Source organism: Lethenteron reissneri, chromosome 17 (assembly GCF_015708825.2).
Source record: "Lethenteron reissneri isolate LAM-NWPU_2019-01 chromosome 17, ASM1570882v1, whole genome shotgun sequence".
In the NCBI taxonomy this organism is placed as follows: domain Eukaryota; kingdom Metazoa; phylum Chordata; class Hyperoartia; order Petromyzontiformes; family Petromyzontidae; genus Lethenteron; species Lethenteron reissneri.
Window position 1 is genome coordinate 4203581 of NC_083795.1, and position 60948 is coordinate 4264528.

Sequence of the window (60948 nt, forward strand, 5' to 3'; positions counted from 1 at the left end):
TTTTACGCGATCTGACCCAAAAAAAAACTATTATGAATAATGAACCAATGTGTATAGCCGAATGTACACAAGACAAAGCTACCTGTGTATATGGATAGCCTTGGCTATTTGCTTGTACAGTCTTGGCTGTACGGCACCACACATTCCTGCGGCACATGGGTGTGGGTAAGAACCGTGCCTGGACCAGTCTCCATGTGGCTGCCTAAGTCCCAGATGCCCTTCCTTTTTGCCTGAATGCCAGTAGCAGAAATGGGATGGAATTAGGCCAATTCTACGCTATACGCATCAGAAATACGTAGTATTTCAATGTGGATTCTGGCAGTGTGGAATGGGCCTGAAGCGGCATTGTGGTTGGCTAGAATTAGCAATGCTCGACGATGCGGAGCATAACTGAAGCTTAACTAGGCTAGGTTTGCAATAGAATCCCAATAAAATCCCATTCGGTTGCACAAATTTTCCATTGTAGAATCCCATTCCGTTGAATGGATATTTTTTACATGAGAATTGTCAACAGAATGACTCATGATTTCTGCTAGAATTGTCCAGCAGTAGACTCGTGGAGATTGAAAATGATTCCAACATGAGTCACCCAGTTCTAATTGTCATGTCAATATCCCATTTACCAAGAAAAGCTTTCCTGAGTCTCAAGAATATTTTTAAGCAGAATCCTGTGTTTGAATGTATGGCCAACTCCTTTTGAAGTTATTCGCTGTGCAAGCGACCTGCAGATTAAAGAGTCAATGTCTGTCCCGCCATCTCCTAGCCATCTTGCACTACTCAAGGCCTCTAACACGTGGTATTCCCTGGCAGCCTCCCATCCAAGTACTCACCAAGCTTAGCTTCCAAGATTTGATGTGATTAGGGGAATCCATGATTTTATCACAGAGCATGTATGTACTGTACTGTATGTGGTTCCATGTGTATACATGTGTGTGGTACAACAAACTAGTATGTTACAAGGTTATAAGCTCTGGTTCAACAGCGTGTGTTTGGCTGGGAGGTGCTTTTCCATGCACATAATGTCATTTCCTTGTGTTACTATTGATTTGGAAAATAGGCCAGTATGTATGTGTGTGCATAATGAACTTCTTTCACACCGTAAGTAGCCAACCGCTCTAATCAGAGGTGTGTGTAGCCTTCCACATTAAGATGCCTCCCTTTGAAGCTTTGACTCGGCAGTAACAATGAAGACGCGTAATTAATGGCGTCCATTGGAAATGTTCTATTAAAGATGGCCAGAGACGTCAGCATGTTATTACAGTTTCGTGGCATCCGCCATTGGCCCTCAAGGACATCACAGTATCATGCCACAATACCTGCCCTAATTATACCACATCACACTGTGTATAAGGTGGGACAGCAGTATATTTCATACATGACTCGAATACCGCTGGTAAATATCAGAGTCAAGCAGACAGCGGGCAAAGTTGGCTTCCAGCTGGCTTCGCGCGGACTTCACAAACCTCAAGCACTGCAGGAATAAAAATAAGGGATTTGGCAAGCAGACAGCAGAATGTCAACTATAATGCCAAACAGAAAGAAAACTTTCTTTTGACGGGCGTTGTTAACGAGTGTCCTTACCTCTCACTTCAAAGGTGACACGGAACAACCGAGTTTCTGTGACTCCACTGTGCACTTCATCCGTGTGGGGTTGTAATAAAATCTTTTTACATTTCCACATAACTAAAATAACACAATTCTTCACCCCTGTGTGCTTGTTATTTTTAAAAAGGCTAATTAGTAATGGGTGTGGATGGTAATTGCAGACAAATGTGTAACCTTCTCCCACAAGGCTGCTATGCGCACTAAAACGGTCAATGTCAAACACATTGTCCATCATCATCTGTTCTTTGTCTTTTTCATAAAAACCATCACAGCAAATAAATAGTATTACTCTGACGATCATAATCCATGAAGTAATCATTGCCCATTAGTCCGTTGTTGTTATTACAATTACTCTATTGCAACGGTACATATAAGTTTTACCTTTTATTACGCATCATATGAAAATATTATTTTCATGACATTATTACCGTCATTATCATCAAATCTTTTACTGTAAGTTTTAGAAGTGTATGCAGTAATGTCCTCGTCATTGTTTCATTCCTCCTCCTCATCATTTTTATCCATCCATTGATCATTGCCAATATCGAAATTCACGACCATCATCAATACGATCATATTTCTCACTGACCACAGGAAATTGATTAAGCCACATTGCCAGAAAGCATGGTCCAACGAAGTCAAACCACTGGAATTTGGCTTTGAGAGGACCACCTTGGAGGGTGTCGCAAGAAACACCACCAGTCCTCGGGGAAATTTTTTTTATAAAAGAGACAGTGTTGAAGTCAATGCTTAAAAAAGCATATACAGAATGAATGCTTAATACATTCACGTGATTAATTATACGTTTTGTATTTGGCCCACTATTGCAAAATTGCCTTTAGGGGTTTCTTGGCATCCTCCATCCTGGAAATTCGTAATGTTGCTCTATTTTGAGTTGTTTTTACTTTAAATGTAAACCATGATACATTGTTCCAGTATTTCGTAGCAATCATTTGGATCGTGGAATTTAGTTTTAACACTTTTCGTTTTTTGGCACTTTTTAAAAGTTGTTATTTGCCACGGAAAAGCTTGAAATTATAAACTTCGATTCAAACTGTGGTGAAGCGACCCAAGAATTGGCCAGCGTTCAATAAGAATTAAAAACATGTTTTGGTTCTGTCCAAATGTATATTTTATGGTGCACATTAATTCGTGACAAAGGATTAATTGCTGGCACATTTGTACATTTCATTGTGAAGGCAATAAATACTTCCACTGTCATCAACAACTCCAACATAGCCTTTAATCCAATTGAGACAAATGCCTGACGTGTGTTTTCACTTCGGTAAGATTTGCCACCTTTAAAGATCATCACAATAAATACATGTGTATTTTCGACTTTGTCAAGCCAAAAACACTCCCATTTACAGTACATATGGGAGAGCAGTAGTGCAGTAGTTGGGGCACCAGATTATGAACCCAATGACCCGAGTTTGATTTCCAGCCATCGCCCCAGCCGCGCCTCCCTTCTCGAACCCTCTAGAGCAGGGGTCCCCAACACCCGGGCCGCAGACTGGGACCGGTCCCTGGCCTGTTAGGAACCGGGCCGCACAGCAGGAGGTGAGTGGTGAGTCCGCACGTGGCCCGCCCGTTATTTTATAATTTACCACTTCCGTCCGCACCTTTTCCCGCACTGAGCACTTGTCTCAGTCACAGTTTTGGTAAGCCCACAAGCTGATAACCCCTAGTAGCCACAGTGAGTAATAAATAAACGTGGCTGGAGAGCTTCTTTGAAAAGGGAGATAGACCCAATGATGAACCCCCCCTCCCCCGGTCCGGGAAAAAATTGTCTTCCACGAAACCGGTCCCTGGTGCCAAAACGTTTGGGAGCGTTGCTCTAGAGGGCTCCCGGGGCTTCCACACGAGGTCTTCCATGACCCTTGCCCCAGTTCCTCCACCCTGCTGCCGGCACACCCGCGTATATGCTCAGCGGCGTGTGCGCTAAGTGCCCACCTGCAGTTGCTGCTGCTGTCCAACAGTCAGCGCTATGTCACTACACATACACCCAGCAGTATAAATCGGTACAACACAGTTAGTCTTTTGGCATGTTGCATGTTGGGGGTTCACGTGTGGGTATTCCCACCTCTTTTAAAATGTCCGGCCAGTGTGGAAGAGGAAGCCAATATATATACTAATGAGGCTTTCTCGATCGCCCTCTTGCGGAGGCATAAGCTAGTAATTGAAGTCATACCGTAGACAGTCAAGCCACAAGGATCCTCACACCATACACTGGAAATGTGGATAACCCAGACTTTCTTTAGAAGTTAAACAGATATATAGATACTAAAACAAATAGGATATGCAGCCATATAGTGTGTACGTTTTTGTGGTCTAATACATTTAATATATTTTTTATAATTGCAATTCGTAAGTCTTCAAGTGATGTATCTCCAACCGCACTCTTGTCTTTAAACAAAAACCATGCTTACTTTTTCTTGAATTCAATCAATAGAATGAGTAACACCTTTAAATGCATTGATTTAACTCTTTAACCAGACACTGTGAATGCCTGTGGAAGCTGCTTTTTTAAAATACTGTAATAATAATATTCCACATCCATATGTCAATCCACCGCTGCATGAAGGCATTCTCATGCCAGTCATGGGGGTTGTTTACAGTTCACGCTAGTTTATATAATACTGTTTTCATTTAGACACTGTAGGCTATTGTTTCATTGAAGCGACGTGTGCCATTGCTCAGTTGCTAAACTTGTGTCGTGCTGTAAAGCGGCGTGCTGCTAAAACGGCTGCAAGTGCGTTAACCAAACGAAATCATTTGGATAAACAATAAACACATTCAGCGTCCTTTCAGTGTAGGAAGAGCTTGGTTTCAGTCCCAAAGCTGGCAAGATGAAATAGGTACAGCGGAGAATGCTAAGGCATACGCATTTGCTCATTTAAACGAACTTACAGGGCTCTGTTTAGCGACTTGCAACGGCCGTTGATATCAATCAGATGCATTTGATAATTTCAAACAAAACCTAGAATGGAAAACAAAGAGCGAGTTGTTTTTTTCTACAGGGCCGTATCATTATAGGAGCTTTCAGGGCGATTGTTTCTCGGTTAGAAATTATCCTAATCCTGGGACAACGGTAGTCAGCCATCCTGGTCACCGATCAGAGCTGAGCTAATCATGCCAGGCAGGGCTCCGTTTAAACACACATCCATGGCTCATTAACTCCGCTGAATGGCTCGCGCCGAAGACAAAGATCTGAATGCTGAATAGCATCACATAATTCCCACCAAACCTCCACAATCATACACTGTGCTCTATCGTTTATTCTCTTTCAGACTGTTCATTATGCTGTGAACAAGATAGAGAAGTGTAGTGTAAATGGTATAAGCATGTGTCGCGTGTGCAAAAAAGTGCTAAAATAAGTTGTGATCGTTCAAGAAAATGTACTTATATATTGTACAGATTGTAATGTATTTACATAAACGTTCATTGAAAGTTTACAGAAGCCGTGTTGTGGCCAGAGAGCATTGGTTTAATTTGAAGAGCACACCTTAACATATTTTTTAGGTATATTGGACATTTAATCAACATCATGATGTCGTCATGACAAAAGTTGTTGATATGGAATAGCCCACTTTTGGTACACAGTTGCTACCATTGGGAGATTTTTTTTTTTACATTTGTAAGTGGTCAGGGATTTATTGCTCCCACGAGAATTTACATGAATGACATTTGGAAACAGACTCACTTTTACGATCTCTGGACTAACATTTATAATCGAACCTTATGGCGAGACGCTGAGGTCCCATAAGCCCCCGGCTCTCGCATAAACATTATATTATAATGTAAACAAAAACTTTGCTCTTTTTCACCAATGGGTTTGAAGGATGGTGGCAAGTGTTGTCTTGTTAAACTATGCCTTTAAAACTGAAAACTACTTATCTGCAGTACCTCTATTTAAATACACTATCGAACATTTTTTTTACCCCTCTGTCAATCATCGTGTTTCTCAATGTGGATTTGTGAACACACACTGTAAACAATACATAAAATAGTACGCGTTTTCAATGCGCTGTTCATAAGCGTTTACACCAATGTTTACACCAATGTTACTCTACAGAGTAGTGGGTCGCCGCTCCTCTTATCCGCATTGATACGAGCGGTACGAGCGGTATGTGCGGACTATGGCTTAACCGCAAAAAAACCTATCTGCACAGATGCATACGGACAAGAGAAGTAACAGAAGGAATTAACGGTGCAACGCATCTCATCTGTTAAATATCTGCAGGTAATAGAATTGTCATCGATTGATCCTGGCTGCAGACATTGGTAGGTCACAAATAATAATGAAGATAAGAGAGCAGTTAAGTACGATTTTGACTTCCGTTTATTCGAGACCCCGGGGTCCCACCATAAGGTTCAATTGTTGAAATGAAAAAAAGTTTAGATTTATATTAAAATGGGAGCAAATGTTTTTCGTCAAATAAAGGTTTTGCAATTGCATTGTCAGCTATTGCAATGTTTTCTGGCAAACTTTTAATAAACATATTGTTTCGCATTAATTTTATCATTTATTTTACTTCACGTGTTACCACGAGTAACCTCAAGAATAACAGCCTAAAAACACATTTACATTTAATTAAGAAATAGATAAAAATCTACCGGGTTCTAGAAAAACGTGAAATATGTCAGAAAATAAAATTCCAAGAGGTTAGTCACTGAAACGGTGCAGAATAACGAGTCCAATGAAGGAGAAGGTTGTTCTTCTTCTTGGTTCTTTCGGTAAAGTCACGTAGAAGGGAAGTAAATAAAACATAATATTATGTTTTATTTTTATTATTTTATTACTTCCCTTCTACGTGACTTTACCGAAAAAACCAAGAAGATGAAACCCTGCAGTCACGAAAGCTTTAAATCGAGAAGGTTGTTGCCTCCAATATTTTTGACTACGATGTGAACAGGAATTCAGTCAACTGACAATATGGCATTAAAATAAGTATAACCCGTAAAAACAAAGGTTTTTCACTATAAATCCTTTATATGCGTGGCGGCTAGAGTCCTCTCGTCCTCTGGCTTGAGATGGCTGCCACCTATGGGTCAGATGATTGTCTGCCAGTATTAAGCAATTGGTAATTAAATATTTAATTTGTTTTCCCTAAACAGTGTAAAATTTTGGAAAAAAAAATTTTCACGAACATTAATTGTCTCGCACAACGAGTCTGTGTGCAAAATGTCAGCTCGATTGGATCACGGGAAGTGGGTTAAAACACGACCGAAAGATTTGCACGGTCGTAAGCAAGCAAGCAAGCACGCAAGCACGCAAGCAAGCAAGCGAACTTAATATAAAGGATTAAAAAAGAGCCGAGATGCTGCGCCACCTGCAGTAGGGAGCGTATTCCCACAAGCATTTGATGCGGGTTGAATGTGGCCCCTATTGTGCCACGTCCGATGTGCCACCAGTGAACCATCCTCTGCAAACACTTGCACTGATGTAGTTGTAATAGTCCCACAAAAGCAACGTCTATGCTTTCTGTAAACAATCTACGTGTCCATCGGCACCCACCTTGCAATGTCTTTTTGCTGGAGAGAGAGAAAAACAAAAACGAACGTTACCTTTTCCAGTTGCTGGCCGCTTGGAGTTTTGGGCTTGTACTCGGCAAACGTGATGGGTTTTTTTGTTCTCTCTTTATCAAAGCAGTGCGGTTTCAAGCGCGATTTGTTGAGAATGATAGACCAAGGGCTCCCTCTGGTGGAAGTGAAAGTCTGGGAGTGAGGCGCGCGCACTGCTGATCGCGATCACAGGAGGGTCCACCCTGATCGCGATCACAGGAGGGCCCACCCTGATCGCGATCACAAGAGGGCCCACCCTGATCGTGATCACAGGAAGGCCCACCCTGATCGTGATCACAGTAGGGTCCACCATGATCGTGATCAGTGGAGGGCCCACCCTGATCGTGATCACAGGAGGGCCCACCCTGATCGTGATCACAGGAGGGCCCACCCTAATCGTGATCACAGGAGGGCCCACCCTGATCGCGATCACAGGAGGACCCACCCTGATCGCGATCACAGGAGGGCCCACCCTGATTGCGATCACAGGAGGGCCCACCCTGATCGTGATCACTGGAGGGTCCACCCTGATCGCGATCACAGGAGGGCCCACCCGGATCGCGATCACAAGAGGGCCCACCCTGATCGTGATCACAGGAAGGCCCACCCTGATCGTAATCACAGTAGGGTCCACCATGATCGTGATCAGTGGAGGGCCCACCCTGATCGTGATCACAGGAGGGCCCACCCTGATCGTGATCACAGGAGGGCCCACCCTGATCGTGATCACAGGAGGGCCCACCCTGATCGCGATCACAGGAGGACCCACCCTGATCGCGATCACAGGAGGGCCCACCCTGATCGCGATCACAGGAGGGCCCACCCTGATCGTGATCACAGGAGGGCCCACCCTGATCGTGATCACAGGAGGGCCCACCCTGATCGTGATCACAGGAGGGCCCACCCTGATCGTGATCACAGGAGGGCCCACCCTGATCGCGATCACAGGAGGGCCCACCCTGACCGTGATCACAGGAGGGCCCACCCTGATCGCGATCACAGGAGGGCCCACCCTGATCGTGATCACAGGAGGGCCCACCCTGATCGCGATCACAGGAGGGCCCACCCTGATCGCGATCAGTGGAGGGCCCACCCTGATCGCGATCACAGGATCGCCCACCCTGATCGCGATCACAGGAGGGCCCACCCTGATCGTGATCACAGGAGGGCCCACCCTGATCGTGATCACAGGAGGGCCCACCCTGATCGTGATCACAGGAGGGCCCACCCTGATTGTGATCACAGGAGGGCCCACCCTTATCGTGATCACAGGAGGGCCCACCCTGATCGTGATCACAAGAGGGCCCACCCTGATCGTGATCACAGGAGGGCCCACCCTGATTGTGATCACAGGAGGGCCCAACCCTGCAGCAAACGGGATTTATCTTTCTGAGACGAGGCAATTCTTATTTTTTTTTAAATCAGGTATTCTGATTGGTTTCATATTGTGAGCATATAATGAATCAATACTTACAGAATCTACGAGCAGATGGTCGAACCGAAACGAAAAATTAAAACCAGAACCGGTTTTACCCGTAATATTTCCGGCACCGAAACCGAACACCAATTAAAATGATTTTTTTTACGTGCCGGAATGAAAACATACGTATTAAAAATGCGGTTACCGGTTGTAACCGGTTATATAAATGTATTGCGTTTAGCAGAACGATTCTGATAAGATTCAATTAATATTGTATTTTAAGATATACGTTTGTATCTGTAAATCCGCAATGAACAATAGAGATGGACACAGAGAAAAAGACAAAGATCCCCGTATAGACTGAACAGGATGTTGGGGCAAGTGCTGTTAGCGAGCACCTATGAAGGCCGGAACGGCACACGAGGGGTGGGTGGGTGGCCAACACCACGCCCGACCGCCTTTGTCTCCCCAGTGGCGATGTTTAACACACCGCACCAGGTTCTCATTTGAGTCGACCTATGGGAAGGCCCAAGACCGGTTCAAACAATCGTCACCGGTGTTGTCCGTGAACGGGAATCGCCGGGTTCGTAGCGCAGCGTGCAAATCGTCACACTCCTGCCCTGTGCACGTCGCTACGGCTTGAAAAGCGTTGATGCAGCAGTGGATCGATCATAGAATTGATCACATACTGCGTTACCTAACCAGAATGTTGTTTACCCGGACATTCCGTTTTCCCCATGTAACCCGATGGGCGTTCCGGTTTTTTTTTAAAGGTCGCCTCTGGAAATTCTGGTTTTCCGAATGTTAGCCTCTCAGGATCGCGTTACGCGATCAAACCCACAAACCTCTATTGTGGATAATATTGGTCGCGAAAGCCTACGTTTTGAACTGAGCCTTTGAGAAGTTTGTTTTTCCAATGTTGTCCTATAGCCATTTGGCATTAAATATTTAGTGTGAGCCTATAGGTATTGTGTTTTACCATGTAACCCTATGGGCATTCCGTGTTCTCCTTTATAGTCTATGGGTATAAAATTTTCCCCATCCAGTCCTATGGGTATTTCTTTCTGATTGTTATCCTATGGGCATTCCATTTTCCCAATATAACCATATTCTATTCCGTTTTCCCAATATAACCCCATATTCTATGGGCATTATTTTCTCATTACCCTATGGACATTCCGTTTTAGTCTGTTCCACGTGTCCTTCCCAAGCCACGTGCTCCTATTTCTGTCTCTGAAAGTAATTCCAAGCTTGCACCTCACCACGTTCCTTCTGCACACTTTTTAAGTTTTTATCCCACTATCTTTCGTGAATGACCATGTTTCTGCACCATGTCATAGCATGTAACACGCACTGATTTAAAATGTGTCTATTTCGGCGCGTGGGTACGTTACTTTTCATTATCAAGTTCAGCTTTGCAAATCCAGCTGTTGCCCACCTCTTAATTTGCAGTTTGCATGTTCTCCCCGTGGTCGCGTGGGTTTTCCTCCGGGTCCTCTGGTTTTTCCCTCCATATTTAGAAACATGCATTTAGAGTAATTGGCTGCTATACATTTCCACACGATGAGCCACTTCGTTTAGCTATCGTTTGTGGCCAGGTCCTTTAAATAAGTATCTGTATAGCTCAGTGGGCCTTACCTGGTAATAATAAGAAAAAGTTTAGTTTATTTAATCGTATTAATTTTGTGTTTCCTGAAATTTTTGGCCCAGATACATTCTCCCTTACTGCCATTATTTATTTTCTAGAATTGGCGATATTCAAACCCTCCCCCTAACTACCGTGTCATTAAATGGCTTAGCAGAGGCCAATTGAGACTTGGGACCCATCTTACACACCTGCTAGCATCATCAGTCTCTTATTGTTCTCTTGCTGCCCTGCCCAAGGTTGCATGTGTGCACGTACTGAGTGCAAGTTGTACTACCGTGCTTTATTTATTGAAATTTATTTAACGTTTTCTCTATCTTAACTCTAGTACAGTATTCTTCATTGTATGTTTTGCTTTGTCACTTGCTGACCTGCCCCGAGTGGAAATCTGTGAGAGAGAAAAAGAACATCAGAGCTCATCAGATTCCTCCATCAGGATAAATAATCTGATTCAAATAAAGAAACGATTACGATGAATGTATTGAGTAATACAGGTTTCTTTTAATTGAGTAATTAAGTTAATTGTGCTGAAGTAGTAACTAATCGGATGATCGTGGGGTAACAACATGTGTATATTGACACGATCTAACTTTAAAAAATATTTATGGACGATATTAGTCGCGATAGCTTTACTCCTAACTACGTGTTAAAATACATTTGTTGAGTGTTTTGTTCCTCTTCTTGGTTCTTTCGGTAAAGTCACGTAGAAGGGAAGTAACAAAATAACAAAAATAAAACATAATAAAATAATTCTCACAACGTTTCGGCCACAACGCAAAACGTCGTGAGAATTATTTTATTATGTTTTAATTTTGTTATTTTGCTACTTCCCTTCTACGTGACTTTACCGAAAGAACCAAGAAGATGAATCACTGCAGTCACGAAATAAGCTTTAAATCGAAATTTGTTTTGTTCCTATTAAATGCATCGACGTGATGACGTTATGACCGACATCAAACCACGCCTACTCCTACTCGCTCGCCCCGCCCCTTTAAACATCGCCCCGCCCCCTTCAGCATCGCTCCGCCCCCTTCGACATCCCCCCGCCTACTTTAACATAACCACGCCCCCTTCGACATCCCCCCGCCTACTTCAACATTACCACGCCCCCTTCGGCATCTGCCCCGCCTACTTCAACATAACCACGCCTCCTTCGACATCTGCCCCGCCTACTTCAACATAACCACGCCCCCTTCAGCATCCCCCCGCCTACTTCAACATAACCACGCCCCCTTCGACATCCCCCCGCCTACTTCAACATAACCACGCCCCCTTCACCCATCGCCCCGCCCCGTTTTACCATCGCCCCGCCCCTTACAACATCGCCCCGCCCTCGCGCGGCGGCCGCGACCAATGAACGAACGGCGTTCGACGTCGCCCGTAGCAACCGGAGCCGAGACACGTGACACCGCGACGGGCCCAATGGTGGAGGGCGGCTCGCGCCGGCGCGCGCTGCTTCCCCGACGAACGCGAAGTGGAGGAGGAGGTGGTGGAGGTGGGTGGTGGTGGTGGAGACACTTCGTAACTAATTTTACGTCCTCTTTATAGGGGTTAACGGCTTAACCTCTTGTCGTTTATAAGCGTTTACGGATTGATAGTTTGAGGGGGATTTTTTCTTGCATTTTTTGTAAGAACGAATGTTTATGTTTCGGAGTCGGGGGGGGGGGGTTGCGTGTGTAATTGAACGGCACCCGGTGTGTACTGTAAGGTGTGTGTCACGAAGCGTAACGACTGATACGCCACAATGGTGAAGATCATCGCCGCGGTGTTAAGTGCCGCAGTGTAGCTGTTGCCAATGTCCGTGGACGCTCATTGCACCCACGACCATGCCTCCCTCCTACCTCGTGAGTCTCGTACTCTGTGGCGGTCCAGCGAGTCTGACTCCGTGCCCTGGTTGTCGTTGAGGCTGTCGTCGTTATCGATGTTGTGTTTGTTGTTACGGGTAAGATCGTACGAACCCATCGATCCGAGTTCGATTCCCGCTCACGGCCACCGACACCCAAGCAGTGACGGATTTATCCGGAACCTCGTCACGGGGAAGACAAAGGCGGCCGGGCGTGCCGTGCTGGCCCTTAATAGGTGCTCGCAAACTGCACTTGCCCCAGCAGTCTGTCACAGGCTACACGGGGGAGCTTTGCCTTTAGCTGACGCAGTGGCCGCCCCATTGTGTTGCAATTGGGATCGGCGCGTGTGCGTGTCACGTGACAGCTCCACATGGCAGCTCAGAGGTTTTAACCTCCAGATTGTTGTATATAATTCATAAGTGCGCAGTGAATTTGTGTTTTTATTTTTCTATCATTTATTCATAAGCTTTGGCGAGGGGTGGGTGGGGTGGTGTTGGTAAGCATTAGTTTCACATCTCTGGTTCTTTTAAGCTGGTCTGGTTTGCCCAATGATGGAATTCAATCATCTTACCAAAAAGCAATTTGCGTTAATAAACAACACACATTTGTGAACGTGTTTCGTGTGTCCTGCAGTGCTATCTTTGTGACAGTCGAACAAAGATTTAAACATTGGGAGGATCTTGTGAATTCTAGAGGTTTCGGGAGTAATTAGTCGCCAAAGCACCCATTAGGGTCATTAATTAATGGTCAATTCTCACCATTGATGTTTGACTTCTTTTGGCTATTAACAATGAAGGTTGTTTGGCTAGTTTGAGCTTTCGTACCTGTCAACGCATACGGTTTAGCCCGTATTCTTGTACAGGGAAATTGAGTTTTCAGGTCTTTACGGAATACAGCCGTTTCAATACGGGCACATTTTTTAAATCTATTTGTGTTTCTCCGTTGTAGTGGGACTTTTTTAGGATGAAAATTTTAATTGTTTCAGGGCACAGGGTGGCCAATAAGGTCTGAATTGGTCTATAATAAGTTAGGACACTGATAAGGGGTTGACGAGTACGGGCTTTTGTTGTACGGACTTCGTGGCACGGGGCTGAACAACTTTGCCGACGTTTGTTCTTCACGGCGAAGTTACCCTCATGGTACAGTCTAGCGTGGAGCTCGTCAAAGATTGACAAAAATAAATGTGACACTACAAAGAGGTTTTTTTTCCCCCAACGTCATCATGACAGTGTTCATTTCGGAAATGTTACTTATCGTGAGAACTATATGCAATAGCCAATGGTTAGGTGACGACGTCAATGGTATAAGTAATATTTTTTTACTTAAAAAAAACACGATTTAATTAAATGTGCCCGACTAGTAATGGAAGAACTCCACGACTCCAGGAAGTGGCCCCGAAGCTTGCCACAACGTAAAGGGCCGTGGTGATTTACAGCCAGCGTGAGTTGAGCGTGGACAATTAGACCCAAACCGAAACATAACATGTACAAAAGATAGTTTACAAATATTTTTAATGATAGAATATAGTATTGTCATCAGTATGACATAAGTATACCAAGTTTTCAGTCGATGCCACATTGGGAAGTGGGTTAAAATTGAGTTACAAGATTTGAGGATACAACAGAGTGAGTTAATAGAAAGCGTGTAATAATAAATGATATATTCCTTTGAAATATTTATTTGACAAAGATGTGTTTTTGTTTACGACTGATTAGTTCTTACCAAATGGTGGAAATTGGAAGATCCTGTCATGGGGAACAGCCTTGTTGAAGTACAATCTTAACACAGCTTACGTGAACTTCCCACAAAGTGTTGCAAATGTTATGTCCTAATGCACAGAAAATACTGTCTTAGTACAAACATCATCTGCTGTCTTTAGCTTTTTATGGACATGTAAATAAGTGTCTCCATTGTGTAAAATGCAGAAAAGTCGGTCTTTAATGAACTTTACATTTAGGCTACCCCATATTTCATAGCAATAATGTGTCATTCGAGTTTTGGACAAAAACATTCTTACATTTAATTTGGGCACGTTATTTTATTTTTCTCAGAAGACCCATGAGCATACAATACAGTACAGGTACATTATTCATTTCTTTTTTATGCAGAGACACTTGTAAGTGATAATGTTGTGACTTGAGCGCTGGTTGCATAACGGTCAGCTCCAACATGCACGGCACTTCTCTCTGGTAGCGATTGCTGTTTCAATGAGATTGTCCTCACTGTGCCGTCTTTAATCCCCACGCGCCTAGATTCGATGACTGCAGTTGCTCCGATTGCCCCTTTTATAAACCCCCTGGGGTATGATGCCTTCATTACACAAATGACTACAGGAAAGGATCGCGTGACACGAGAGGAAATGGAAATGTCCGAATCCTGACTTTGAACGTGCAGTAGTTGCTCAAAAACGAGTGCTCGTGGGTTTTTTTCTCTCGCTTGCATGGGTAAAATGTGGACGCTTGGTGGCACACAACCATATACACACCAAGAGAGTATTTGCCTCTACAAGGATGTAGCGTTATTTTATATTGCTGCCTTTTGAAAACAAAACATAAATCACAAGTAAACGAGCACATATGTATGTTGTTAAGCCCTGTTGTGCAACCTATACAGTGAAGACAGTATGGACAAGAAGGGCTTAATTCTTAATACGCTGTGTTTTTCACGTTCGGTTCCATTGAATCCCATTTTCCTTCCTGTACAATAGAGCTATTATCTATCCAAGGGAGGGCCGTGCCACAACATGCACAGAATCAGTCTCTACAATTCTACAATACAATATTTTCTATAACGTGTAAGCAACCTCCACTTTTAGCCATTCATTGTATGCAACAAACCCCAGATGTAGGGGAGCAGCTATGATAATTTACATGAATACTATTTTTTATTCAGCATCCAAGGGGATATGCCACTGGAGGTGTTGGGCATGGCTGAGTGTCGATGGACACTCCGTTAAAATAAAACGGCGACGTTTTGTATTTTTGAAGGAAAACATTTGAAGTTAATTTAATATTAATTGTAATCAAAGGGTGGAGTGGTGGTGCTGTGGCTAGCACATTGCGTTTTGAATCTGGTGAACCGAGTTCGAATCCTAACCATGACTAACATCGGTGGTGAGTGGTATTTGAAGGGGTAATGGCCCCTACCTTTACCAGCCCACACACTGACTGGCATGGTGAAAGTACAGTATGGTCAATAATCGAGAGGCAATGGGATTCCTTCATCGAGCAGTGGATTGACAAAACACTGAATATAACAACCAATGGAATTTAATTCATTGCTTATTGAAGAATTTAATTATAGCTGAATTGTTGGGCTCATAAGATATGAGCTAAACAAATATTTCAGGAACAAAACTTGTCAACACACCAGCATGTGTATACCTAAAGAAATTACCGAAGATGTACCGGGATGAAAATGATTAAGTAAAGAGGCAAGTGCGAGCATATTTGAGTGCTTTTATAAAGCAGAACTTGATCATGAAAAGCAGCATATCAGTGGGCCTACAGAAGAAGGTTTTCAATCGGTTCATATCATCTGCTATGCCATGGGTCAGAAACATGGGCACTGACAAAGAAAATTAAACAAAAGCTGATAAATACGGAGAGAAGTGTGGGAAATTGTACACTTGGAACTACACTGGGTGACGGGAATACATCGCAAAACAAAATATCAATCTTATAAAGTTGGGTTGGGCAGTACATATTGCTAGAAGATGCTGACCAAAGATCGAGACTGACTATGGAATGGCAAAGGAGGAAACATGCCCAAGAGGACAGCTACCATGGAGATGGAGCGATGAGGGGGACGGCCTATGTGCACAAGTCGGATTGATCGTTGCATCTTCATGCAGCAGTGGATAGGTCATGGATTATGTTAGAAGGCCATTTGCATTCTCAGATTGTACACGGATGGCAACTGTGTAATCATGCTTATTGCATTGCTTTCATTTTGAGTAGATGCGTCATGCGAATATCAATCCCTGATGATTTAAAAAAATCTATTGCCAGCCACTTAATGCTGTGTGCATTTTAAATATACATTCGAACAAATACACTGCAACACACACTAATTTTAACATGATACATTTTCATTTTAACCTCCATTGAATCTCTTTCATGTTTATGGACTTTGTAATTGTGAAGATTTTATCATTTTTACGTACAGTAATTTTAACGTGGAATTGTCGACTTAATTATTTGCCCATTAATTTGAAAACTTAACTGCCTTGTTCTCTAATTACATCCGATCCTTTGTTGATCATATAATGAATGCACTGTAGTTAAAATTACATTTTTTTTTTACAAATGCGTGTGTGTGTTTGGAGTACAGTATTTCAAACATCAATTAGCAGACGTGGTGGAAGATATCTAAGTTGAAAGATGCAGCGAAGGACGTAGGGAAGTGGGAAGACCACAGCACAAAGTTATCGGTGAAGGAAACGATCACAAAAAAACACAAGGGACTAGGAAGAGATGTCGACTATTTCTGTACGACAATATAACTGGGCATTATTGATGACGCAATATTTATTTTGTTCATTATTCTTGTTAAACCCAAGGAAAGCCTCAAGAGTCTCAAGACTTTTATTCAAGAGGGTCCTGTCAAGTTTTCACGGGGGGAGGGGTGGAGTATGATTCATGCTATATACTGTATATTACAAATGTGTACTTTGTGGATATTTTTTTCAAATTTGGCAAATCTCTACCATACCACCAGCAACAGTGGGTCTGCTCTTGAGAATTACATCACGGAATCTTTAACGCCCACGCTGTGAAACGGACGGCACAGATTTTTACTGTTAATTATCCAGAAATATTAATTAGGGCGGCCGCCGGAATCGAACCGTGATTCTCCGCAGTAAGCGGCGAACACGCTACTGCTGACCCATAGCACTGCCCAATAGTCTTGTTACCTTTTTAACGTTTGACATGTCGGTGTTCTATTCGTTATGAATGGAGCTAGTTTGTTTGTTACAAGCTTGTATATGGCGGGATGACCATCATGTTGTTTACTTGAAGGGCAGAGTGCGTCTGTGTTACTACTCCATTGGCGCCACACCAGAATTTAATGTTGTTGCGTCGCTAATCCTGCGACTGGCAAATTTCAATATCCAGTCAATTGAATTATCACCGGGCAGGATAGTGGGGTCGGGGTACCCGCTATTTCTGGTGCTTCATAGAGATTTCTTTGAGATTAATAAAGATACAGTCGTGACAGATGGTTGGCTCGCTTGCAAACTCCCAACTAATGCCTAAGTCTCGTAAGGTTAATGTGGACAGTAAGCTCGGTGTAAGACAAACCATGCTTTATGTTTGCATCGCACGCGCCTGTCATTCTTGCACTTGACACCAATTGTGTATTTGAAGCATATTTAATATCACGCCCATAATTAATTGCGGTGCAGGAATACAATTTCAGTAATATTGTTGCACAAAAATGCGGCGTATGAAATGAAAGTCGACTTAACCTCTGTAACGCATGGTCTGTAATGTCGAGTGTATCAAATCTTGTATAGCCATTGCTGTAAAGTGTAAAATCACTTCCTTTCCTCTGCAGTTGTATACAGCAATTTCAGTATGCAGTAAATATATACACATTCCACTAACCTTTAAAACTTCTATATTTCTCATTTGATTACATTGTTCTGCATTAAACCACCGGAACGCCGTGGCTTTTTATAAAGTGTGCGTGATATTGGGGTTATGTGGAGTGGGCGTGAGGAGGCCGGGGGTAAGTGCTTTTATCGGGGTATTGCATGTCAGAAGCAGCTGTCCCAGCTGTTGCCCATCCGAAGGCGAGGGGCTGATGCCGGGTAACGAGAGCGTAACTCCGTCTCCCTGCGGATTTACAAAATCACTCGGAGCGCGTACGGCCTGGAGCGCAAAGCGCTTGCTCGGACAAAGCGCGGCGGGTCTCTGCAGTCCAGCGACAAAGGCGCTGATGTTCATGTGGAGTGTCTGCGGCGATAACCGAATATTCGGTGCTTTGATGACTGGTGGGACGATTTATTTGCGTGAGGTTATCTTTCTAAAACAAATGTGGCGGTTTCTATATCTGGCTTTTTTTGTGGTTTGTTTTCCCTCGGGATTGGCGGCTGTTTTGTGTTTTTCGCTGACAGGAGCCTGCAGCAGCGAGAGCTTGTGGAGGAGGGCAGATCGTCCATCTTACTGAAGACAAACAATCTCCGTTACCCCCCCGTGGCAGCAGGTTGGTGAAGTTATAGTTTTCTTTTGGCGTTGGAGTACAATAAAGAATTACACTGTAATTGCTGTTTTTTGGGAAGTAATGTTTACTTGGGATGCATAACATTGAATATCAGTTCTATTTGCTTCGTCTGGCTGTAGCGAGGAGTATTTCCACAGCCAGGATGATTTGTTTCATTAATGTGACTTTGCTAACAAATAGTATTCCAAAACGTTCTCGTGTAGCTTGTTGGAATTCTCCTTTGTAATGTCTTAGACTGAACTCTTTACATTGTGGGACGGTGAAGGTTGTCGGTGACTTGGAGAGGCCATCATCCGCAGACGTGTTTACCATGGACAAATAGTTGTCTTGTTAATAAATGTGAATCTCGCCAGACATTAGTTTAAATTCTGCGTGGGCATTGCAGCAGTACAGTGTTAGAATTTGAGCTTTGGCCAAAACTGTTTGGTGATGAACGACTTGAGAAACGAGCACTTGTTTGGGCCTGTTTTCCAAAGTAAACTATGGCACGCAAAGCATAACCAAGAAGGGACTTGTGTTTACAGTTTTCTATGGACGCATGTCTGGAGTTAAAAAACAATCATAATAGGCCAATAATGTTTAATGCTTGTACACCAATTATAATATTTAGAGACAGCCGTTTGGTGCCAGATAGGTTTGTTTCGGTGCTTAACAAATGTGAACGCACAGCCCTTTGACCACTGCTGGATGAAGACCTCTCCATGCCACAGATTGTGATGGGTTATTTGATCGTACCGCAACATTCTGGCCAGTGCATGTTGGTGAAGGGAGCTTGTCCTGTACGTAGCAGCATATAACTGGAGTACAACAATGAATAGCACTGCCCTCTACTGCCCACATTTAGATTCAAAAAAAGTTGTCGCGTTCGTGCAAAATTATTGTTTCCTTTTCGTGAAACACGTTGGACTCTGGAGCGTTTTGAGCAATCGACCTGCTGTGTCGAGCCGCTCTCAACGCGGCAGTGTTAAGAGGCTCTATAATATTACTTTAGCTGGTGATCCGGGATCAATATTCAGATGGTTGACTTGTGATCAATAAAGTCTGGAATTTTTCGAGCCCGAGTGCTTGCATAAACACATTGGAAGCAATGGCGATATATTCACAAATGAATACCATGAAATACTGTCACAGAATGGGACAATGCATCTCACCACTAGTTAGTGAATTGCTGCCTGATGTGTGCGCTTGGTCATTTGCTCAATTAAGTGGAGTGGTTTACACAAGTACAGGCTTTCTTTGCCAGCTTTTTTGCCACAAGGCATCGTGCAAGGAGACAAACATTGCTCAGATCGTCGAGTAAGCTCATTTGACCTTTATTATGGCGCTGTCGGAAACATTAATTGTTTCCCATGCCTTGGTGCTGAAAGAGATGTTTGTTTTCACCCCATTTTAAAAGTCTGCCCATGAAGAAAACATGAATGGAAACGTGTGACATCATTGAAGATGTCACTGCGAATCCAGTCCAGGCTGCTTGGACTTTGGCAGAGCATAATTAAATGATGGTGCGCAAACATAAGCCCACGTGGGAGCACTTAGTTTCGTAAATAATAATCTGCATCTGATATTTGATGAACTGAATGGCATATGTGTGGTCTCTCCAAGCAAAAGTAGCAGTCAGGTTTGTTGTGTAATCTGAGGAAATCAGAGTTCACATTGAATGTGACTTGGCTGAATGATGCGTCTTTGTTCAAAATACGTAGCACGTTTGTCTGCATTGTCTGTCCATGACTGTCGAGACGTAGCCTGCCTAAACTTGTACCGGGCATACGATGCATTCGTGGTCATGTGCATAAATCAGTGCGGATGCTTTCACCGTGTCTTCGTCAGTCGTTGTTGGAGTTGAAAGCTGAAGACTGCGAACGTCTTTAGTTGTTTAGAAATATAAGAATTAAGTCGTATAAAAAATATATTTTTTTCCCTTACTTGGCCCTAAAAAAATATCTTCCTCGGCCTCCAAAGGTAAGGCAGTAACGGGTAATAATTTTCCTGTGGCTGAAACTTAGCTCCACAGCGACTGTTTTACAAGCCTCAAGAATCAAGTCGTATGAAATATATATTAGGTTACTTTTATAATTTTTTATTATTAAATCCTTCGCCACCAAAGGTATTGGACATCTGTGAAAAAGAGCTTTATAGCTCATCGGATTCCTCCAGTAGATATATTCTGATTCTGGTAAGGCAGTACGGTAATACTTTTTCCCTGCGGTTGAAAGCTTACTTCGACAGCGAGGGTGTTACAAGCCTCAAGAATCGAAGAAAAGGTGTAAAGTGCGCAGCGCTGGTGTCGAGTTAGGATACTGTGAGCCGCTTGTTAGGCCTGTCACCTCACACGGCTGGCAGGGAGCTGTCAGAAGCAGCTTAGGCCATGCTTGACCAACGTGAGTGAGCATTTGCCATTATCCTGTTATAGGGTTTGCTGCCAGAGAGTTTGCCATGCTAAACTGAATGCTACATAAGGCTGCACCTAGCAACAACGATTGTTTTTTTTTATTAAGTACAGTGTGCGTGTGTTCACAAGTTCTCTTGAATTTACCGTTCAAGAAAAGTTTGGTTTTAAAATATTTGCTTTCACGATGTGATTCAACGCAGTACGGTTACTCAACTGTATGAAGGAATTCACTATTGTGTCATACAGTAGTGTACACATTGGCAATAACTTGCACCTTCATGGGGAAGCTAAAACTGCACATGTTGTGTTAATGACGGCCAGTGTTTGGACAAGAGCAGCCAACACCTGGCCATTGGAATGTTATTCTTGTAGTTGCCCTGCTTATATTTTGAAATTACAGTAATGCCCGCCACATGGATACATTGCTGACGCTGCTCGCTGGCCATGCATGTCTCGTAATTATTCCACCTACTTTCGCTAGTGGACTTGGAGCTCTTGAACGATCCGACTGAAAAGCTCCCAGCTCGTAGAATGCCCTCCACAAGCACCTTTCTATGCCGCTTCTCCAATTTCCGTGTACTTCTTATTGTTCGCCAGGCCCTGGCAGTTGTGTGTTTACTCCATTGTATTAAAAGTGTGACACCGGCTGACGCACAAGGTGGATGAACGTCGTGGACTTGTGGTTGCGTGTGTCTGTCCAAGTGCTCATCACAAGTCCAGTTCCGTCTTTTCGGTAGTCGAGAATGAGTACTCCGTCGAACACGTCGGCACGTCTTACCACCGGTTTTAAGATATCCATTGCCTGGTTGATGCTGACATAAAAATAGGTAACCATCAAGCAGCTCTTTATGGAGGTAAGCACCGTGCATTACGAACATTTTGCAGTGCGTTGTATTACACTGTAGAGGTGGTATTGCCAAGCAAAGGGTTAATCCATTACTTTGACCACTTGACCATATGCGTGAATATTAATGTTCGATTGCATTGAATGTTTATACCAGGTAAACAAACACACTGATTTATGTCTGCGGTGACATTTAATTGGTTTAAGTGAAATTTGTGATCATTGGCAGTATTATATCAGAGGCACCGTGGGGCTGTTGAGGTTTACATCGATTTTGCCAAGCTGTGCGATCGTTTAATGCCCATCGCGTCTCCCACATGTGGCCCGTGCCTCGTTCCAAATAACACAAGCCACAAGGTCATGTCACGAGCGTAAATTACTCGCTCTCAGTCTGCGTGTTAGTAATCTTTACAGCGATCTTTAAACGTAACAGGAAACGTACCGTCTTGCATCCGCTTTCCAACACAGATGAGAGGTTTCTCATTGAGGAGGAGCTGGTAGACTTACAGCAGAACTAAAAAAATCCATGCTCGAATAATCCACAAATTCCTGTCATTTGCGAATTATTGGTGGTTGGCGATTGCTCCCGTAATCTGCGGCACACCATGGTAGATTGAAACTCTTCGTAGGCCACAAATCACGGCAGGCCTAACATAGCTGCAGGAGCACATCTGCAGAGAAACACGGAGGTAAGATTGATTTTTATTTACCAACTTTTACGTTTTACATCGACACAAACTAGCTGGCTAGCTCTGCTTATATCATTTGTTTAGTTTTTTTTTACTGGGATATCAACTCGAAAAAGTACACAATTAACATAGACAAATATGGCAGCTTTGCATTATTTTGAGTCTTAGAAAAACTCGTAACCTCAATCTGTAAATTTATCTTGGAATAATTTGGTTCCCTGGTCACGTGCAACGCGCTTCCCCTATAATCAACGCATTTTTTTCATGGGCAATTGGAACCGCATGGCTCTCCCCCCAAAATCTGAGTCGCACTGCATTGGTGCAAAAAAAATTTTGCGGATGATTTGAACGAATCTCCACAGTGTGCCGCGGATGGTAGGTTACCCTGATATCGACGCACATTATTTGGAGTTCTGTGAACATTAATTGCCGGGACTTGTGCTGACATTGGTGTTGGAACTGGCTGAAGATGCTTTACATACAAGCATTATTAGCAAATGCTTAACTGAATAAAAATGTAATTTTGATTGAGCTGTTCTTTACAGCAGCTAAGGACTTTTTCTTTACAACGTTAGCTTTTACATTTAGAATTTTTTAGGGAGTGTAAATTCTGAGGGCAACATGTTACCATTTAATGGCCATGCACTGCCATGTATAGGAGCACATAAGAGGCCATCTTTGGAGTGTACTCGCTTATTAAATACGTCTAAGAACAAACATGTCTAAAACATTACAGAATACATGCATAATGTATGCTTTTTCTTATTTAGTGACCCTGTAATGTTCTGGTATACAGTATTACCTGTCTATTTGTAGTTTGCATGTTCTCCCCGTGGTCACGTGGATTTGTCTCCGGGTTTTTGGCTGCTATAAATTTCCACATAAGCCACTTCTTTGGGCTATCATTTGTGGCCATGTCGCTTCTGAATAAGTGCTACATAGCTCAGTGGGCCTTACCTGGTAAAATACAAAATAGTTAAGTTTCGTCTGTATACAACTTCAGTTTCTCAACAGTAGGTGGCGGACTTTATGTAGAAATCTGGTGCGTGAAGTTCAATGGAATACAAATGGCCACGTATACGCGATGTATTGTTTTGATTGTGTAATCGGTCCGTTGGATATGTTTTACATCACGCTGGTCAATGTGGGTTGGCGAGGGGGTGGGTCACATGATTGGTTCAAATATGAGCACTGATATTTTATATGCTTGTTTATAGTGCAGTGCACTAACCACTGAAACACTTCTGCACCCTGCCACTCTTATCGCTGTGTAATAACTTACAGAATGTATTATGCATGTAACCATGCATTGATTGAAAGTCGGTTCTTACTTCTAGGTGGGCCAGCTGGCTTGTTGAAGGTTGTTCTGAGCACACACCCGCTGAGATGCACTGTTTAAATTGGAACAGCCACCCTTGGTCAAACCAGGTTCACAAGTGAGACGATATGATGATGGTCTCGGCACGGTCACCAATGACTGCACACACACAAAAAACATTGTTTAAGTAATGCAGCCCTCTTAGCGCTCGAGATGCGTTCTTGGAGAAGTGAGCACTGATCGAATTGGTGCTGAAAGAAGTCATCAATACCTTTTATTGCTTACATTTAGTGTAATCCAGATTTTTACACTCGTGATTATATTCGTCAAACCCTGCAGTCAGTCAATGGATGTCTTTTTTCATTTATTCAAATATACGCAACTTATTGGTTGGAACTCCATGAGATGTAACAAACAAGACGGACAGTACAAAGGAAATGGACAATACGAAGAAAAAGTACAAAGATGAGGGTGCTCGTGAGACTGACCATACAAGTTAGACAATTTAAATGCGACAGACTATTTTGAATCGTTACCATGAATTATCACTTTTTTATTGCAGTGAAAGTATGTATGAACTGTACGTTTAACATTTGACACACTAAAGATAACGCGATTATAATAGCATTCTTCAGGGGAGTGGTCAGATTGAACGGTGTGCAACAAAAAGTTGAACGGGGACTATCGCGAACTATTGCGAACATCGCGTCAATTGGGTTAACCTGTGACTTAAAAAATGGGATCTTAGGTACGGGGAAACTGAAAACAGGTCCGTTGGATCAGTGTTTCATTGGAGGCTCTCAATCCCCCATTTTTGACAACGTTCCGATATCCATTATGAGTGGGACCATCACGAGGAGAGATAGATTTGTGCCGGCTCAATCCCCCATTTTAAGAGATGTTTAGGTAGGTGTTCCGCTTTGGAAAAAAATATGACATAAGTGGAACATATTCGACTGGATAGTAGAATACTGGGTTCTTTTTTTCTGTGAAGGTCAGGCACGTGCCATTTATCGTGTTTAAATGCTGTTCCCTTTGCTTGTTTAGAGCGTTCTGTGCTCACATTCCGAGATGTGAATGTGCTGTCTGTGTGAGATGGTCGGGTGGTTCGAAGGTCAGAGCGCTGGCTTACACCGCTGATAACTTGGGTGCGAAATTTCGGGAACCCCACCCACGCTTCATTTTGGTTTCTCCAGTATGGTGAGTTGATGGCCTCAGTCTGGTTACCTAATAAGTGAACAATAAAACGACAAGAGTAAATTTGGTTCTGCCCTTAATATGGCTACATTCCATATCTGAGAATAAATAAACATCCTCTTGATTACCAAACTGATTTATATCCACCCTAACCCATCAGGGCAGCTGGGAAAGTGCTGCCTTGTTATGTGGATAAAAGGTCACTTGAAGAGATTTAAATAGCAGTTCTATGATATTTTATTTTGCATACTATTCTTAAACACAGGCTATAATACTGTTTACCAAAAAAATACGAATGGATTATTTGTCACATGACACTATTGTAACAATCAGAATAAATTTGTGTAAAAGATACAAAAATCTTAATTGGTGTTCCCTACGTCCTCTCTACCCATGAGTGTACCACTCCTGGCCCGCGCCGAAACAATGGGAATGTCAAAAGCAGTAAAATTACCACTTGAAAGTGGCACTTGTAAGTCTGGAACTTCCTGAATGGACCGATTGTCAAAATGGCAACATTCTTTTCATTTACTTCGTGACAATGTATGCGTTTTGTTGTGCAGCTTGCATTTATTTTCCCCATTGCCTGGAACTTTACAAGAGAAGCCACTGTAACAGTTGAACACTGCTTTTGGTGGCTTCACGTGAGTCATGTTGTAAAACTGGAAAACTGTGATGTTTTGAAAATCAAACCATGACTACCACATGTGGGTACATTTTTGCAATAGCTTTCTGCAGGAAACCGATTTGTTTTAAAGAATCTGTGAAGGCATGTGTACTCACCTTCAAGTATCTTTGAAGGTGAACACGAAATGCATCTTTGAATGCGAGTACATGTATTATGCAACCCTTTGTCACTGCACTGCTGGATGAAGGAATCCTGGCACCATGTAGGTCGTGTGAATTTATTTTACGATGCTTCACCACAATGCTCGGCGCGTATTGGTGAATCCGAATCTTTATTTATCCTGAAGGAATCCGATGAGCTATGAAGCTCTGTTTTTCCCCACAGCTGTCCAGTATGGGCAAGTCGGCAAAGGAGAAGGGGGACTCAGGATTGGTTCAGACATCACTCGCCACTAATTCTATCCATGGCTGGGAATGGAACGCAGACGGTCATTTGTGCTAACCACTGGACATGTGGCCAACCAATTTGCATGGCATTTCATCTCGGTGCAGATCTAATTAACAAGGCAAATTATTTAGTGGTGATGCTGCGTTGTCAGTAGGTGCACAAGCACACCTAATTTTTTTTACTCAATCTTCTCTGCACCCCAAAACCTTCAAGTGGTAGTCGTCACAGGATCTACCAACATAACTCTTCGGTAGACTGGGTGATAACTAATTTCTATAGAACTGCTATTTATGTTTAGTTGTCCTTTCCCGTACCTCCGATTCACACGGGTGGCTATGTACGGTGTGAAAGACGTTCAACATCCAGAAAAAAAGACAGATCCCCCGTATAGCCTGTAGGGGTAAGTGCTCTTAGCGAGCACCTATGAAGGCCGGAACGGTACACTAGGAGGTGGGTGCCCAGCACCACGCCTGCCCGCCTTTGTCTCCTCAGTGGTGATGTTTACACACCACACCAGGTACTCATTTTAGGCTACTCGACCTAGGGGAGGCCCAGGACTGGTTCAGATAATCGTCACTGGTGTTGGCCGTGAGCGGGAATCGAACCCGGATCGCCAGGTTCATAGCGCAGCGTGCAATCGCTTCCATACACATACAGTCATCCAACCAGAAAGAAGCAGGACAACCTTCAAACCTGGCCATCAAAGATATCATCCTTAACAATGTTCGTGTCCTAAGGAACGACGTGACTACTGCTAACGTTTTTAAGGAATCACCTCTTATGTGCCTCTTGCAGAAACGCAAACCTCGGGGGGCTGCTGCTCGTACATGGCTCAATGCGAAGCGCAGGCAACAATATCATACCGGGCAGCTTTCCATGCAAGCGCAGAAGATGCAACCCGTTTATCTTCACATTCGACCAATACCCAGATAAAAACGCCCAGAGTATATATTTGTGATGCGCCATAGGTTTACATGCACCTCCACCAAGCTGCTTTATTGCTTTATTACATCGCATGCCAACGCTGTGGCCTCCACTACATTGGAGAAACTAGTAAACACTTCTGTGATTTTTTTAATTTCGATTTAAAGCTTTCGTGATTGCAAGGATTCATCTTCTTGGTTCTTTCGGTAAAGTCACGTAGAACGGAAAAAATGAAATAATAAAAATCAAACAATAAAATAAAATTCTCACGACGTTTCGGCCATGAGGATGACGGCTGCTTGTGTTGTGGCCGAAACGTCATGAGATTTTATTTTTTATGTTAAATGTTTATTATTTCCCTTCTACGTGACTTTACCGAAATAACCAAGAAGACTTTTGTGATTTGATTTGCAAAAGATGTTTCGTCAGCTCGTCGTGCAAATGCCCAAATCAGTAGCTTCGTCACTTCAGCAGCGGGGACCACAGCTCCGGTGATATGTTGGTGCGTGGCCTGGTCTTCCCCCTCGGGTGGGAATGATACCAGAAACAGGACGGAAGGGCCACTTGTTTAAACTCAATCGTTGAGCCGACATGACTGAATGAACGCCTCACCCCTTCACTTTAAACGTAGCAGTACAATTGAGTGCAAGATACGCACCTTATCCATATTTAGTTTAAATGTATTTATTTTTGGTGTCAGTTGTATGTGCCTACTGCTATATAACTATTCATATGCCTACTTAAAAAATGAGTAAAACATTTTTTTATATAAATCCGTGATAAGTGCAGTCTCCAATCCTTATTAACTCTGGCCTTTCTGTGTGATGAAGGGTCATTGCCTGAAACGTCACCATGCGTTTGTGGCAGGAACCATCAGTGAAGTGGTATCGGAAGCTGGTCTTGGCCTCTTTTCAGTAAACTTTCCCCTTAAACATCGGCAGCTGTGAGACATAGGTGGTCCAGCATGCTGCTTGGCCATTGCACACCCCCTTCATGTACCATTCCGGCCTTAATAAGTGCTCTCTAACAGCACTTGTCCCAACTGTCGGTATGGGAATCTTTCTGTGGGCTCATGTGAGGGAAATGTATTCAAATTAACGTCTCGGCTGCCACCATATTATCCAAATGCTTGTTTGCATGAGGTAGGGAAACCAAATGACTTGGACAAACCAAAATGTTTGGTAAATAAGCTGCTCCTGCATGAAAACTTTGCAATTAGTTTATTTTCAGATATTAAAATCAGTTCTCGGTTATAACCCGAATCATAAACTTTGCGTTTATATCGTAGTTGTGTTTGTAATCGCACATCTAGCCTTTCTCCAGAAGGGTTTCTGAGTCGCCACCGATTAATTCTGACCCCAGTGCCCTGTGCCCTCTGCCCTCTTGTAAATACGCCATGACCGTGGAGCGTGTACGCTTGACTGGTTCCTGCAGCGATGTGACTGGGCAAGTGTTGGGATGGGGCTCGGGAAAGCCTCTTGTATGTTAGCCTTTCGACAATAAAGGCATGGGGGGGGGGGGTCACAAGGCAAGAAGATGACGAAAACGCACAACAGGGTAGACGTGTTCGGTGTTCAAATGCGAGTGAACTCATTTACCAGTGCGTATTGGATTGTGTACTTGGGTCCGATTGATTAATGGGAGAATTTGAAAGCAACCTCCAATCTTGTTCTCGTTTAATCGTGCTCCATTTATTTGTATTACATTGAGAAAGGTACCTTTGCATATAAGCTGATGTGAAGCGCATTTAGTAGTCCATCGGAACACTTGCACTCGCTGAGCTTTATATTGATTAATATTTAAAACAAGCATTGACAAAAGTGCTGATGTATGATTCTTAAGACCTTGTTTGAGAATGTAAATATACCTGACGGTCACAAATGTAACGTCGAAGACAGCTAGCGCTGTGGTGTGTATTTTTATTTATCAAACATACGCACTGTATTGCTGGGGTGCTCGCAACATGCACACGCTGCAGGTAGGAACGCAATCTCAACATTCAAGACGCACATTTTTTCTTCGTCTCCGATGGAACAGATAAGGCGCATTGGCACATTCCTGGCTTTGTGACGAGCAATTTGTGCTCCGAGTCGCTCGCTCGCACCCCGCCTGTGCTCCTCTCGGCTTGCGTGAGGCTGCTGCCTCGTCCGTCTCATCATCATCATCCTCCTCCACAGCCAACCTCTCTTGCGTGGCGGCGGCGGCGGTGGGGGGGGGCTTCCGTCGGTCGACACGTGAATTCAGCCTCGCATCTGTTTCCTGACGGGGAGCCAAAACCCGAGCTCGGCAAACGGCCGGGCTTGGCAACCACATCCTCCTTGTGTGTGTGCGTGTGTGCGCGCGTGTGTGTGTGCGTGTGTGTGTGTGCGTACGTGTGTGCGCGCGTGTGTGTGTGTGCGCGCGTTTGTGTGTGTGCGCGTGCGTGTGTGTGTGCGCTGTGTGTGTGCTGTGTGTGTGTGCGTGCGTGTGTGCGCGTGTGTGTGTGTGCGTGCGTGTGTGTGCGCATGTGTGTAGCGGTTAGCGCGCTGCACTATGAAACTAGCAACCCGGGTTCGATTCCCGCTCACGGCCAACACCAGTGACGATTATCTGAACCGGTCCTGGGCCTCCCCTAGGTCGACTCAGCCTCAAATGAGTACCTGGTGCGGTGTGTAAACATCGCCACTGGGGAGACAAAGGCGGTCGGGCGTGGTGCTGACCACCCCCCACCCCCTCGTGTACCGTTCCGGCCTTCATAGGTGCTCGCTAACAGCACTTGCCCCTACAGCCTGTTAAGGCTATACGGGGGATCTTTGTTTGTGTGTGTGTGTGCGGCAGTTCCTGTTTGCACCGTCGCAGACTCTCTGCGTGTGTGTCTCGTGCGCTCATGCGCGTGCGTGCTCGTGCGTGCGCGTGCGTCTTGTGCGCTCGTGCGCGTGCGTGCGCGTGCGTCTTGTGCGCGTGCCTCGCGCGCGTGCGTCTCGTGCTCGCGCGCCGTGCGCGGACGTTTGATTTTTGTTGTTGGGTGTGTTGCGTTTCCAAAGATGCCGGGCAGCCGCAGTGAATGGGAATGCACCGTAGAGAGTGGAATGGTTTGGATTCCTTAGGGGGAGTGTCGGTAACTATTATTACTATTCGTGTGCTCCTGGCCCCGGCCCCACTGGCCGGCTTTTTTCTTCTACTTCTGCCCGCCTTGTCCGCTTGCCAGCGCGAGATTTTAGCGGTGGTTTAGTCGACGTCGAGCGTGTGCCAAGCAGCCCACGCAGACCTTGGTTCAAAGGCTGCCAGTGTTGAATGCTGGCGCTGCTGCTGCTGCTACTGCTGCTGCTGATCTATCGCACGTTGAAGGAGAGTTGTTGATGGTGGTGTGGTGGGTGGGTGGTAGTGGTGGTGGGAGGAGGAGGGCTGCCTTTTTGCTTCACCACCCCCCCTCCTCCCCTTCATTCTTTCTGGGTTCATCGCTGACTCACTTGCTGGACGGGCTGTTTGGTTCCCTGCTGGCGAGCCACAGCCATTCAAAAAGTCGAGCTGGACGTGTGGGAAGAAGGGGGATTAGTGGGCACTGGAGACGTTGCTGCTGCTGCTGCCTGCGTCGTCGTCGTTGTTGGGAGACGAACTTTGTGTGGCCGTCACCTTCCTGCGTTTTAACATTTTTATATCTTCAAACTGAGCCGGTTTATTTGTTCTTACAGACGAGTTTTAGAGTGCGTGGGGGGGACATGGCGGGGGGGGAGTTGTATTTAAGTGAAGTTATAGCGCAGCTTTTTTAGCCTTTTAAGGATTACGCTTTTTGAGCTCGGGCACAAACAGGAGTGGCAACAGGTGGCGGCGCATCGCTAAGTGCTTTTGCCGAGAGGATCTCTAATGTGACGTCGCCGTTCGTGTAAACATAGAAAAAAAAAGAAATCTGCTCTGGCTGCGTGGAGCGAAACAACAAAATCATTCTCGTGGGGACGACGACGAGGCCTGGACAGCGAAGCGTTAAAATGTGCGGATAGTTTTGTTGTTGTTTGTTTGTTTGTTGTTAGCGAGACGGGGTTATTATAACAGTCGTCGGCGTGTAGGCTTTGTTCTCTCTCTACAAAGTCGTCTAAACACCGTAGCGGACGGGGGAGGGGGGAGGCTGTGTTGGAGCAGTGCTTTAGGGGGGGTTCGTTAAGTTTAAAGCTCATCGCGACTCGTGCTAAAAGAGCTTCTTGGAGGCGGTCAGCTACCAGAGGAGGGGTACACACACAGCAGCAGCAGGAGAAGGGGAGAAGGACCCCGTTGTGGTCGAGGCGTTAGTCGGTGGGGAAGGGAGCGAAGGGAGAGACAATTTAAGTCTCTGCGACTCCTGGTGGGGTTGGTGGGGGGACGATGTCGAGCCCGTGGAAGCTGCTGTCACCTGTCAACTGGGCACGGTGGACGTGGTCGGCCGTGCAGACTGGAGGTGCCTTCGGGGCCCATCTCGTGCAGAAGGTGTCGAGCAGGCAAGTCTCTGTCTCTCAATGCGGCCCATGCCTTGTGGGTCCAGGGTGGGCTTGTGGATGAAAGCTCTCCTCTTCTTCCTCCGGCGTCTCATCATGCTGGCACACATCATCGACGCGACGAACATTCAAGGTTTCTCTCTCTTTTAGAAGAGCCCCCCGGCTTCGTTGTTGGTTTAGCAGCTGCTCAGCCGCGGGCTTCCCTGGAGAGCCGTGTTATTAAAAGGAAGAGCCAGCCACCCCCCATCCCTGTGCTCTCTCTCTCTCTCTACCGCAGGAAGTGTGACTGCCTGTGATATGTCGCTGTCACCTATGACAAGCCCGTGCTGCTTTCTTTCCATAGCTCGGCGATGTCCTTGTGCGTGTGTCTTGTTGTTTCTTTACACATTGGCGCTTTGTGTGTGGGGGGGGCGGTGGGGGCAGAAGAGGAGGATGAGATGTTAATGGGTCGGCATCGTGCTGGGAGTGTTTGTCGGCTGTGTGGTTAAAGTGTGTGTGGGGGGGGAGCGGTGGCGTAGTGGTTAGCGTTAGGTCGTGCGGCCGAGTTCCATTCCCGCTGACGGCAAATACCGGTGACGATCGTCGGAACCGGTCCTAGGTCGACTCGGTCTCGAACGCTTACCTGGTGTGGTGCGTAAAAACAACGCCACGAGGGAGACAAAGGCGGCCGGGCGTGGTGCTGGCCACCTACCCTCTCGTGCGCCGTGTCGGCCTTCATAGGTGCTACTCGCTTAACGGCACTTGCCCCAAGAATTGATAAAAGTCTATACGGGGGATCTTTGTCTTATGTGTGTGGGGAGCGGTGGCGTAGTGGCTAGCGCGCTGCGCTACGAACCCGGCGGCCCGAGTTCGATTGCCGCTCACGGCCACCACCGGTGACGCTCATCATTAACCGGGTCCCTCGGCCTCTTCCCCACCCCCCCCCCCCCCAGGTCGACTCGGCATCAAATGAACACGGATGCTTTAGATGTGCTTGTTTTAAATGTGCACGATACCACTGAAATGCTTCTGCACCCCTCCACGGTACTGTATCTAGAATGGGTCTTTAACTCGAAACGTCAATGCCACCGTCGGATTTGGCGGGGGTCGGGGTGGGGGGGGTCCTCCGGCCGGCGGCGTTGCCTCGCGGATGGATTTGAAGTTGACCGCTTCCCCCCTTTTCCCGTGCGCCTCTTTGCAGGGGCTTGGAGCCGTCGCCTGACGAGTTGGAGAGCGACCCGGGACAGTTGTCGGTGGACGGCTCCCAGGGTCGAGGCTTCTGGGTGGACGCTACTGGTAAGGACCACCGCCTCCTGCTCTTGTGTGTGCAGGCGTCTTTAAAATGTGGGGTTTTTAGAAGGTGCTGACGGACGCTCCGAGCTTTGGTCTAAAGCGTGTTCCCTTACGAGCGTTGTCAGGCTGGACCTGTGTACGTACTGCCCGTGTGTGTGTGTGGCGCTATTGCAGACCATTTGCGTTCGTAGTTTTTTTCAAAAGCTGGAAACTGCTTCTGTTGTTTACGACGTTGTCGTTGTGGTCGAGTGCGACGGGATAAACATTGTTGGTTTATCAGGGAGTGTGGAAGACCTTTCTCTGAACTTTACTGCAGTGTTAAAATGTGATGCTATAAAAAAGCGGGGTTGGAGGGGGGTGGTTGCAGGAAGAGTGATGAGAGAGATGCCCATAAATAAATAATGAAAATAGCCTTTGAGTGGGTTCATTCCTCACTGCTCAGGAGAGCAGACCAGCTGCAGGTCACTGCAGAGACCCCCCCAAGGGGCTTGGGTCGGTGCAAGAGATCCTTCATTTAACTCAATGTGATCGGATTTCATGATTTGTATGAAGTTGTGGTTCACACACACACACACACTTTCTTGTCTACCTTTTGATATTTTGAAGGGTGTGGTTCCCCCCCCCCCTCCCATGATATCTTGTTGCTTGAAAACGTACCACTTTTTGTGTTTTTAGTTTGTGTTTAGAACTGCTTTGTGTTTTTGTGTGTTGCCCTGCCCCACGCAACCTCCGATTTTAGCACGTTTCGCTACGGTACGGTGCGAAAGAAGTTCAACATACGTACAGTGCACAGCCCTGTTTCCTTCTGAGTACGTTTTTCTTTTTGTCACGGATGACCTACTTTCATTTTTTTCTCACGAGTTGAACAACCAATTGGAATTCCTATCTTAAACATACAACTTTAATGCTTAAAAAGCAGGTCGTGGTACATGGAAAATAGCAGGTCGTGGTACATGGATAAATAGTAGGTCGTGGTACATGGAAAATAGCAGGTCGTGGTACATGGACGCCGGGTTCTCGGCAGAGGTCGCAACCGGGTACTCGATACCCGGACCCTACCCGATACCCGGCTACCCGTACCCAGCTGGGTACGGGTACCCGTTTGCGACCCTGGTGCGGCCGGGTACGGGTAAGGAATCAAAACCCGTTTGCGACCTCTGGTTCTCGGCTCGCACAGAGCGAGAGAGAAAGTGAAGTTCTTTCGTGTTGGACACTGAAGCAGCTTTTTAGCTTCACACTACTGTCTGTCCTGGCACCTTTTCATGGATTCTCAGCAGCAATACATAACTATACAAATATAGCTTCGTCGTGGATACAAAGGTTCTCACTGTGCTTGCAGTCACAAAGCACTCGAATAGAGAATATGCCAAGACGTGGCAAAACAAATAAGTACATGTCCTGAACCCTGGCACACACACATCGTGAGTAATTACAAGGACACAATAGTGTTTGTTATACAAGGGGCTCTGTTAAGCATTGATGTGTAGAAATAATATCAAGTTATGTTGGTGCCTCAAACTAATTCTGTGTTCTGCAATAGACAACATATTGGGTTGTTAGGATTCAATTTTAACTACAGTGCATTTCGCCATAACACCAGCTCTGTTTTTCTCATTTCGCCAAAGCTTTGTGTCGCATAAATGTTTTGGGTTGTTTATCTTAAGTTGAGCTAATCTGTTGCTTAATTATTAAAGTGGAAGATCCAGATTTGAGGCTTTGCCTAGGGTAATTCATGTTAAAGCCGGTATGATTGCTTAGTATTATAAAAAAAAACATCTACATAATTACAACGCTTTTGTTAGTCCACTGTTGAAAAAAAACCTCTTCATGCCTTGCCAAGCTGGTGAAGGAATGGTTCAAGTATCCCACGCTACTCACGTCAGCCGTGGCTGGGAATTTCACCTAGCTGGCCTGGGTTTATAATACAATGCGTGAACCATTGCACCACTTTTATATGCCCCAAATAGTACAGTTGATACTCTTAGTTCTTTCAGTAAAGTCACGTAGGTAAAAAAATGAAATTAAAATTAATAAAAATAAAACAATAAACTCACGACGTTTCGGAGGCAACACAAGTCTCCGTCATCAGGTGGGACCATCACAACCAGATTTGCTGCATCACTTGATGTAACTTTTTACAGTAGCATATTTATTATTGTCTTTGTACGTTTATTTATTCCAATTTCACATAGTAAAGACATTTTAAACACTAAAAAACATACACACAACACCTAAAAACAGTGTTATGCAAGAATATGGCAAAACAATATTTTGAATAGTGATTATCCGGTATTTTTTTAAATCCCGCGCCACCGGATAATCGATGAGATCCACTGTATGACGATCTACTGTATTGCCCACATGGGTTGAACCACTTCTTTTGAAAAAAAAAACAATTGACACTGTTGGATTATCTGCTAACCGGCGGGTGGTGAGGCCTACAAGTAAAACATCTAGAGGGACGTTATACTTCCGTGTAGGTTTCCTTAATTCGATTCACCTCTCGAAGAAGCTCCCAGAACGTGGAGGAAAACATGAGGCAGACCAACGCGTGGGACGTGCAGGAGAAGCGCCTTACGAGCTGCATGTCGTCGCTGTTGTTGTTTTGGGTCCGAGCAGATGTAATGTGCATCAGCTGTGATGTGGAGCCGCATGCTTCACTGTTTAGTGCATACGTGTGTGTGTGCAGGCCAGGTGTTGGGCATTCAAACTTGTTGATTCCAAAATTCCACGAGGGATCTGGTAACATTTTCCATGGCAATGAGTCTTGCATATACGGTACGGTATTTGTTTTTTACGAATATTTACATTCTATGGTCCGTCCATTGCTGGTTTAAGTCCTCATGTCATGTTATTCATGGGGGATGTTTGACCATACTTCCCCTCACTGGTTATTGCTAGTTTGGTGGAGGTGGGGTCCCCTAGTACTGGCTCGGATATCACTCACTCGGGTAACCTGGTTCATCGCAAACAGGGAGACGGACCCTTTGAGACAGAGACACAAATAAAGACAGACGGAGCCACTGATGTGAGCAATGCCTGGGAATTGAACTCTGGTCGCCGGGTTCATAGCGCAATGCACTAACCGCTGCACCACCGCTACCCATATACACAGACAAAGATCACCCGTATAGCCTTAACAGACTGTAGGGGCAAGTGCTGTGAGCGAGCACCTATGAAGGCCGGAACGGTACACGAGGGGGTGGGTGGCCAGCACCACGTCCGACCGCCTTTGTCTCCCCAGTGGCGATGTTTACACACCGCACCAGGTACTCATTTGAGGCTGAGTCGACCTAGGGGAGGCCCAGGACCGGTTCAGATAATCGTTACTAATGTTGGCCATGAGCGGGAATCGAACCCAGGTCGCCGGGTTCATAGCGCAGCGTAGCGCTAACTGCTACAATACCGCTCCCCATATACAGACACAAAGACAGAAACACGCAAAGGTGTTAGAGTACACGAGTCTCAACTCGTGTACTGTACGTGCTAGTAGCTAGCAATTTGTTCTGCCCAAGCGCACTTACAGGAAAGAGTTTCCCTGTCTCTCAGTCTCATTGTCTCTGTCATCAACTCTGTCGTCATTTCTGCGTCTGTCTCAACGTGGCTCTCCCTGTTTGTCTCTCTCCGTGTGCCTTCAGTGTATTTGTGTCTGTGTGTGCGCGCGTTGCCCCGTGTCTGGGGTATTCGCGTCGGTCTCGTGATCATAGCAAGTGCTGCCCTTGCTTTGATCACAGCTATTTTTTTAATTTGCGGAAAACCCGTGGGTATTAGGAGATTTTCTACGCAACTGTTATCCACGGAAAGATTCCGAGGCATTAGGACGCCGTTTGGCAATGCATCATGGGTAAACAATTGTAGGTAACTGCAGATAATATAATAGGAAGCAATAGGGCCGCGGATAATGATAATTTTCGCGGTTCCTACAGCTCCCGTAGATAATAGGAGTCGTGGGTAATGGGACTGCAGATAAGAGGAGGGTTCTGTACTGGAATAGTTTTCTAAGCAATGAATGACCATGCCCACGTGTCAATCTTCTGCTGAGTGAGGGTCTCCGCAAGCCGTGCATGCGGTGCAGTGAGGGTTATGTGATTATACTTCACCACGCTGGCCAGTGTGGGTTGGTGAAGGTGGGGCCCAGGATTGGTTCAGGTCTCACTCGCTGCTGATAGAGGCTGTTGCTGCACTGCCCTCTACTGTCCACAATGCTTCCTACAACTGTCCAGGTACAATCCAGGCTCAACCGTGCTTACATCTTCCGAGGTCTGACGGGATTGGATGTCGGGCGTATATGGGGGTAATTTGGTCATTGTGATGAATATTTAGTATCTGTGCCATTCTAATAGTGCAAGGCTTTTGCGAGGGCACTGCATTTCACAGATGAGTAGAGTCTTCAATAATTTCACAGTAGGGGTGACGTTGCAATGTTTTTCAAAGGAAGTAATTGAGCTTGCGCTTCTTTCACGCCGTACGTAGCCAACCGTGCTCATGGTTGGCTATGCACGATGCAAAAGAACCTCCCGGGATATTTAACACCCAGTGTGAAGCAGACTGCACGCGTTTTATGGTTAATACGCCTGAAGAATGTATACATGTGAAGTATTAACCAGGGCGACCACTGGTGCTTAATCGCGAGCCTCTGCAACAATAGGCAAACACGCTATCACTCGGCCATGGTAAAGGTCTGTGCAAAACTAAGTAGCAAATTATATATATATATAAAAGCATTGGCCGTACCGCTATATTCACATCAAATGTTCTCATGCAAATAATCACGTAAGGTAAAAAAGAAGACGCTTTGCTTTCGTGTCCGCTAACCCGACGCTGTGATGGGAATCAATCGGCAGAGCGGAGCACCCTCAGCGTACGTTCAGTTAAACCGAGGCCGTGTCCTCAAACAAATACCAGCTGTTTGGAATGCGAGGCGCGTTGTGATGTCTGTGGCGTGATGCAGACAGTCACAAGTTCCCCGTGTGAATGCGCCGAGGAAAAGGTCACGCTCGCTGACACCACTAACATCGCAGCGGGGAGCGTCTCTCCGTTTGCCGCGGTTGGTTGATGGATCGTGAATTTTGGATGTCGTCACAAGTCCTGCTTTTTACGCCTAACAACTTTCATGGGATGGCCTTGTCTGGTGGAACAGAAAGTATTTCCCATTGTAATGTACTTGCTGAGCTATCCAAAGCATGCGTGTAGTGTGCTTTGTTCACATTTGATTTTTGTACAGCAACTAAGCATATTTAATTGTTTTCAGTTGAAGATTTCATTATTTATTGTCGGAAGATTGTACCTAATGAGTGCCACATGGACTTGCCATTAACACTTACAATATAATCGCTCTACTGTATTGTTGTGATCACAGTTTGTTCATAAGCGTGTGAGTGTACTGGTCCATATTTACACCATATGGGAAATTTCAAGATATGCTTATCTTGCATTGTGGCACATGCTTCTGAATGCCCATGAAAGTCATTGTCGGTGCTGATAAGCACATGGTAGGTGCCTTAGTTATTGTGTACAAGTGAACGTAATGTTTCTGGCTTAGTATAAAAGCGAAGGTTTTGTTTTAATTTATATATACAGTACTTTCACTCGTTTGCAAGATGCTAAACATCCCAAACACCGCCCGCTGACTAGTAACAATAATCCTTTCATTTTATATAGCGTCGTGCTAATAGCATCCTATAACGCTGGCTGCGTGGAAGAGTTTGAAAATAATTAAGCTGGAGAACTTGTTTATTTCAAATGGTGTACTGTCGTCAGGTTTCTGGTGAAGAAAATCTGCAAGAAGTATTTTGCAGTTAGCCATAAGTCATGAAATGTTGGCCTCCTTCGTAAATCTATAATCTCTTAAACACTTGCAGATTTGGTCAGCTTCGTAATAAATCCATCTGAACTTTTAATCGTTTTGCCAGCAAAATTGGCCTTTCCGACAAGAAGTTGAAAAAATCGCTGTACACGTTGCCAGCACTGGCACATTTAACGGATCGCTTGGAAGCGCGTACAGATGGTGTGAGCGTCATGCCTTGAATCGTGCACAGACACCGCTATATAACCATGTGCACCTAACTGCAGTTGGAATTCTTTAATAACCGGCTTGGGAACACAGTCCGTTAGCCATGCCTTTTGTTTCCCTGTTTGAGTGGGACACGGTTGAGAGTGTTGGCTTTCTCGGATGACAAGCATTGCTGACCGCTGGTCTTGTTTAGATAGGTGGAAGGGGCGGCGGCGGGGGGGTGTTTCAGGTCGGCCTGCCCATTGTGTCTCGTCTGAATGACGCGACACGATTGAGCGACGGTCAACGCACAAGCGGCATGCAGTCAAAAACCTCACTGTGCTAAGTTTCGTGATTCCAGCCCGGTGCGTTGGGACAGACGCGCACGCCCTAGGGTTACCATCTGTTTCGCATTACAAAGTATTTACAACTTTCCCTCGCTGCTCGTCGGTTTAAAACACTCGCTGATTGTGTGTAGCTTTGCTAGCCATCCGCACCTTGTCAATGACCGATGGCCACGTCGTGGATTTAAAATTTGCAAAGCATCAAGGCCGACAAATGTGGGCATGAGAAATTGGGTAGCGGCCGTAGTTTATGCATGAGACTGCCCTGTGTTGTACCGTACTTCTATGCTTCCCCGTCTATGCTTGCCACTTTCACCAACCTGCGCTGAGGAGGCTCTCGTCCACCGGTAGATGGAGAGAAGGGCAATGTGCATGTCATACCAAACGCGTATGATTTTATATACAGTTGGTGCATACGTGTCCACATGAGGATTGCGCATGTGGCAAATATTCATACTCTGTACCTCAAATGCGTGAATACTTTGTGAATGAACACGACCCCATATCGGGATTGCAAATCAAAACGAATCGTGAAAGTTGTGACCTGGTAAATTCCCATTTGTTTTTTACCACGAGAACATGAATGTGCAATTCCCCTTGTTGAACATTAGGTGGGGTTAGTGAATTGTTACAGCCGATTTCTCACAACTCTCTCGTGTTTGAATACAGTAAAGCAGGAATCTAATAATCCCCGTTGATATTGGGAACCGTATCGTAGTTCCTGTAGTCTGTGGCACAGCGTGGAGGTTGGACTGATAATCCACAATAAAGATTTAGCGCCGACGCAGATTATTGGAGGAATTAGCTGCCCGATTCCATTAATCCGCGATAAATTCACAGATTACGAAGTTACAAATATTCTTAGACCCAAATGGTGAAAATCTGCACTTTGGTTCTTATGTTTGAAGGATTTTTTTCAATTAAAAGAAAAAAATTCACGTCCAAGTCTTCTACTTAACAAGTCCCGTTGCTTGACTTCTCACAACATAAATAAATACATCTTTCCCTACAGCGTTGCATTAGCCCTCCCGCTCCTCGCTGCTACGGATCACGGTTTGCGGGCCGCAGCGGTGTGCCGCGGATGATGGGGAAAGTCACTTTCCGCCAATAATCCGCAAAATTCCAGGGGATTCGCAGATTATTGGAACGCTGATTGTACGAACTCTGGCGTGTACGGTATTACATGTTACTGAAGTCGGAGGCAGTGGTGTAGGTCTGGGCACTGCGGTTCGCACACTGCGCGGAGAATCCAGAGACCCGAGTTTGAATCCCAACATCCGATGGTGATATCTGAACAATTTCTGGGTCCCACCCACCGCCCTTCACCAACCGCTCTGACCAACGTGGAGAAGTACGGTCAGACACTCGCTTTGGCCGACACAGCACGGGGAGGGACTCACACAGCAGTGGATTGACAGAAGGGCCGAAATTTTTGCACCTTTTCAGTGGCACTGATCAATGTGCGCATGTAAATGTACTGTATATACAGTGCAGAATTATTGATGTCAGTTTCTCTCTGTAGATGGTTCCATGGTGCGTAGGTGCCAGCAAGCGTCACATTGCGCATGAAAGGAGTTAAATAACCTGTGCGCCCTGATTACAGTTGCGTAAAAGAGTGCTTTTGGAGGCACGCTGCAGATTCTGATCGTTTTTTCTTCAGCCTCTACCGTTTTTGCATGCAACATTTTGTTGTGGAATTAATATGTCAGTGAGCACCACTGATATTGCTTGGTTCTACGAGGCCAACCCCTAAAATGCACAGGGTGTTATACCAGTCAAAGCCACCGATTGTCTCGGGCTGTCCGATTGATGCCCAGGTGTCGGTTACGGTATTTCTATACGGTACACGACATGCTTGTGTTGGTGGACTTCCATCTGGCAAATGAATAAATGGGCGCTGTACATTGGTAACGTGCTCATGAAGTCTGTACACTATACGCATTGACATCGAACATAGTGCAGCACTGCTTTTAAAACACATTGTCCTGCGGAGGGAGCTGGTAGGGAACGTTGGGTTGCTCGGTCAATGGCCTGCAGGGTCAACGGCGGCGTGGTGTATTCCGCAAATATGCCCGACTGTGAGGGCGGGCACAAGCCGGCGTGAGTAGGTTAAACGTTGAGTTTTATAAGGGCACCACGGGGTGACCAGCCCCTGCCCCACCCAGCCCCTCCCCACCCAGCCCCTCCCCACCCTCCACACCCAGCCCCTCCCCACCCAGCCCATCCCCACCCAGCCCCTCCCCACCCAGCCCATCCCCAACCTCCCCACCCAACCCCTCCCCACCCTCCCCTCCCCATCCAGCCCCTCCCTGCACGACGGACGGGCGGACACAACAATCCCCTGTGGGCTGGTGTAACCAGGAGGTTCCTACCAGTATAACGCCTTAGTCTCATTATGCTTTCGCCGCGATCCACCTCGTCCGAATATAATCGATACACAAAGGGCTGTTTTGACACCCGCACGCGTGGGATAGCGAGTTTGTAACAGTTCGAAGGTGGTCGTGGCAACGCAAAATGCGGTGTTCTCTTTCTTTTTTAACGAAGGTACAGAGAGATTCTGGTAATTGGTAACCGTGCAGGCGTGTGTCTGTGTGTCTCGGGGCAACATGTGCAGGGAGTGCGAAGCGTGTCGTAAGCGGAAATGTCGCTGTTTGGGGCCCACTTACATCCACGCCGTGAGACCTCTCCCGAGGAAAGGCGACGCGCTGTTGTTGCTGCTGCTGTGCGTTTGTGAACTATGAACCACGCCGCCAGGAACGTACGGTCCATGAAGCACCGGTTTGATTTCGTGTTGGTGACCATATCGGTCCCATGAAGCACCGGTTTGATTTCGTGTTGGTGACAATATCGCCAAGACCATTGGTGTGTGTGTGTGTTGTTGTGTGTGGTTATTGAACAATTATAAATAAAACAACACGTTTCATTGGATGTGCAATTTAAATAATTATCAATTAAAACAAATATGACGTGGATGCCCCATTCTATAAACGCACTTCTTGGTGCGTTTATAGAACAATTATAAAACGGGTAATTGGGTGTCCTGTTGTGATTATTGTAATGTAAACATGTCAAAAAAGGTGTTTGTCTCACTTACAAACTACGTACCGACGGCTTTAAAAAAAATAAGTAATATTTTTAAAAAAAACTTTTTTTTAAACACGCTTTCATGAAATGTACCCTACTAGTAATGGCAGAACTCCACGACTCCAGGAAGTGGCCCCGAGGCTTGCCACAACGTCAGTGGCTGTCGTGATTTACAGCCAACGTCAGTTGAGCGTGGACAATTAGACCCAAGCCGAAACATAACATGTAAAAAATAATGTTTAAAGTTGTTTTTTTATGATAGAATATAGTATTGTCATCAGTATGACATAAGTATACCAAGTTTGCAGTCGATGCCACATTGGGAAGTGGGTTAAAATTGAGTTACAAGATTTGAGGATCCAACAACAATAACAACAGACAGAGTGAGTTAATAGAAATCGTGTAACAATAACAAAGTTTGCCATAACGGAGCCGTTGTGAGTTTGCCGCTGCGTTTCTAATTTGTAACATTGCGTAACGCTTGAATAATTAGGCGCAGGCCACGCTGCGTGTATAATTAATGGCGTTGTTCCTGGGCGTGTACACGCGGCCCGCCTCCGCCCTTGGACATTACAGCTCCGGCTGGCAGCCTCTTGTAGCGGGGCTGGCTGGGCCGGGTCAGTGTTGTGTGTTTGTGTGCGCGGGGTGGGTGGGTGGGGTGGGGAGAGGGCGTGGGAGGCAGTGGACAATCGACTGTCAAACGAGAAATGCGAGGCCACGCGCAGGCTGATGTCACATCCCCCGTGTCAGTCGGTCTTCGGTGGACGCGCGCGTGCACTCGCGGAGCTGTTGGTGAAAGCGGAATGATGGAGCAGCTCAGGGGTAACTTTGCGCGCACGCACACGCAGGCACGGCAGGTCGTCTTGGGTTGTTTGTTCACCAACTTTGTGTCGCGCTCTGCTGTTTCGAGGTTCATCGTTTGCGCGTATTGTGGGCGTCTGCGTCGTCTTGATGTTTTCTCCCCCGTCTCGTGTGCTTGGCGTGGCGGGTGGTGGTACAGTGAACATTTGTGATGTTTTGTATTGGGAGCTTCTGCTGCTGTGTGAGCAAAACTTCTGTTTTTAGCGAGAGGTGGTGCAGTTTGGGACGGTGCTTTGTTTCAGACATCGCGTAATGCCAAACAACAATCGGGTTGTAACTTTGCTGGTAAGAATGCGCGTGACATTAATGTTTTACGTGGGAGCATTGTCACGTCAGTACAGTGCTGTGCTTTTATGGCTGCTTAACGCACGCAGTGATGGTTGTTTCGGCGAATATCCTAAGCGAGCCAAAAGTTGACTTTAACAGCCTCTGTTACAGTAGTTTACGGAGACTTCGGCTCAAATGGTGGCCGCACATTTTGCACGGTTTGCAAATCTGGTCTCGTTTAGGGAACTTTGTATGAACTTTTTAGCCTTTCTACCACGGTAGACATTTGTACAGTGCAACCTGAAAATACTGTGTATACTGTGCATCTGAGAATGATTATTTAATTTCCACAGTAATTTTGGCGGCTTGGTGTTTTCTCCTGCACAGTTTATTGGACTGCAAAAGGAAGAAAAAAATGTTAAACGTGTTTATTACATTTTCTACGTGAAATGTTAATTGATTTTCCATCGGTAAATAGGTTACTGTGCAATGTAAGTTATTGTCAATAGGAGTCATTATCCTCTGTCAATGAAATGTGACCACTGTGACGTCCGTGCTGTTTATTGATGAGCAAACGAGCGGAGAGTTCGGTGTTTCGCGGGACGCATGACGAGAGAGTGGACGCTGTCGTTTTCAGACGCTTCGTTGGACGATGACTCGGAGGACGGGGGCGGTCGAGTCGGCGATTTGAGCGACCAAGAGGCTCCCTCCGACTCGGAGTGTTTCGAGACGGACCAGGCTGATGAGACGCTCAAACCCTCCCGCCTGAACTTGGACGGTTCACAGGAGCAGGACTGCGAGCCTCCTGCCGCCTGCGTCGAAGGGAGCGAGACGCCACGGGGCGACCAGCCGCTCGACGGCGTCGAAGCTGCCGAGTCCACAGAGTCCGAAACGCTCGTGTCTGACGGCACGCTGCGAACCGAGGAGATAGACGAGGTGTCGTCGCAAGGGAGCGAGGAGGACATGTCGGCGGGGTATTCGCCGTCGCTGGGATCGGCGAAGCTCTGTGGAGACGTCTCCAAAGGCAAGAACAAATCTCCGGATAAAAGTGCCGCGCGACTCGGAGTAAAGAAGCCATCCAGATTCTCAGCCAACCAGAAGTCCGATACCAATTTAATTACCGCTGGCAATGGACCTCAAATAAAGGGCAATTACATGATGGACTTCAGCCAACTGGAGGACTCCAATTTTAATCCGTTTGCAACAACGTCGCAGTTACCCGGCTCCCCCGTGCCCATGAAGGCGACGCACTCCTTCGACGCGGGCGGACACTGTGACGCGGCGGATTCGCTGGCGTCGAGCGTCAAGCTGCCCGGCGTGCCCCTTCACCGCGAGTCCCCCGACGGGGGAGACGTGGCGGGGGGCGGCAGCGAGGCAGAGTCGGGCGATGGCGAGGACGGCAGCTCCAAGAGCTCACAGAAGAAGAAGAAGAGAGCCGTCATTAAATCGTGAGTCCATTGATTCGGACGCGGGTTAATTTTTTGCGTATTTTTTTTTTTACACACTTTCATTGAACTTGCCATGTTTGTCTGTTTATATTCTTTGGAATCTTTGACGCTTAATGTCTTCGGATCTACGAAACCGAATGACCTGAAATTTTCTACACGCGCAGACTCGCCGCCTCGCGTGACAATTCAAGATTTCATTACGAAAAAAACAGTCCAGGTTCCTGCCCATTGTGGTCCTATTGATGTTTTAAAATCAAATTTACTACTTAATAATCGTACATTTCACCCCCCCTCCCTTTTGAAAAAAAAATCACAAATGATGGCGTCCACCTATGACGGTTAACGTCTGGCCCAATCACAGCAGCTGTTGCTGGCCAGCCTCTGACCAATGAGAGGCGTGCTTCTATCGCCGCTCCTTGTGGCGCCGGAGCGGCCGCTGCACTGCCCTCTTCTTCTTCCTTAGCGCGAGACCAACAAGTCCACAACCAAACTATTGTTAGGTAATAAACAAACAAGATTTGCAATGCACACACACTTTTATTTGCACTCAAAAGTAGAAAATGCATTATTTTGAACCCGGAATTAATCAAAAATGGGTTGTTTCCTTTCGATGTGTTTAATTTTCTTTATGCGAGCCACCCTACTTTTATTGAGCACTTCAACATTTGATTAATTCCAGGGTCTAAAGCATTTATTTTCTACTTTTAATAATAATAATCCAAATGTATAATGCGTATTCCATCCTGGGATCCCAATGCGAATAAAAGTGTGTGCATTGCAAAGGTATTTTTTTTTACCTAATTTTTTTGGTTCTCAATTTAGTGAACTGTTCACAAAAGGAGCACCCGTTTCCTGCTGATGTGTTTCCGAGTTGTGCCCGCGTATTTTTGTTCGGCATGGTGGTGTCCGATGTTTTTTTCCGCTCCACGTCCTGGAAGGCTTGTTCAGGAACTAATCAGAGCAGCTCACTTTTTTCCTCCTCGATTTATACCGAAGAGAGAAATGCCATCATTGAAAGGACACCCTTGATTTTTTTTCAGCACCGATTAACATTTGTGGTTCTAAATCAAAAGCCCTAATCAGCAAAAGTATCAATTGATGATTACCTTCGAGCAACCGGCTTGCGTGTGAAGAACACAAAGGGCTTGCCTATATGAAAGTTAGGCCCATATGTGGTGCTGTGCGGTTTGTCTTATAAGACAAGACGTTTTGCCTTTGGTGATATCTTGCTTTTACGAAGTTAACTCGTGCACACAGCACGCTTTGTAAGAAGATACTGTGCGTTGTTGGATTCGTCACCATGTCATTGTCTCGCAACCAATGCCTTTCTGTGTTTTTTCGTCGTAAAGTTCCGTTCAGTGCCGCTCTATGTTTAAGCGTCTTGACGGTTCGGTTTGGCTGGGGGGGGGGGAAACAACTTTGCCCTCGGCACCAGTATCGTCCGAAACTATTTATCTTCAAATCGACCGTCAAACAGACGCGCACACTCACTTTCCCATGATAAGAGTGTACGGGTGTGGAGAGTGGTTTGGAGATGAGGGCACAGTTGTAGTTTATCGTGAGGGATATGAGGCTCATGAATTCTACTGTGTCAGCAGAGCTACATTCCGAGTGAAGAACCGGTTCAGGAACGCGTCGACCACCTCCGACAACGCCCAGGTATATATTTTCTGCGCGAGTTTTGAATGTTTATCCAAGAGAATACACGCCCCAGTGCAGATGAACATTATATTGTGTTTGGGGGCAGGTATCTTGCATGGTTGTTAATCACGTGTGCAGGATGATTTCCAGATGTGCAAGAGGTGAACCATCTGTAGATACCCTACCCATTTCAAATGACCCTCTGACTTTCTTCTCAACAGATGGAATATCGTGAATGTTATGGGTCCCTATCGTTGAGGAAAGTTAAACGATTTTAATATTTGTATTAAGATTGGCTGAATACATAGAGGGTGTTTTTAGATGAAATGCTGTTTTCTCTAATTGCTTCGTTATTTCAGTGGGCTACGGACTCTCTTAGAAAACTGAATTCATATGCCTTGGTATATTCTACGAACAAACTCTCCCCACACCTTTCTCATTTCGTTTACAATGTCTGATGCATGAACATGAATTGGCATTGCATCTACAAACAGCCCCACCTATAGTGAATACATTTTATGGAAAACTATTAAGGATTAAGGAATTTCAATACCATGTTCACCATGGAGTTTGTTTTGACCATACTTCACCATGCTGGTCATTGATAGCACGGTTGGCTACATACATTCATGTCCAGTGCCACGAACCAGTTTACGTATCACTGGCCCCCGCTGTTAGCCATTGCTGGGAATTAATCTCGGATTGCAACCTTTATAGTCCAGTATGCTAATAACGACTGTTCTGCAGCTTGATAAATACTACACTTATTATAATTCAGCGTTGTTGTTGTTGTACAGCAGTCTAGAGGATGGCCCTTAGCCATAACTCCGTGACATTCCTTCAATGCTTACTGTTGGAGATGAGCACCGCCCAACACAGTTGTTGATATTTCGTTGCGCATATGGCCGCCCACATGTGAACACGTCTCATCGACATCGTGCCACTGTACACCCCCACTCTCTGCTGCTGCTGCTGCTGCTGGCCCTAGGACCCAGCCCTCGACCTGGATGCCGACGCAGCGGTGGCAGCCCTCGCCACGGACGAAGAGAAAATGCAACGCGCGTCGTCGGCCGCCGCCAAAGCCACGGCCTTCTCGCTCGACGGTTACTCGGCAGAGACCACGCCGGGAGCCCCGGACGCCGCCCGGCAGGACGAGGCCGTCTTGTGCGCCACGAGAAACGGAAATGCATCGCCCGCTCCTGGTACTGCCCCCGCTGCCCTCCCCCGAAAAGCTTTTTGGTTTGATGTTTTGTTTTAGCGTGTGGGAAAGAGGTTGTATTTAGAGGGAGGTGGTGCAACGAGGTAGGGTAAGGAGTGTGTGATGGGTTTGGATTGTTCATGAGCAATAGCTGCTGGATGAAGGCTCTCCCCCAAAGTCGCGGCCATCCTTAAAGGTCAACAGTTCTTGGATTGTTACCGTCTCCGGATAATCGGTCATCTCGTATTTCAGGAAACTTCAGTTTTACGTCACGTGTTTTAACACTCAAAGTAATTGGTCAGACATTCTAAGCAGGACCCGCCTCAAGAAGCGCATTAAGCCTGTAAGGTTTTCTCTAAGTAATTATTGTTAAGAGGGGGTGAGCCATAGAGCAGTGGTTCGCACACTTTGCTTATAATTCCAGTGACCTCTCTGCTTTAGTCATGGCCATAGCTAGCATCGGTAGCCAGTGACATCTGATCCGTTCCTGCTTCCCCCACCTTTCCCCAATCCATCTTGACCATCTTGGTGAAGTATGATCAAATAACTCCCACAACTGGCATGTTGTGGGAAGGAATGCCTTTATCCAGCAGTGAATTGACAAAGGGTTGTAAATTATTGTCGTGAAAAATACGTTTTGTTTATATTGCAGTGTTCGATTTTGATTCAGCATTATTAATACTAATATTTGACAAAAAGCATCTGATTATTTAGTAATGTGCAAATTGGCCTTGTTTAATTTGAAGAGCTGCATAACTTGTATTGAGCTTGCAGAATACAAGTTCTGCATGTGCCATTGTGTAAATGTTAACTGCTACATTTGCAGCAAGGGGAGCTGATTGTTGGAGGTACTGTCTAGAAACCTGAAACAAGCTCTTGGCCATGGAATTTAATAGTGGTCTCTGAGCTTTGATGTTCATTAGAAAAGCAATGTGTATGTCTTGTATGCAGCGATGAGCGCATGACTAGTGCATCGAAATGTTTATTGAGCTACACTCGGGAGCAGAAGTCTTTGAATGGGCCACTAGTTTGCTTTAAGACCTTTTGGACCCAAGGCAACAGTGAATCTCATTTATCATTGCTAAATACACGGGTACCCGTAATAGTGGCAACTTGTTTTTAATTGCACTTAGGTCACTTCCCTCTGTATTTGTTTTGCGCAGCTATTGATGTTTAAATTGTATCATTTAATTATTTGAGTTGTTCCGCTCTATGACAAATGTTTGCGGATGTTTAACCGATGGTTAATTATTGGCAAGTGTTCAGCATGAGTGTCGTCTTGGCACTAAAATTGCCTGAATACAGGGACGGTTTGGTGCCGAGGCTTTTAGAATGTGTCTCAATGACGTTATTTTGTCAACACAGGGAAAATAAGTACAACAGGAGCCCTTAATGTCACTCTTCAGAGTAATCGTGATCGTCACTCATATGATGGCCTCTTCACTTATTCATGTTCATGGGATGCTCAGAACCGGTGACTCGGCTAGCTCGGAGATTTCTGGCAGTACCCGCATCTGGCTGCCGGGTCCGTGAGTCTCATGTGCCTTTACCCTGCGCCCCTTCCCCCCGCCATGCGGCTCGCTAGCAGGCAAACGAGCAGAGGCATCGGGCGCCCCAGCCATGCCAAGCGGAGGCCAGATGCTGGAGATTGACTACCTGGAGCAGTTCGGAATGGTAATTCGCCCGCACACACGGCACACGGCCAGATGGGACTGCAACAAATGGGTGTGAGGCTTGAGACGTGATCGGGCGTTACAATGTGCAGTCGGTTGGACGACTGATTTATTGCTCACGCCAGCTGCGGCAGTTTGGCTTTGTCAGATCATGGTGATTTTTGTGTACAATTACGTCATCTGTTCAAAAAAAAAACCCTGTGACAAAGCCCCGTGTGTTGTGAGTCATGTTTGGAGAGAGAGAGTGCCGTTTGGTGTTGTAAATTACACTGGGTAGGGCTAAATGAGGTAAAGAATAATAGTACCTTTTAATGTAGTTAAGCAAGACCTGTTGCTAGTTCAAATTGGTTGAAAAATAAATCTTACTATGAAGCATTGGTGTGTTTGGAGCGTGTTGTTTTTAGTAAGCTTAGTGTTTAGTATAACTTGTTAAGCAGTTGACACAAATTTGAATTCTTATATTTACATAGCATCTAAATCCAGCAGTATCTCAAGATGCTAGGGTACACAACATGTGTAGATTATAGCCATACATGTTCTAAGTTGTTTACATTCAGACAAATCTTAAAAATCTATTTTAAATTAAACCAATCATATCCTTTAAACACATTAATGTGGGCACTGCACTGCGGTCACTAATTCTAGCACCAGCCGCGTGTTACCATCCGGCTCCCACAGTCATTCACCCAGCAGGCTGCGTGAACACCATCGCACACACGGACACATCATTCCTAGCTGCTGTTTGATTCCACCAAGTTTGTTATTAATCCGTTTTTCTCTTGGATTTTTGTTGTTGTTGCTGATTTGGTGCACTGTGTGCAGAGTGGTGCTGGCCACCCACCTCCTTAGTCTGTTAAGGCTATACGGGGGATCTTTGTCTTTGTGTGCAGAGTGGCTTCACAGAGTCGGACTTGAGGAAGCAATCGCTCTACGTCAAGTTTGACCCACTGCTGGCAGACGACCTCGAGGCCTCTACTCGTCCGGTCACCAAGAGGCGCCAGAATGACAGGCAGGTTTCTGTGCCCCCCTCTCTGCTAGAGAAACAGGGACTGCCCTTCGTGCACCATGCTGTTCATTCACTGTGTGCTTTTATAATGCGGGGTGCCACGGTGGCTAGGAGATGTTAACTTCCTCGCCTGGTATGCAGGAGGTCGAGGGTTCGATCCCAACCCTGACACCTGTTGTATACAGATAGTCCCCAAGTTACGATGGTCCGACTTACGATATTTCGATTTTACCTATGGCGATAGCGATCTGACAAAATTGTAAAATATTTTAAATTTCGCGCGGCAGGCAAACGCAGCAGCGAACGATACGTTCAATGCATGTTAAAAGTTTTTATTCCTAAAAAACTTTATTAAATTGCAGTTCATATCGTTAGGCTAAGAATTTACCTTGTTTTTTTTTACTTTACATTTTACTGTGCAATACAGTATTGTAATTAATAAATACATACAGTATATAGTTTATACAGTTCGGTACTGTATATAGCTCTGTTTTGCTAAATTATCACCATTCTATAAGACTCCTGGGTAGGCTAGGCCATCTTCGACTTACGATATTTTTGACTTACGATGATGGGGTCGTCGTAACGCATTTCCATCGTAAGTAGAGGACTACCTGTATTTGGAGTTTGCGTGTCTCTCCTCTCTCTCCCCGTGGTCGCTTTGCTTATTTTCCGGGTCCTCCGGTTTTTCCCTCCACATTTAGAATTGACATACGTTTAGAGTATTCGGCTGCTATACATTTCCATGTGATAAGCCACTTTGTTGAGCTATCATTTGTGGGTAGGTCCCTCCTGAACAAAAGATCGACACAGCTCTGTGGGCCTTACCTGTTAAAAGAAAAATAGTTTAGTTTGAATGCTTTTATTTGCTTTGCCACAAGGGGCCCATAATGTAGCCTTTGTCTTCAGCACATGCATGCTTGCTGTAGTCATTATGTGTTCCGTGGATTATTGCGTGTTGGAAAGGTGACCGACCTTGAGGTTATAGGGGGTGTGTGTGCCACAACACATTACACTTTGTGACAACATCCCATTTTGCAGTTGAATAAAATGTGCCGTAACAAGCAATACTCCATCGCCCCGTGGCCCGTTGGAGCGTGCTCAACTCTTTGGAATCCTGACGCTGTGGAAAAAAAGTGCTTGTATGCAAATTGTTTTATACCCTCCTCCCCCCCCCCCCTCTTACTTTTCACCACTTGTGTGCCCATGTACTTTTTGTTGGATAATGAACTGTAACTGCACTACCGAATGTTTCTCATGAAATACACACGCACCAACACTGTAAAACAAAGTACAGTTACGCTATGAATCAATACTTGGCGTTGTCACGTGTTATAGACATGAGGTCATCTGAATGAGGCCATCAAAACATGTTCCAAGCCATGATGTAATTGTGCAGTGAACTCCACCCATTGTAGAGTCGTCGTCGAACAATCTGCCCAACCGTTAACAATGGCAATAGTAATCATGTAACAAGTTTATAGAGCACCTTTAATCGCAAGTTGTCTGAAGGCTATTTACAATCCATAAACGGTAATAAACCCGCAAGTCTACAACAGTTAAAAAATATAATTTTAAAACCGGAAGAATTGTTGACTAAATCATGATGATGATGATAATAGCCATACCAATTAATTAAATATAAAAAAACACAATTTGCCTGACAATGTGATTTTTAAATACATTAATGGTAGTCCCTGAGACTGGCTTTGTTTGGGAGTGAGAGCCAGAGATGAGGTCATAGATGAGGTCCATAGAAGTAAAAATCTGTAACGGATACATGCAGTACCTTGTTAATGCCACAGAGTGCAGCACAGTAATTGTATACAGTTTATTAACTTTACCCATTGTACTCTCATCTTGTCCACCACATTTACTCCGAAAGAAGACTTGGCACTCGGTGTGAATATTGGTTGGCTCCCATGTGTCAGTTAACTCCCTTTTTTTATTTGTGACATCTGATAAAGTTCCCTGCAGTAGTTTTCTACACAATGGAATGCGATTTCCCTTGACGGGCGCTGATTAGATAAAACTGTGCCTGTCCAGCCTCATGATATAATTCGAGTGTCAAACCTACAATGTAAAACGGGCCGTTATGCGAGGAGTATTATTTCAGTATAACCGAACTACGATTGTTAGTTTTAATGCTGCAGCCACAGGCAGGTATGGAATGCACCTGGGGGTGCAATTTGAGAATTGTGGCTCCATGCGTGGTGGTTGGGTGTGGTCCTATAGCTCAGCTCTGCCGTTCTTGCTTTGCTGCCAAACTCCAAAAACTACAGTGTATCATAACGCTCATCCGGTGGTGTTGTTCCACCGATGGAATTCAAGGTTTCACGGTTATCCTGGTCGTCTACTGCTATCTGATTTCAATGCAGCGTGCATCACCTGTGCCTGTTTCTTCTCTGCGAGGTGGGCTGCTGCTGATTATATTTATTTTGTTGTTACGCTAATTAGTCATGTTGGTAGTGTTAGGTATGGTGGTGTGTTTGCAGTGCACTTTTCTTGTCAAACGGATAACATTGTGTCGACTTTTCAAAGAACAAAACGATAACAGTCTAACTTAAAAAAGCAAACTTAACTAAAAAACAGATAAAACATTGCGTGAATGGGTGCCGCCTGCCCAGGAGGTCTTCCACTAAAGCTCGGTGTCTGTACGTGTGTGTGTGTGTGCGTGTTACGCAGGCCCAGTGAAGAGGCTGCGGTATCCGGACAAAGTGTGGCCGGTGCAATGGCTGCAGCGAAGGTGGATCTGCTCTCCGTATCACCTGATAAGGTTTCACAGGTGAGCTTTGTTAAGGATCTCGCACCATTGTGATGTTATCCGTCTTGTGCCAAAGCTACAATGCAACTCTGTCCATGCTTTTGAGTGTTGTATTGACATAACTGCACTAAACGTTACTAATGAAGATAACCTTAATTTACGATTGCAGTAATTGATTCCGTGGCATTCTTAAGGTAGCTTCAGTAAACCGTTGTTATACATGAGTTTTGTTTAAACTATCTTGGTTGGTTTATAAAGATGTGGTGAGGTGAATGGGCATGTTTGGCTGTCCATAGATCTAATGGTGTACTTTTAACACAAGCTATAGAGCACTGCATTCACTAACACGTTTTTGTTGTTCATCAAGGCATGTGACTCGTCGTCAGTTTAAACATCGTGAATCACAACAGTGGCACCGTTGTATCTTTTTATTAGTTTTTTTCCACGATGTGTTTCCCGCAACGCAGCAAGCCAGGCGCATACCTTGAAGAACACAATGCCCGTGTCGACCTTCACCTGAGCCAAGTGTACAATGAGGCGGCATATCTTGTGTATCCACTGTACTTGACTGGTGGCATTTCACTTCTGTTGTGATTGCCATTTGCAAGGCACAGTATTGATCCGTATTACCGCTCTTGCGTTTGTTTTTTTATTGACCTGGCAGTGTCTGGAGAGGGTAGCGAGCACGCCCGCCGCTCTGGATGGTGACACGATCGTGGACGTCCTCAAGTACAGCCAGCGCGACATGGACACGGCGCTCAAGGCAGCCAGGGACAAGGTGCTGGCAACACGCCTGCCTGTACACCACACAAAAGCCATACTTCTCATTTGAAATAACATCGACAGCAGCTTTGTTAATCCAGTGCTGGATTTAATGCTTCCCCGCTAACATTGACATTCCTTTGTTAATCCACTGCTGAATTAATGCTTCCCCGTGGCGCCACGTCGGCCGTGGGGGATGTTGGACCAAACGTCACCACGCCGTGTGGTCTGTCTAGGTTGGTAACAGGCAGATACATCACGATGTCAGCCGTGGCCAGGAATCGAATTGCGGCCCAGTGCTGGGTTCGTAGCGCAGTTCGCTAACCACTGGTCTCACCGTTCCACCCCTAGCCTGCATTCAAATATAAAATTCTACAACATTTGTACCGGATATGTGTGATAAACACCTGCCTAAAGTGAGTAAAATATGCAGACCAGTTTGGTGTTTGATTTGGAAAATTTGTATTGGTCCGAACCATTCATGTGTTTGTTTCGCTGCGTATATAAGTGCAGTCTATTCATTCAGCAGTGTCAGCATGACTTGGCTATCGTTTAAGCCTGACTGAAAGAGGTAATCTGCGTGGTATCTGTAAACAGTGTCACTGGTTATATAATGGATGTGATACACTAGCACAATTACATTGATGTGTTTTCTCCATTTGGTGTTGCTCACAAAGTTGATATACAGCATCCACATGTTATGCTGCTCTTCTGCACGCAACAAGAAATGCATGTTAAATGGAAGCATCGGTTTGGCCTCCGCTGGGAAATGGATTTCTAAATGAAGCTCATGTTTTCCGTAGAATGTTACTGTAGATCAGGAAGCGACCGTGTGGAAACAGAAATGCGGAGAAGCTGAGGAGAAGCTGGAGACAATGAGGTGAGGACCTCCAGTCTTAGCTTAATTTCAAATTGAATGCTGGAATAATTTAAAAAGAGGTGCATACATTTGCAAATGGTTAACATTTCCAATTCCTGTCTTTCAGAAAACTCCTTAAGGAGTATGAAGTGGCGATGGCGCAGATGATGGGTACGTTTTTAATTATTTATTTCTATTTAAAATTGGTACATGAAACTTGGATCTTTTACTAGCAGCTTTCAGATTGAAATAAAATGCATAATAAATTGCAGTCACATTGCAGTCAGATTTGGATGGGAAACTGTTCTGGAAATATATAGCTTTAATCCAGCTTTAGTCATTTTCATAATAGCAGTGTGGTTAACGTTTACAAAATAAATTGTTGGATTATTGTTACACAATCGATAGATTTCCAAACTCCATTCCCTTTGAAAAGCTCGATTCCAGTTTTACATTGCAACCAGTAGTTTTTATTCATGTGTAAATTATGCTTCCATTTGAAGAGAAACCTGCAACACAGATACATTAATATAACCGTTGAGTGGTTTAGAACATAGGCTGCATATTTTCAAAGCATGGTGTTAAGTACCAGCTGAAAGGACCGAAAACACTGAGTGGCCAGGATCAAACAACACTGTTGAAGCTGTAATGGATAAGAGAATCATCTTTAGAATGTGAACACGAGATTGCAGGAGCATTCGAAACCGTCTATGGCGTTTTACTTATCTGCACCTGCATGCCCAAAAATACATATTATAATTGACTGGTTTGGAAACGTAACGCAACTTCGTGATGTATTTAAATACACCAATATTCTATTGCATGTCATTACCTTCCTACGATAAAACACCATTTTCAGGAGCCCCATCAGAGTGTTGCCAAGATGTAATGACTATTAAAGGGGTGGTAATGTTCCATCAGTTAGCACGCTGTGCAAGGCTGCAGGTGAGGTCCATCATGTGCTGAGACTCTCTTCCCCCTGGAAGTAATTGGCATGCATCTTTTGATTTGAGAAGTCTGTGTGTGTGTAAAACCTCACTGTCGTAACTAATTACAGTGCGGCTGTGTTAAAGACATTCTAAAGTGCTAGTGCAGCATGTATTGAGAAGCGGAAAAGGCAATACAATTGTTTAGAAGGCCTCTAGAGATGCTACAAGTGCAGGGCAGGAGGGAGTAGAGACAGAGGATGAGATTAAAGGAGGTGGTGGAATTAGATCTGAGGGTAGTGGATGTGACTCAAGCATTGTCGAAAAAAATATAATCGGAAGACCCAACATTAATTTCACTTTTGTAGCTCTATTCTCAAGAAGCTTCCAGCATAAAACAAAACGTGAAACAAAAAGCTGAACAAACTGACAATACATCAGAGCTACACAACGCAACCACGAAAACCTACGTAGTGGCAACGCGACCTGTGCCTTATAACTAGTGCAGCTTCTCTCCGCCTGATGACGACCGTTTGTGTTGCGATCGAAACGTCGTGAGTTTTTGGTTTTTATAAAAAAAAAAATTGAATTTTATCATTTTTTATCTACTTGACTTCACTGAAAGAACCGAAGAATAGTGCATTAGCTTGTTCCTGTCAGTAATGTCTTTCTTATTCTGCTCTTGCCATCATTGCTGTCCTAGAACAGTTTGGGCCTCTGTGTTATTGTGTCAAACGTGGTGCTGACGACTAAGACTGCTTTTGGCACCGTAACTTTAAGTAAAGTTCATGGCTGAGGTGTGAAAAAAGAACACTTCATATAAATGTAATAGTTAAGGCAAGGCGGTAACCCCGCCTTCAAATTATCTTCTATTTTATTATCAATAAATATATGTTCATGTTATAAAACCATTTACATAACCATTTTTTTATTAAACATAAGATCAAGTGGCAAATTTGAGGAATTTTGTTAATTTGTTTGCATTCTTCAAACAAAACAAAGAAAAGTCGTGCCTAATCGAATGGACTTCCACAGGAATTTCCAAGATTTCAGACTTAAAATGAGCAACGTCTGTAACCCGCGTGTCCTCGCTGCCAAAGTCGTAAGCCTTAACGAAGGCCACGTGTGGCCTCTTTCACAGAGGACGAGCAGCGGGGCAAGGCGGCGTTCGAGCGCACTGTGCAGCAGCTGACGAGCGAGAAGGACCAGGCACTCGCGGACCTGAACTCGGTGGAGAAGTCTCTCTCGGAGCTCTTCAAGCGCTACGAGAAGATTAAGAAGGTCATGGAAGGCTTCAAGCAGGTCAGAATTGTCCCCCCCCCACCACCCCGCTCGCAAATAAGTCGGCGGCCAATTTGCTATACGGCCTCTCGCGGGTACAATTTTGCTCCAGCAATTTGAATGTGTCATGATTAATTGCAGGGCCAAGCAATTGGATGATATTAATTCAGCTTTTCTAAATGCCTTTATTCTGTACAATGTTTATTACAATGTCATGTTTTTTTTGCAGATAGTGGTCTGTTGCAAACTTAATGCAGATCATGCACAGAATTAGTTGTTCTTGTGTTTGTAGATTTGAGAGAATTGTTGTTTTTATTTTTGCTTCAACTTTACAGCCTGAATTGGTTATTCCAGATTATGGTTTGGGAAGATGTTTCCTGAATTAATTGTTTTTGGTTGCAAATTTCAGTTTTTACACTCTATATTATCACTGTATAATTTCAATATTTGTGGGAAGGGAAAAGAACAACCAGTGGCATTGACTGCGAATCCATTGAGAGGTTCAGGGGGAAGTTGCTTCAATAGAATGATGCTCATATTATCAAGCAACTACGACTACTTCTACTACTTCACATGACTGACATAGGGCAAGCATTAGATCAGTGTTTCTTAACATTTATTGTAGCCTTGCACCCCTTTGGTTATCAATCGTTAAAAGTCTATAATGTTAATACTTACATAGGTTTGATGAAACAAAGTAGTGCTAACGTGCCCGTGCTTAATTCGTGTTTTGATGATTTACCTTCTAAAAAAACCTGGCCATGTCTCGCACCCCCAGGGGGTGCGTGCACCCCAGGTTAAGAACCACTGAATTAGATGGTCAATTTGAGGTATGTTAACCGCTGAATTGCATCATCCTGAGTGTTGTGTAGTTTTGGTGTGCCTCCTACCAAGTTGTGTTCAGGGCAGTGCGTTGTTATATGTTACATTGCCTGGTCTGGGGAGACCTCATTCGCAGACTGTTTGCAGCATCTAAACTCCCAACAAACTCGTCAGTAGGTCGGCCACTTTCCTACAGATCACACTCGCATACTCGGATTTCAATTATTCAGTACAGTGCTCAATTAAATATTCAGCAACAACGATTCCCTGTCAAGGGCAGGTGGTGCGTGTGACCTAGGGATTGCATTGTTTTACCAGAGCCTAATTATATTGTCATGTCTTCTTGTTGTCCGCGTGGTGACCTATTTAAAGTACCACTCAGGATTTCCTTGAAATTGTTATGTTCACAACTTTGAGGTGTTGTCACTTGAGACAGTCTCCCTCTCACCATTCCATCCCTGCTCCGAGTCCTCCTTCACATTCTGCCCACTCTCTCACCCTCCATGTTTAGAATGAGGAAGTGCTGAAAAAGTATGCTCACGACGCCCAGATCCGTCTCAAGAAGGAGGAACAAAAGTACCAGGCGCTCAAGGCGCATGCCGAGGAGAAGATCAACAAGTACTGCCATGCACAAAGACGCTGCAGCAACACGATATCATACCGCATTGCCACACTATGCCATAATGCCCTCGCCACAATAAATCTTACTACCAGCCACACCATACTACACTGCGCTACGCCTTGCCGTGTTACACAGCGGCACACTTTACTGCATACAGTGGTCGCTCCTCTCATCTGTGACTGTGTGTCTGCGACTTCCGTGGCTATGTCTTTGTTGCGAGGCCTTTTTAAATCCTTTATATTAAGTTCACTTGCTTGCTTGCGCACTTACGACCGTCCAAATCTTTCGGTCGTTTTTTAACCCACTTCCCGTGATCCAATCGAGCTGACATTTTGCACACAGACTCGTTGTGCGTGACAATTTATTTTCCTGAAAATTTTTTTCCAAAATGTTACACTTTTTAGGTGAAAAAAAATTACATTTAATTACCAATTGCTTAATGGTGGCAGGCAATCATCTGACCCATAGGTGGCAGCCATCTCAAGCCAGAGGACGAGAGGACACTAGCCGCACGCATATAAAGGATTTATAGTGAAAAACTTTGTTTTTACGGGTTAATTTTTTTACTGACTGCTGCCCTCTTGCCTTGCAGGGCGAACGAGGATATAGCTCAAGTGCGCAACAAGGCGCGCACCGAGTGCCTGGCATTGGACGCCAGCCTGCGCAAAGAGCAGATGAAGGTGCAATCCCTAGAAGTCAGCTTGAAGCAAAAGGTAAGTCGCGTGACTTTATTACTGCAGTTCTTAGACACAGGTGTTTTATTCCAAATGAGGCTGTAGTTGTTTGCATGCTACTACAGGGGGAAATTTGCAAAGTTTAACTGGGTGCGATATACATTATATAAATGCATCCCGTAGGTTATAGATTGAAACTATTTGTATACGTGGCATTACGTGCTTGCAATGTGTCTATTGGCACCGAGCACAACCCTTCCAAAAGAGATGTTCCGTCTCAAGAAATTATCCAGGAGAACTATTTGACTACATCAGTGGCTAAGACTATTCTATGAGCTTATTCAATTGTAACTCTAAATTGATGCAATTTCTCTTTCAGATTCACGATAAAGAAGAATTGACGAGGATCTGCGATGAGCTAATTTCCAAAATGGGTAAAAGCTGATTGCTCGTCATGAGTTGCAGAGGCAGAAGTTGGGCAGTGTGGACAATGTGGCCACTTTTCCATAAAACATGGAAGAAATTGTCACTCAATTGCATGCCGATATTTGAGATCATGCCTTATTCACAAACCTAATGTTCCGTACCACCACTGATATGCCCTTAAATGTCGTCACAGCTTAATGAAACAAATTGCACAATCTCAAATACTTGGCTGCTGTCCATCGAGTGTTTCACAAGTGTCGTTCTTTCTGGCCTCGGGTTTGTATAGAGAAATTAAACTGCCTTCTGTGTGCTGGGGGTGAGGTGTTTCTACTGAGACGAAGGAGTGGTGAAGGAACCTGTATCAGGGTTTATTTTAATTAATTTGTTTATTGCATGTGTATGACAGCTGCTTGTGTACATTGTGAACACGGCCTGATACACATCTTGCATTTATTTTGTCATTGTTGCACTTGTGTACTTGTTGAAAAGGTTCTAATAAAGTTTGTCCCACGTAACAACGCAATACATTACACGTCATGCCCTTTTATTTTATTGTGTGCATGTGCGTGCTGATTAATGTGATGTTGATACTTCACGTTTACTTTGTGTTTGCTTTATATTTCGAGTCGACCTCTCTCGTGTTCTCTGGATGCCCAGAGTGAACTTTGTAGTGGAAAACACAGCGATGTGGACTTGGGCAAGGCCATGTATTGAAGGTGGACAGCGAATCAATCAATTCTACATTGATTGACAAAAAAAACCTGAAGCACAGATGGTACCGAGAACATTTACGCTAAATTAATCTAACCCGAAGAGAAAATAAATGTTTTTAGTCCAGTCTTGAAAGTGCCAATTGTCACGCCTGAGTGTACTTCAATTGGCCCACTGTTCCAGACCACGTGGGCTCCAGATGGAAAAACTCCGTTTCTGCTGTCCTGACCCAAGTGGATATATCGCACATGGTAGGTCCATACCAGGTGACAGCAGATTTCGTGTTGGTACATATGGGTGGATGGCATTGCTCCGCTAAGTTTGTCGACAGGGTTGTTGTTGCTTTAAAAGTGAGTACTGGCTGCCCTGAACTGAAAGCTCGCGCATTGGCAACTAGTGCAGCTCTGTCGTGAGGTTTCTTGAGCTGATGAGAAGGTGGGGCCAGGGAAACGACTGGCGAGGAGAGTTTTGGAGATGCTGGAAGACGTTTGCCAAGGGGGCCCTCCTTTGCTCCGCACAGTAGTTTCAGTCGGGAAGGCTTGTGGCCACGAGACTACATGACAAGTTTCAAAGATGGATGAGAGGCAGCCCAGGTTGGAGTGCTGAGGCACGGTTGAACTTGACCATGGAAAAAAAAAACATCCAACGTGGCCTAAAGAAACCAATTTTCTTAATTGGTGTGTACTGCCAGCCTATGATGCATGGTTCAGGATGTGTTCACTCGCGAGAAAAATGCAAGAAACATGAGGGGAAGAGATGCACCTATAACAGGTCCCCTGTATCCACGATGCCTCGCTTTTCTTGGCCGCGATCTTCATCGAGCACATGGGGTGGTGGTGCGGCTAACACATTCCTGCGGAGGGAGCTGGTAGTAACGTTGGGTTGCTCGGTCAATGGCCAGGGTCAACGGCGGCGTGGTGTATTCCGCAAATATGCCCGACTGTGAGGGCGAGCACAAGCCGGCGTGAGTAGGTTAAACGTTGAGTTTTATAAGGGCACCACGGTGTGACCAGCCCCTCCGCATCCAGCCCCACCCTCCCCACCCAGCCCCTCCCTGCACGACGGACGGACGGATACAATCCCCTGTGGGCTGGTGTAACCAGGAGGTTCCTACCAGTATTCAGTGA

At 45.1% G+C, this 60948-nt stretch overlaps 1 protein-coding gene across 3 annotated transcripts; it reads left to right on the forward strand.

The window, feature by feature from the left end:
- Positions 1 to 29678: 29678 nt before the first annotated feature.
- LOC133343338 (transforming acidic coiled-coil-containing protein 3-like) lies at positions 29679 to 59633 on the forward strand. Of its 3 annotated transcripts, none has more exons than XM_061552865.1 (15): positions 29679 to 31191; positions 32369 to 32463; positions 43646 to 44456; positions 46055 to 46115; positions 47086 to 47299; positions 48884 to 48969; positions 49859 to 49977; positions 52660 to 52759; positions 53403 to 53516; positions 54304 to 54380; positions 54487 to 54530; positions 56427 to 56587; positions 57900 to 58006; positions 58603 to 58723; positions 59064 to 59633. In XM_061552865.1, exons 1-15 carry the CDS (start codon positions 31079 to 31081, stop codon positions 59127 to 59129), a joined length of 2289 nt encoding a protein of 762 aa, XP_061408849.1. In that variant the 5' UTR covers positions 29679 to 31078; the 3' UTR covers positions 59130 to 59633. The 3 variants fall into 3 exon arrangements, with proteins under 3 accessions (XP_061408849.1, XP_061408848.1, XP_061408851.1); XM_061552864.1 differs by having other exon boundaries at positions 29680 to 31191; positions 48881 to 48969; XM_061552867.1 differs by lacking the exons at positions 29679 to 31191; positions 32369 to 32463 and adding an exon at positions 42577 to 42702 and having other exon boundaries at positions 48881 to 48969.
- The last annotated feature ends 1315 nt before the right edge of the window (positions 59634 to 60948 follow it).

Bases quoted from the DNA above. Each gene is read 5' to 3' on its own strand.
- LOC133343338 (XM_061552864.1), top strand. From the start codon at position 31,079: ATGTCGAGCCCGTGGAAGCTGCTGTCACCTGTCAACTGGGCACGGTGG. The intron at 49,978-52,659 runs GCAGGTTTCTGT...CGTGTTACGCAG, and splicing joins AAGAGGCGCCAGAATGACAG to GCCCAGTGAAGAGGCTGCGG. The intron at 54,381-54,486 runs GTGAGGACCTCC...CCTGTCTTTCAG, and splicing joins GAGAAGCTGGAGACAATGAG to AAAACTCCTTAAGGAGTATG.